The sequence below is a fragment of the Quercus robur genome, chromosome 6 (assembly GCF_932294415.1).
Source record: "Quercus robur chromosome 6, dhQueRobu3.1, whole genome shotgun sequence".
NCBI classification, from domain to species: domain Eukaryota; kingdom Viridiplantae; phylum Streptophyta; class Magnoliopsida; order Fagales; family Fagaceae; genus Quercus; species Quercus robur.
In genome coordinates, this window is record NC_065539.1 from 17,852,782 (window position 1) to 17,913,729 (window position 60,948).

The 60,948-nt window shown below is 35.3% G+C and overlaps 5 protein-coding genes and 1 non-coding gene across 6 annotated transcripts; 2 read left to right on the top strand and 4 right to left on the bottom strand.

Annotated features, from left to right (window-relative positions):
• Nucleotides 1-12,507: 12,507 nt before the first annotated feature.
• Nucleotides 12,508-18,430, bottom strand: LOC126733058 (AP2-like ethylene-responsive transcription factor AIL6). Its single transcript, XM_050436176.1, has 10 exons — nucleotides 17,950-18,430; nucleotides 17,623-17,839; nucleotides 16,466-17,006; nucleotides 16,146-16,228; nucleotides 14,406-14,414; nucleotides 14,183-14,271; nucleotides 13,991-14,064; nucleotides 13,850-13,900; nucleotides 13,599-13,675; nucleotides 12,508-13,363 (listed from the first exon to the last, which is right to left on the bottom strand). Exons 2-10 carry the CDS (start codon nucleotides 17,759-17,761, stop codon nucleotides 12,912-12,914), a joined length of 1,515 nt encoding a protein of 504 aa, XP_050292133.1. The 5' UTR covers nucleotides 17,762-17,839; nucleotides 17,950-18,430; the 3' UTR covers nucleotides 12,508-12,911.
• Nucleotides 18,431-26,075: 7,645 nt separating this feature from the next.
• Nucleotides 26,076-26,148, bottom strand: TRNAA-CGC (transfer RNA alanine (anticodon CGC)). Its single transcript has one exon. It is a non-coding gene; the product is annotated as a tRNA-Ala (tRNA).
• A 4,093-nt stretch (nucleotides 26,149-30,241) lies between these two features.
• LOC126733059 (putative U-box domain-containing protein 50) lies at nucleotides 30,242-39,269 on the top strand. The gene is made up of 8 exons (XM_050436178.1): nucleotides 30,242-30,863; nucleotides 30,941-31,053; nucleotides 31,160-31,287; nucleotides 31,380-31,809; nucleotides 32,833-32,973; nucleotides 33,049-33,588; nucleotides 37,616-38,326; nucleotides 38,890-39,269. The coding sequence occupies exons 1-8, from the start codon at nucleotides 30,698-30,700 to the stop codon at nucleotides 39,094-39,096; spliced, it is 2,436 nt and encodes an 811-aa protein (XP_050292135.1). The 5' UTR covers nucleotides 30,242-30,697; the 3' UTR covers nucleotides 39,097-39,269.
• Nucleotides 39,270-39,366: 97 nt separating this feature from the next.
• LOC126733060 (nucleobase-ascorbate transporter 11) lies at nucleotides 39,367-46,665 on the bottom strand. The gene is made up of 10 exons (XM_050436179.1): nucleotides 45,714-46,665; nucleotides 44,537-44,634; nucleotides 44,278-44,448; nucleotides 43,745-43,845; nucleotides 43,101-43,236; nucleotides 42,852-42,902; nucleotides 41,953-42,240; nucleotides 41,296-41,530; nucleotides 40,399-40,679; nucleotides 39,367-39,888 (listed from the first exon to the last, which is right to left on the bottom strand). The coding sequence occupies exons 1-10, from the start codon at nucleotides 46,369-46,371 to the stop codon at nucleotides 39,667-39,669; spliced, it is 2,241 nt and encodes a 746-aa protein (XP_050292136.1). The 5' UTR covers nucleotides 46,372-46,665; the 3' UTR covers nucleotides 39,367-39,666.
• Nucleotides 46,666-52,935: 6,270 nt separating this feature from the next.
• On the bottom strand, nucleotides 52,936-53,581 carry LOC126733061 (protein SKIP34). The gene has a single exon (XM_050436180.1). The coding sequence runs from the start codon at nucleotides 53,411-53,413 to the stop codon at nucleotides 53,111-53,113; it is 303 nt and encodes a 100-aa protein (XP_050292137.1). The 5' UTR covers nucleotides 53,414-53,581; the 3' UTR covers nucleotides 52,936-53,110.
• Nucleotides 53,582-59,437: 5,856 nt separating this feature from the next.
• LOC126689931 (uncharacterized) lies at nucleotides 59,438-60,088 on the top strand. The gene has a single exon (XM_050385086.1). The coding sequence runs from the start codon at nucleotides 59,438-59,440 to the stop codon at nucleotides 60,086-60,088; it is 651 nt and encodes a 216-aa protein (XP_050241043.1).
• Nucleotides 60,089-60,948: the final 860 nt, after the last annotated feature.

The window sequence follows — 60,948 nt, forward strand, 5'->3', positions numbered from 1 at the left end:
GAAGAGGTAGATAACATGGCTTCGAACAAGGGCAATAAAAGCTTAAGGGAGCTTATGGCTGCCCGGGGCAAAGGGTCAACCTTCAAGGCGCCCACTAAATCTCAAGCTCCCTCCAACCTTCCTCCTGCCCCTCCACAGTCCCCGCCGACCTTGGCCTGAAGGTTTACCCTGACTTGAAGAAGAAGAGGCCGGCCGAGTTGCTTGAGGAAGGCAAGGTGGGCCCTCGGCATGGCGCAAAACACCAAAAGGTGACTCGGGAACCTCGTGACAAGAGGGCCCCATCGGTAGAGAGCCGCGACGAGCTGGATAGGGCTGAAATGCGTGTGGCACAGCGTAGTTGGAGCCTTCCGCTTGAGGTGGATGGGGCACCATATCCTTGGAACGCCTCGGTCCGGAAATACCAGAGGGGCCGAGTAGGGTACATCGTTGAAGCCTTGGAGTAGCCCATGCTCCTTCCTAGGGACATGGACGCTTATAGGCGTTTCTCCCAGAACGAACTCTTCCTGTCCCTGAAGAGGGACCTTGCAATGGTAAGGCAACTTATCTCTTTAAAAGCATAAATATTGAATCATATTTTGTTCTAACTCATGTCATTTGGTGATCTTTGGATAGATTACTCGGCAAGTTTTTGTGGCCGAGGAATGGTATCGCGATGCTCACAAGCTGGCCGATGCTAAAGCCCTCTCTCGCGCCTAGATAGAGAAAACAGTAGGGGCTATCAAGCAGGAGGAGTATAAGTTGACTGAGAAGTTGAAGGAGGCACAATCAGGCCGTCTAAGTGCTGAGGCTGGCCTGAAAAATGCGGAGAAGCAAGCTGAGGACCAACCCAGAAGTTGCACGTGACTAAGATCAATCTTGCCACTGAGAAACAAGCTGTCCTAGATCTCAAAACCGCGTTGCAGAAGGTCGAGGAAACCCAGCTGGCCAAGGAAGCAGTCGAGGCCGAGAAGAGGGCTGCTTATCAACTTGGTGTGAAGGAGACGCAAGTAAGGCTTGCCAAAGAACTGTCAGAAGTATGTAGGGACTACTGCAGCGTTACATGGGACAAGGCTCTCAGCGTTACGGGTGTCCCTGCAGATTCTTTTTAGAGGCTGCTTGAAGACATCTTCTACCCCCTAGAGATTCGGAAGGTCCCTACCGACGCCCCAGAAACTTCTAAGCAACCTGCGGCTATCCCAGATGCCATCCCAATAGCCGAAACTACAAAAGGACCTAGCCAAGTCACCGACCAAGGTGAGGAAGCCAAGGGAGAGAAGGGAAAAGGCTAGGGTAAAGGGAAAAAACCCTCTTCCAAATCAAAGGATCCCTCCAAGGAGAAGGTTGCAGAGGTCGAGGGTCATGGGGTTGACCCCCAAGCCAAGGACGTTCCTCCTTCTCAGCCAGAGCAAAAAAAAGATCCTCCTGCTGAAGCTTAGCCCCTAGGGTTTTTCTTTTTATTTATTTTTTTAGTATCATTTTGAAGTAGAATTGTATCTTGTTTTTGTTTTCAAAGACGTCTCGTCCAAGCGTATTATATTATCTTTATCTCCTAATGTGAATGCTCTTTCTTTCATCCTTTGTTCTTTTGCCTGATGTTGTTTGGATTTTATTGCATTGTTCTGAGTAAATATAATTGTGCCTTCAGTTAGAGTTTACAATAATATTTTGCTAATATGACTAAGTGTTAGGAGTAAAACTGTGTAATGAATCTTAAGTAATGAAGGTTGACATGCAAATAGTCTCTATACTGCATGTAAGTATAGGTTTAAATTTGCTTTGGGTCTGTTTAGGCTTTAAGTCCAGTTTAAAAATCTACATATATGCAATTTAAGATTATGAAATGCACCCACTTCAAGACTCGTTTGAATTGTTTAACGCCTGAATAGATGTCATAAGTTATTAATTTTCCCCTAAGCCTGTGGTCCGAGGAGCCATGCAGGATTTAGGTTCTGTTTAACACTTGGATAGATGCCATAAGCTATTAATTTCCCCTAAGCTTGTGGTCCGAGGAGCCATGCAGGACTTAGGTTCAATTTAACACTGTGATAGATGCCATAAGTTATTAATTTCCCCTAAGCCTGTGGTCCGAGGAGCCATGCAGGACTTAGGTTTTGTTTAACACATGGATAGATGCCATAAGTTATTAAATTCCCTAAGCCAGTGGTCCAAGGAGCCATGCAGGACTTAGGTTCTGTTTAATACTTGGATAGATGCCATAAGTTATTAATTTCCCCTAAACCTGTGGTCCGAGGAGCCATGCAGGACTTAGGTTCTGTTTAACACTTGGATAGATGCCATGAGTTATTAATTTCCCTAAGCCTGTGATCCGAGGAGCCATGCAGGACTTAGGTTCTGTTTAACATTTGGATGGTAGTGAACCGTATGACGTGCAATTACAATAAAACATAGTGTAGGCAAAATTGCTATTACTAATAATAATATCTTCTTAGGTTATTTACATTCCATGGGCGGGGTACAACTTTCTCATCTAAGTCTTCCAGATGATATGCACCTATTCCTGATACTGAAGTGATGCGATACGAACCTTCCCAGTTGGGCCCCAACTTTCCCCAGGACAGGTTCTTAGCGTTACCTAAAATTTTCCTTAGTACTAGGTCTCTTGGCACTAGCGGCCATAGTTTTACATTTGCATCATACCCCTACTTGAGCTTTTGTTGGTAATAGGCCAATTGAATCATTGCCTTTTCTCTTTTCTCTTCAATTAAATCCAAATTTCTTCCTAGCAGTTCATCGTTGTTACTTGGAGTGAAGGTGCCCGTTTTCAACGTTGGGAAGCTAATCTCCAAGGCGAGGACTGCTTCGGCCCCATAATTCATAGAAAAGGGAGTCTCTCCCGTTAACCGTCGTGGTGTAGTCCAATAGGTGGATGTGCGGCAGCTCTTCCACACATCTTCCCCTAGCATCATCCAATCTTTTTTTCAATCCATTGACTATGACCTTATTAACAACCTCGGCCTGCCCATTTCCTCAAGAGTAGGCCAGAGTGGAATATCGGTTCGTAATTCCCAGGTCGCAACAATATTTCTTGAAGGTCTTATTATCAAATTGAAGGCCATTGTCCGAGATGAGGGCATGAGGGACTCCAAATCGAGTAACGATGTTCCTCCAGATGAATTTCTTTGCATCCACGTCCCTGATGTTGGCCAGGGGCTCAACTTCGACCCATTTGGTGAAATAGTCTGTGCCAACCATCAGGTATCTTTTATTTCCTGCTACTTTAGGGAAAGGGCCTACCATATCCAGGCCCCATTGAGCGAATGGCCAAGGACAGGAGAGGGGATTAAGGATCCCTCCCGGTTGGTGGATATTTGGAGCAAACTGTTGGCATTGATCACACTTCTTGGCATATTCTTAGGCTTCTTTCTGCATACCCGGCCACCAGTATCCTTGAGTGAGGGTTCTGTGTGCCAGTGATCTTCCTCCTGTGTGACTCCCACAAATTCTCTCATGCAATTCTTCGAGTTATAGCTCTGATGCTTCGGGGTGTACACATAGCAGATACGGCCCAAAATAGTAGTGCTTGTACAGCTTGTAATCCTCGAACAGCCAAAACCGAGGAACTTTTCTTCGTATCTTCTCGGCTTCTGATTTCTCCTGGTAATGCATCATCTTTAAGAAAGCTCACCATCGGATCGATCCAGCTTAGACTCGCTCTGACTTGAAGGATTCAAACCCTGTCCTTTTTTACTACGTCTGCCCTGTAAAAGTCCTCGACGAGGATGATTCGAGGTAAACCCTGCTCCGAGGACATGGCAAGAATGGCCAATGAATCCACATGCATGTTCCCACTCCTAGAGACGTGTGTCAAGTTTAAGAAATCAAAGTCCGATTGCAAGCGCCTGACTTGACTTAGGTACTCCTGCATTCTCACATCTCTGGCTTCTAGCTCACCCTTCACTTGGCCTACAGCCAATCTGGAATCCGAGAACACTTCTAATGCCTTCCTTCCCATTTTCTGCACCATGGCCATTCCTTACAATAAAGCTTCATACTCGGCTTCGTTGTTCGTGGCCAAGAACCCTAGTCTCAATGATTTTTTTATGGTAATCTTCTCAAGGGATATTAGAACTAGCTCTACCCTGGATCCCCTTTGGTTTGCCGCTCCATCGATGTACACTTTCCAGCGTGAGGTTCCTTGTGTAGAGATTGTGCCAACCGATTTTCCATCCATGTTTTCCTCCTTTGCTACTGCTTCTATTGGGGGCTTGGAAAATTCGGCTATTAAATCAGCAAGGACTTGGCCCTTGACAGAGGTCCGAAGCATGTCTTTAATATTGAAAGCCCCTAGAAGCGTGCTCCACATGGAAATTCTTCCTGTGTAATCGGCACTCTGGAGTACAGACTTGAGTGGAAGCTAAGTTAGAACAACAACCGTGTGCGCCTAGAAGTAATGAAGCAGTTTTCGCGTAGCATGCACTACTGCCAAGATCGCCTTCTCCAATGGTAAGTAACGCACTTCGACCTCATGTAACGATTTACTCACATAGTAAATTGGTCGTTATTTGCCACCATTGATCCGTATTAACACCAAGCTTACAGCATGAGGGGCCACCGCGATGTAGGCGAAAAAAACCTCGTCGGCCACAGGGCTAGACATGATGGGTGGCCGCGACAGGTATTCTTTAAGTTGCTAGAAGGCTAAGGCATAGTCTTCAGACCACTCAAATCCTTTCTAGTTCATCAGGAGGTAGAAGGGCCGGCATCGGTCTGCAAATCAAGAAATAAACCGATTCAAGGCCACGATCATTCCAGTGAGTTTCTGGATTTCTTTTGGGTTCCGAGGAGCTTGCAAATTGTGAATCGCTATGATCTGATCTGGGTTCACCTTAATTCCCCTGTGAGTTACCATATAACCCAAAAATTTGCCAAACCCGACACCAAATGAGCACTTAGAGGCATTGAGACGTAGTTTGTGTTTTCTTAAGATATCAAAAATGACTTTGAGATCTTCCACATGCTCGGACACCACTTTACTTTTTACTACCATGTCGTCTATGTAGACTTCAATACTCCTGCCCAGCTGCGGCTCAAACATTTTAGTCATCATCCTTTGGTAGGTAGACCCTGCATTCTTCAAACCAAAATGCATAACTTTGTGGTGGTAGTTTCCAATAGGAGTTACGAATGCCATTTTTTCTTAATCACCCGGGGCTAGTGGTATTTGATGATAGCCCTAAAAGGCATCCAAAAAGCTCATTCGAAGATGGCCTACAGTTGCATCCACTAACTGGTCTATCCGAGGCACTGGGAACGAGTCTTTTGGGCACGCCCTATTCAAGTCTGTGAAATCTACGCAAACTCACCACTTCCCACTCTTCTTTTTCACCACTACAGTATTGGCCAACCACTCGGGGTAGAAGACTTCTTTGATAACTCCTGCTTTTTTGAGCTTTGTTACTTCATCCCTAACGACTTTGGCATGCTCTTTTGACGGGCGTCTAGGTGGTTGCTTTTTGGGGCTGGTGGATGGATTAACGTTTAGGTGGTGGCAAATGAAGTTTAGGTCAATTCCCAGGGCCTCGTAGGTGTCCCATGCAAGCACGTCCACATTTTTTCTCAGAAACCCAATCAGTTCTTCTTTCTCTCGGAGAGGTAGTTCTGAGCCAACTTGAAAGAATTTCTCTGGATCAGCGTTAACAATCACATTTTCTAGATCTTCACATTTTACTTCCTTGGCTGGCTCATTAGTGGGTATTGTCGGGGTGGCTGATTGCTATAAGTCCCTTCTAATAAAAGCTGAAGACTCTGCATTGGGTTGGCTTGAGATGGCAGCCACCATGCATTGTCTGGCCATGGCCTGATTTCCCACAATCTCCTCTACTCGGCCTTCCGACTGGTATTTCACCTTCTGGTGGAGTGTAGAAGAAATGGCCCTTAAGGCATGGAGCCAAGGTCTAGCCACTATAACTGTGTAAAGCAAATAGGCGTCGACCACAATGAAGTCCACCTCCCACCGATCTGTATGAGCAGTCTGATCTGGCCCCCTAGTGTAACGGTTTTCCCTTCGAAGCTTACTAAAGGGGAATCATATGCCGTTAAGTCTTCAAGTTTTAAATTCAGCCCCCTGTACAAGTTGGGGTACATTACTTCCACAGCACTGCCCTGATCCACCAGTACTCTCTTCACATCAAACCCCTCAATTCTGAGTGTAACTACCAGAGCATCGTCGTGGAGTTAGATGGTTCCGATCTTATCCTCGTCCGAGAATCCCAGCACAAGCGAGGCTTCTTTCCTGGATTTTTTGAACTCTCGATTGTTGTCCTCGGTGGAAAGCCGAGCCACAGACATTACTCTGGAGGGACAAGAACCGGTCCTTCCCGGAGCAGCAAGGATGACATTTATCGTGCCCATGGGAGGTCTAAAAGATATGTCTCTTCGGGGTTCTTAGTTCATCTAGTCTGGATGACCATTGGAAGGATGCAAAATGTACCTCAATTTCCCTTCTCAAACCAACTGATCCAAATGGTTCCATAGGTTCCTACAGTCCTCGGTAGTATGTCTGTGGTCTTGGTGGTACTGACAATATAGACTCTGATTGCGCTTTGTGGAGTCTCCAGTCATCTTATTCGGCCACTTAAAGAATGGCTCATTCTTGACTATCTCTAAAACTTGGTGTACCGGTTCTCTGAATACGGCGTTAACCGTCTGCGTGTTGGCTGATCCTGATTGCCCTACCAAATCTCTTCTTGGATGGTTATTGTTGTATCGTTCCAACCTGAAATCATTCCTCTTTTGAGGGATGATCTTCTACTTTCCTTTCCCTTGTAGTTGGTCCTCTTCCACTCTTTTGTATTTGTCAATCCGGTTCATAAGTTGACGAACGCTGGTGACAAGTTTACCAGTCAAGGATTTCCTAAAACCGTGCTAGGTGGGGAGGCCGCTTTTAAAAGTGCTGATGGCGACGACGTCATAGTTGCTGTCCATTTCATTGTACATTTCCCAGTATCTGTCCGAGTATGCTTTTAAAGTTTCTCCCTCATGTATGGATAATGATAATAATGAGCTCAGAGGCAGAGTAACTCGTCTATTCGTAATGAAACGAGAGCCAAAAGCTTGGGTGAGTTGCTTGTAGGAATCTATGGAATCCGTTTTCAAGCTATTGAACCATCTCATCACCACGGGTCCTAAGCTGGATGGGAGAACCTTGCACATCAAAGCTTCATTCTGAGAGTGGATGACCATTCTTTGATTAAACTGGCTCACATGCTCCACAGGGTCCATTCGACCATTATAAACGGTGAACGTAGGTTGATGGAAACGCCGAGGTAGTCTAGCACCTTCTATCTTGCGTGTGAAGGGTGACTTAGAGACCTGATCGAGGGCTTTGTTCATGGCATCATTACCCAGGCCCTTACTAGATGGTCCCTTGTGCTTCCGTTTATGGCGGTGCTCGTCTTCATAAGAGAAGGACTCGCTTGGGGGAGTTCTTAATCTCCACCTGTAATCACTATCCTCTTCATCATTAGAGGATATGTTGGAGTTAGAAGGGGACCGCCTTCGTTGTGCATGGTGCAGTCTCTTTTTTAAGTCGTCTATCTCTTGCTGCATGGCTCGATGGTTGTTTTGTCTTTGGGATATGCGATTGCCCACTTGAGAAGGGCTTCTGTTCGTCTGGGTGACATGCACACTCCCCTCTAGCTGATTTCGTTCAAGTTTAGGGTCAGGGGAATTACCCTGTTGTTGAGACCCCATAGGTTCTGTTCGTTGGGGACTTGCCTGGCGTGGGTTTTCCTAGTGTAGACCTGATCCTTCCATGCTTAACTGTTGCACTCACTGGCATACAAGTTCTCCCCATAGACGGCGCCAATTGTAAGGGCAAGATTTGGAGCCCAAACCCAAACGTATGGAATCCTGGTCTAATAAGCCCAATACAATAAATTTTGTAGAGTATGGGTCAAAGAACTAGGTCTTGATGAGTTGGGCAACGACTAGTATGGAGTTAAAAATCAATCAAACACAAATAAAAGCCATCATTGCCAATGGACGTTCGGTTTGAGGAAACCAAAATTTAACGTATATAGATCACAATATTAAGATTGTTTAGCATGCTATAGTATTTTCTCTCACTCTTTTTCTGCCTCCTTTCTTCATGGGGGCTCTTCCACATTATATAGTTCCTTTCTGATCATCTGGACTTTACATTTGTTGATCATCTGGATCCCCACTTGAGTACTCATCCCATCAGACACCCCTTTCAGCCCTCTGTGAATTGTGGCAGCTAAGGCAGTACTGTTCAAGGGTCTTCTCCACATTAATACAGTCAGAAAAGTAGCTGTAGTGCATTTAATGTGGTGGTAGCAGCTTTTCCTTAGATATTTTGAGTTTTCTTCCCTCTCACGTGTTCAGGGAGTGCATTTTAATTACTAGAGTACACACTTGGTCTAGGTTTGTCGTGTTCGAGGAGGAGTTCCTCCTCAGACCTTCTTCCCTTTGTTCCCCACTGATGAGACTTGTAATGTGGATCATTTAAGTCGTATTCTTCTCCTTGGACTTGTTAGTATCCTTGGACAGGGCCCAAGGCCCAATACATTATTTTGGGCCCTAGCCCCTACATATATATATCACCAACTGTACCGCCAAAGAAATTTCAAAATCTCTCCACACTAAGAAATTTCAAAATATTCTCTCCTCTCTCTCTCTGCAAATGAATTTTTTCAAGCGCCTGTGGTCTGATACGTTTTTCTTCTCTGTTTTGATCTATTTGTTTCCTTCTTCTTCTTTATTTCACTAAACTTTTTTTTTTTTTTTTTGGGTATAAAATCAGAATCAAAATCGAAACAAGGAGGCTCGTAAAGCAGTTCAACGCTAGGATCATATGATGATGAGCACTTAGAGATTGTGTTCCTACTAATTATTGCTTGCTCTATCAATCTTATCCTTAACCTAAATTCTCTCTCTAACACTCTCTTTCTCAGCATGCCATTTCGCTTCCTTTTGAATGCTGGAAAATCACTACCTTGTCGGATTATTCCTCATAAATTTCTTGACCATGTTTTTAGAACTTGTAAATTTTTAGCTAATTATTAATTAGTCATTCTAATTAATCTCTTTTGTTATTAGTATTCAAGAAATTTTCGATAAGGCAACATACTAATCCACCACTTATATTAAAAAAAAAAAATTAACAATATAAAAAATATGTAATGTTATTAAGAACCTACAAACATGACTCAATGAAATGGTTTGTGTTTCAACACAAACCTCTCCTCCCAAAGTATCATTGATGTGGACCAAATGGACGTAAGTGAATTGATTAGACCAAAATGGAATGAACTAGATCGAATAGACTAAACTAGACCCAACAAACCAAATAAACCAAAATGTTACGTTAATATGGTTCAATAAGAGCATGCTAACAATAAATATCGCGTCAATTTTTAAATATTATATATAGATGCCTAAAAGCACAAGTAGGTTTACCACAACAAAAAAAGAAAAAAAAAAAAAAAAAAAGGCACAAGTAAGGCCGTTTAATATTCTATTGAATAATATTTTTATACACTTCCCAAAAATAAAAGTGAATTGTACACATGTCAAGAAAACAACATATAACAAAAGTAATTTTGGGTGCAGAATGCAAACCAATGAAATACTAACTCCTATCTTTTTATTTAAAAAAATTAATAATGAATTATTGACGAATGTATTTTTCTTTTAAATATATGTATATTACAACTTGTAAGTATTCAGAAAATAAAGGCCCAAGCCCACTAAGAACAGTGGTACCTTATCTTTCAAACCAAGCCCAAACAATATAATTTCTTTAGAGAGTGGGAAATACTTCAAGTGCAATTCTAAGCTAAATCCAACTCTAAGACCGAAGAGACTAGAATGGCTAAAAGGTACAACACAAGTAGAGAATCAAAAATAAAATAAATAAATAAAAACTCTCCTTGGGCAGGTCCAAGGATTAGTTTCTTATATATATATATATATATATATATTATGTTTAAGTTCTATACCAAATAATGCACTGTTCACTTTCTCGTTTTTCTATTTCTTAGAGAAAATGTCCATCCTTAATTTCTAGGAGACTCCCTTCGTTTTATATCCTCCTTCTTTGTATCCTACCCCTCCACCTATTTGCCTCCAAGCATTCCTAAGGATACTTGTCCCATCAAAACTCTGCTGAAGATGGTAGAAATGGCTGCTAGTTGTGAAGTTACTACTCAGTGGTCATTTCCTCATTAATACAGCTGATAAAGTTGGTGCAGGGCATTCAATGTAGAGGAGAAAAGTGTTCCTTCCAAGAAACTTCCTCCTATCGTCCTTGCTTCCGTCACTACCCCTTCTCCTTACCCTGGAACATCACAAGATGCCAATTGTCTTGATTATGTTTCCATCCTGGGGTGGATGAAATCCTCGGAGCACATTTGTCCCTTCGGGCTTGGACTAAGCAAATTATTCCTTGGTCCAATCCTCCTCGATCCTCGGACCCCCCATACAACTCATAATTATATATTTATAATTCTTAAGCCTATGCCCTTGGAGCATTGTTAATAAAATCATTACTTTAATAAACTAAATTAGCAAATATCTAAAAAATACTTTACATATAAGAAAATTCAGTGGGGATCAATCCCCAAGGGTTTAACCACCACAAGGAAGGAGGAGCCGATAGGTATTGGCGTAGTAAAATGCTTTTAATTTTTCATGTGTGCTCAAATGGATTGGGCCGAGCTACATTATGCCCAGTGGGGGGAATCGCATCTGCTGGAATTCGAAAAAATAAATATAGCTGCATCTTGCCATCTTTCTAGTACCTGACTAGTAATATACTATATTCTCATGTATTAGTATTTTTTTTTTTTTTTTTTTTTTTTTGAGAAAATTTAGTTAGATTAGAAGTTAACACATGGGAGGGGGAAGTAAGACTCAAGTATTAGTATGTTTGGTGTAACAGAGGAAGAGTGGTGTCAATGAACTTCTTTATTGGATTGGTAAAACATATACGCATTGTTATAATATTAGAGGTATTAGATAAAGCAAGAACTACGTTTGACTGATAAAATCCTTGCCCCGAAAGTTTTTTTTTTTTTTTTTTTTTTTTTTTTTTTTGAGAAAAGTAAATGAACATAATATGTGTCCTAAAGCCCCATTTGGTTTGGGTGATTTTCAGGAGATCAAAAAAGAGAGGGAAAAATAAAGTGAATTTAGAATACTGCCCTTGTTTGGTTGAGATTTGAGAAGTGCCTTTTGTTTAAGTTTTGTTTTATGTAAAGGAGCATAAGAGTAAATTTATATTAATACAATTTTCTATTGTCTTATTTTTCTTTTCAACCAAACAAAAAAGTTTTTCATCCTTCTACTCCCAACCAAACACATAAGAGAAAACTAAAAAAATTTTTATCCCCCGCTTTTCCATCCCCAACCAAACAAAAGCCTAATGGCTAGTTTGAATTGAGGAATGAGAGAGGGAGAGTAAATTAGAATTGGCCAAATATTTGGCTAATTTTTGATTAACCCTACTCTACTCCTCAATCCAAACGGACCATAAAAGTTACCATTATAGAATATTATATCCTCAATCCAGCTCAATGATATGAAAGCATGCGTTTGGCAATCAATTATAAGTTGGCTTTTTCCTTGAATTATCTACTATTTACGAGTCTCACACTATTTTTTTACTCACATTTATTTCAAATAATCTAACTTTTAGTTTTTTGGAGGAAAAAAATCATAGTTATAATAATGCATATTCACACAACGCTGATATCGTAAAACAACAATGTTTTACAAACAACAAATTTCAAAAACATTTTTTTACAGCTTATTGAGGTAAACTAAATTGCGGTTAGCACATCTTTTACAGGAGACCACCATAGACATAACTTCCTTTGTAAACCAATTTCAACTCGCCTCTCAAAGTCTCAACAGTTGCAAAAATAAAGCGATGTTGGCATTTTAACGTCGGTCAAACAAACACACATCGCTCGATCTTTATAATTTTTCTTTTTGGCTAGATAGAGTGTACTCGCATAAAAATCCCCTTTAAATTCTGGAGAATGTAGTGGAATAGAGCGACAGAAGTTAGTGGAAAGAGCTATTCATCAAACCAAGGCCAACCAGCTCAAGCTTGTCACACCGAACTTTATTAAGTCAAAGTTTTGTTTAACGTAAAGAATTATACTTATGAAAATGTTAGAGGTACTATACATTTTATTACAAAAACTTACCAATTGAAGTATAGTTTATGCTGTAAAATTTGTTGCATTCTAACATCACTAGTATATATATTATAATGGGGAAAAAATTTTAAATTCAAAATTTAAAAAAGCTATCCCTCCCTAGTGCCCTAGTAGTTACAGCCTACAGGTCCTTCCAAAATAGATGATATATTTGCTTGGAAGAAGGGATTAGGGGTTAAAAAAAGCCCAGGTCTCCAAAAAGCGGTCGGGTTAGCACATGAAATATGAAATGTTGTCGCATATGCTTAATTACTTAATAAGTCTATCCAGCATCTAAGATTCTTACTTTGACCAACAATAATTCAAGAGGACCAACTCAAAAACAAAAGGAATTTGGAGATGAATAAGGATCATAAAATGCTGACATGGACAGTAGTAACAATACTAAAAACTTTTCTTCTTTTTTGGAACTAGATGGATGGATCCCCCATTCAAAAGTATTTTTCTCCAACCACTGTAACATTCTAAGCATTGAACCAAAGTTAATTACAAAATCCAGTTTTCCTAGCTACTGTAACTAGAACTTTAGCCATCAGAACAAAAAACCTCCTGCCTTTCCTCTTTTCCCAGGTTAAGAGGTGAATTAGAGAGAGTATAACTGTGAGAGGGTCAGATGTTGGTCAGCTTCGGGAAAATGCCACAACTAGAGCTTGTTTTCTGGTATTGTTAATTTGGCTGGAAATTTGGCATTATCAGTGAAGTGATCAACATTGGGTCACGTTGTCAATAAGGCTGGTGAGGCCATAAGAAATACTCAGCTTGTGGGTGATGATATATATTCATTGGAGTTGCAATGCTTGAAGAACCTGGGGGGTTTGAAGTAGTGACGATGTTATTGGATTGAAAGTGCTGGAAGAGGTTGTGATGGTAGAATGCTGCTGTCGAAGCATCTATTGGAATTCCACAAGGTATGGCCGGAAGAGACTGAATTGCAGCAAAATTGATGCTGCTGTTGCTGCCGCTGCTAGTCTGGGGTTGCTGATTGTGGGTTATTACCGGTTTCTGCTCTGATTCTAGTGAGAGCTTCAAGCGCTTAGCCGCCCCTCCAATGGGCAGAGAACTCTTGGCAATAGCTTCCACATCATACCTGTTCATCTCAAAATTGGTTACAGCATTTGCACCCCTGAACTTTATGGCTGCAATATCATAGGCCTCGGCTGCTTCCTCTTCGGTGGCTGCCATCATTCAACAATAACAAATAGAGTCTAAGTCATTTTCCAGACATGCACCATTTTATTCTTTTCTTTTTTTCTTTTTTGTATGACCAAGGAATTTAACAAATCAGTCCACAAAGAAGTTAATTGATATAAAGGATTGACCAAATTCTATTTTAGCTAAGATTGGGTGGGGTTCATACAAGCATGATCATCACTTCTATTCTTGTAGCTGAAATTAAACTCATATATTTACCAAAGGTTCCAAGGTAAAGATCTTTGTTCCCAGCAACTCGGCCTATCCTTGCTTGCCATCTCCCCTGTTGATGATGCCTGGAATATCAAAGTAATACACAACTCATTAGTAGCTATACATTACATGGTATTGAATAAAACAGAATGACCAAAAAAGGAAAAGCAATTCATATAGCCTCAAGAAACAAAAATTAGTTGTAGTAGCAATATCATCAAAGAACAAAGATTTCAATTGCACATAAATGTCTAGACCTTGTTACACCCCTGTATATAGAGGCTCCCCTTGAAAAACCGCTACTCTTCCTGTAACATAGAGGGGAGAAAGATATATAAATAAACTTCTCAATTATTTGCAGATAAGGCTAAAAAACCTAAAGGTGGTATTAAGTTTACCTTCTCAGAGAAGCAATGAATTCTTGCTTTGTCACATGTTTCATCTCTTCCAATTCTTTGGAGTAATTTGAAACCTAAAAGGGAGTAGCCAATTTGGTGAGTGAATTAAGTTCAATGTTCTAGTTTTAAGCTAGGCTACGTAGTTTTTCATGCAGAAACAAAAGGAATCGTGATTATATATGCCTATCTTACAGGGAAGTTGGTAGTTGCAGTGGGACCCCAATATTTGAGGGCTGCCAAATCATAAGCTCTCGCTGCCTTATCTTCCTTGTCATATCCACCTGATATTATATCCAATGTACACCATTATAATCAACTATATTAATTAATATTATGGAATCCTAAACCACAATTAGATCAATACAGTTTCAAAAGCAAACTAACGAACAGAAAAATAATAAGGAAAAGTTCTTACCCAAGTATACTGTAGAACATATTCGAAGGATGAGCAATATCCACATGTACGTGCAAGATCCGAAGTTACATGCAAAACATAAAGCAAGAATTTCAAGTTAATTACTAGTGTGGTCAAAATTTTTCTGACTGGAGATATTTTAGAAAACTGTACTACAAAAAGAACAATGCGCATGCCAATGCATGTGCTCAAAGGACATGAGTTCAATTTTTGAGTAAATAATGGCTCATTTTCAATCCACAGTGAAATGTCATTTTCTCTCTGTCCTCAAGCGAGAGAACCTTTAGGTTTCTTTTTCTTTTTTTCCCGAAGTGTACATATGCTTTAATAAATGATAGCACTTTTATTCTATAACAAAACTATTTGCTATGATACAAGCCAAACTTATCTCAAACTCCCAATCACTGATCAATAAACCAACTTTTGGGAACTCAATAATAGACCTTTTCAGTAATCTTGATGAGATTTCTGACAAATTTTCACCACATTAAAACATTAATGCTTTGTGTAACCAGGCAGCTAGACTTTACTTCTTTTCTCTTTTTCACACTGCATACGGCCCACATAATATATATTGAACTCAAAGTCTCATACACAGTAAGAGAGGCGAGAGAGTAGTTTTACCATTGAACTCATCTAGTAGTTTTTTTTTTTTTTTTAAGAAAAACTTTCCGCTAAAGTTTAAATTACATGTTCTTTAGATTCTTATCATGCATTTCATTTCTACCAATATTACTTACTATTCGAACTATAAATTTATTTTTTATGCATAATGTTATATTTAAAAATAAATAAAAAACAAAAAAAAAAACTTAAAATTTAAACATTAATTAATTTATTAATAACATAACTATTAATCTTTGATTTTCTAAAATATATTAATACAAACCATGTCCAAAACTTTTTCCGTTGGCTATATTACCATGTATGAATCAGAGACTCAGAATCATAGCCCACATTATCAGCTCTACCCAAGACCCACATTCAATCAATTTCGGCGACAATAGTGGGGTGGAGTGTGCACTTTAGTTTTAAGTTCAAATTTGAAATGGGTGCAATGGTCAAACCCAGACTAGCTGTGATGGATGCAAGAAAGCAAAAGCAAAAGCTAAAGCCAACTCATAAGATATCAGACTAGTTCAGAATCATTGAATTCTGTAAGGTCTGGTGATAGATGTGAGTCGCATCAAAATTTTTAACCTTTGCTAATAGGTACGACCCCAGGTGTGAAGAGAGAGAAAGCCAATGAGAAGCGCTAAAGTTAACATCAGAAATAAACAAAATGGCGGCACATCCGATCAAATCAATTGAAGGGAAGAAAGAAAGAAAGGGAAATTTCTGAACAGCAATCGAAAAAAAACTCAGTACCCATATTGTACATGCATATACCATCAGTCAGTCATTAAAAGACATGAGGCAGTAGCTTCATCGACCAGGTGACCACACAGAGACCCCATTAATGCTTCTTGAATTATTTTAATGCTTTCAAACTTCTTTTCAGTGCCACAGTATTTAGATTATTCTTTCTTTCTTTTATTTCTTTTCTTAACAATTACTGTATGGCAGTACTTGCTTCTCCCCCTAGACATTAAGGTTACACTTAAAGATTCTCAAAAAAAAAAGGTTACACTTAAATGTAACACTATTAAAATGTAACATAAAACTTAGTAAAGATTTTATTGAATTAATATTTATATATATATATATATATAGAGAGAGAGAGAGAGAAATGGTGTGGACCTTGACGCCCTTTTCTAGCCTGCCCCTCCCTTCTACAGCTGTTGTCCCATAGATGCGCTTCATATCTACCTGTCCACCTGTGTCTGCATCAATGTAAAAAAACAAATATGAGTCAAAAATCTAGAAACTACTCTCTGAGACTTTGTTCTCTATCATTACAATGACACTTATATTAATCAAAGCCCAATCTAAACCTTACATTTTTCACACACAACAGCTTGTGTTACAGTTAGTCAAACAATCACATTATTATCAAGCATACATGCACAAACTAAATAATAATAGCAAAAATCAATTGGCGGATTGAGTAGTGGTACTACCTTGTGACTCCTCTGTAGATCGAAGTTCGCTGACCAAAAGTATCAGCAATCTTTTTAGTGCCATCAGACTCAACCGAAACAATGGGTTTTTGCTCAGAGCTGTGAGTCTGAGTGACCCCTAGTGACAAAGCTCCTCCTGTGACATTGGCACAGTTTGAGAACCCCAGCTCGGTCCCAGCTGACTCAATCGATTGACCCCCAAACTCGGCACATGCGAGCTGAGTCCTAGCAATTGAGGCCGAGTCATCCACTTCTGAGCCTGAGTTAGTAGAAAAGGCCTGAAACCCAGTTATTGTTTTGAGATCTTGTGGCTCGTTGAAGTACGCTGAACCCTGGTCATAGATTTGGGTCAGGGACGAGTCCTGGGTCTCGGTTTGGCTATCCGAGTACCGAACCATAGACGACGAGTCACCCAGAAAATCTTCAAGCTTTGGAATAACTTGTTGGTTTTGGATTTGTGGGTCAATCAAACTTGTAAGAAAAGATGAATCGCCAAGGTTTTGTGCTTCACCTTCTTTGACTTCATTTTGGTTTGCCCAGCCTACAACAAAAATGTAAAGGAAAACTCAGTAGCATGCATAAGAAGCGAGTCAACCCAGATTTTGTCATTTACTCAGCTATGAAAAATGATTATACTTATCGATTTCTTCTATATTAGTAGATTTATCCCTACGGATTAACTGACAGAACAATATCATTGCTTTTAACTGAGCATAATCCAATCCTATTCTATATCTATAGCTCAGTTATACATGTCAGGCACAGTAATTTTTGAAAACCGGGAAAAAACACAAAACCAAGATTCAAGACTATATTTTGCACTGTTTCTCTCAAGTTTCTTAGCAACCAAACAGATGTCCAGAAAAAGTTGGGGTTTTTTTTACGTGGCTTAAGTAAGATTTGAGTCAGTGATTTGCAGATTAGAAATACGGTGAGCTCATCAGACGAAGTATTGGACACTAAAATCGTTCCTCTTGACCGTTGAGAAAATCAAAAAAAATAAAAACTTTGCGAAACCCATAACAGGAAGCATTTTTTTTTGTATATACTTTCCACCAAAGTATCAACATGTATATCCTTTTCCTGCAACTTCTCAGCAACCAAACAGGACTTAAGGTTCTTATAAATACTGAAACAAAAAAAGTTGGGATTTTTACCGTTGGTATAGAAGTTATCGATCAAGTAGTGAGGAGAGTCAGTGGAGGAGTTCTCGTAGCTCATGAACTGAGACTCAGAGGACCTCAGCATTTCCATCGGAGACAGTGAGAAAGACAACCAGTTCGTTGAAGGACCCATTATTTCTTTTCACTTTTATAATCTTCTTCTTTTTTTTTTCTTTTTTGCTTTCTGTTTGGTTTCTCTTAAAATTTAAATCTGCGGCACAAGCAAGCACGGAACATTGTATATATATATGAATAAAACAATTTTTAATAGGAAAGAAACAAACAAATGAAACTAACTTTGAACCACGAAACTGAAATTACCTCAGCCCAACCGTTACTAAATGTTCCTCATATAGGATCAAAAAAATAAATACACAGTTGAGTACGATAATCACGAAGCCAAAATCAGTGTAAACCCCTTTTGACAGAGATATTGACAAGCTTCAACAGTATTGCTAGGTAGCTAAATAGGTGAGTGAAAAAAGGTCCTTAGCAACACAATGCATGCAAACCCATTTTCAAGGATTCAAAGAAGCGTCAAAAAATGAAACTTTCACTTTAGAGAGAGAGAGAGAATCTAGGGAGAGAAAAGAGTACTGTTAAAGTGAAAGTAGGGACTATTTGATGCTTTCAGAACGAGTGTGTGAGAATGAAAAGCAGGTGTAGGTTTATAAATGGGAAAGACGAGGGGTTTCTGCTGCCAGCCGGCGTAAAACCAGAGAGGAAAGAGAGAGAGAGAACTTGAGAAAGTGAGGGAATGAATTTCTCAAAGAAAAGAGAGAGAGAGAGAGAGATTAATAGTAATACTAGTAGAGTATAATAGTAATTAAATAGGTAGATAGAAGAGTAGCAGTAATTAAAAAATGTGTATATATTAAGGGAAGTGACTTTTGGCACTGCGCAGAAGAAATTTTGTCTGAAACAAGGTCGCGAAAGATCCGGGCTGGCGGAAATTGGAGACTTTGCCTAGTTCTCTCTTTTCTTCTTCCTTATTTTACATTTATGTCCCTTCCTCCTATTTTATCACACATTTCGGATTTCTTCACACTTGTCTTACATGCAGCTTTCCTACTTGGACTGCCATAGTGGGTCGGATTTTTATGTGGGCCTCCTCACATTCATTTCCAATTCAAAATTTGCAGCCAACTTATTACTAGGGTTCCTTTCAAAAAAAAAAAAAAAAACCTTATTACTAGGGTTATGAGGTAAAAAAATATCTTATTACTTGAGGATATACTTTCCAAAGGGTGAAGCTTTTTTTTTTTTTTTTTGAGGAACCAAAGGGTGGAGTTTGCGCCCAATATTCCAATGCACAAAGATAAGACACACCAAAAAAGGTAAAACGCTAAGATAACCTAAGTTTTTCTTAAAATGGTGATACACGTCAACTTTTGGCCACACGTCATCATTTTGATAAATTCAGTGCGCTGGAGCACTAATTTCAAGCAAAGTCACACTTTCCATATACGCGTCTTTTTTTTTTTTTTGGATGAACTTCTCATATATGCATCAACCTTCTCCTAATATATCCGTTTCAATATAACAATGAGATTTATACATTACAAAAGAATATCGACATAAAAGCAAAAGACAACTGTAACCGAATTTTCTCCAAAAATGGTGATGCGCATCAACTCATAGCCATGTGTCATCATTTTGATAGGACTAGTGTGTTAGAGCTCTAGTTCCAAGCCAAGTCTATTTCCCATATATGCGTCTTTTCTTTTTAATGAATTTTCCATATATGCATCAAACGTCCCATAATATACCAGTACTCATATAAATATGGGGTCTACGCATTACAAGAGATTATACATATAAAATATCGTACACAGTGCACAAAACTCCCACATTTTTGTGAGGTTTGGAAGATGTTATGGTAAATAGTCTTTTCCCCAATTTTTTTTTCTTTGAATGTTGGTTTCCAAACTCAAACCCACTACTTGTTGCTATTGGTAGAAGGCAATTGCTATAATACAAAGGTTCAACTCCAATTTAAATTAATTAGAATAATGGAAAAAATAAAAAGTTGAATTATATAAATTTTTAAAAACAATGTAGCGAAGCAGTTTTTAAATTTTCAAGTACATTGTTTTAACACTTTTACATTGATTTATTTTCTTTATTTTGAAATTTTGAAATACATATTTAAACTTTAGATTAATCATTTGAATTGATTATTGGTTACGAAGAATTGTACGAGGGAAACTAAGTAAATTAACCTAGCTAGGTATGAATAATATATTATAGTTTATTTTTATATTACATTTTGTATGACTATTACATCATCATAAGTTTTATTTTATTTTTAGTTAATGTTGATAATATTCTCCAATTAATTTTTCTTACGAACTATTCTTTTAATGTTGTCCCCTTTGCATAAAATAAAATACATATGAACCCCTTGTTGTGTATGCTACCCCTAGTTGGAAATACTTGACATAGTCAAGCAATGTTCTTGCATGGTTTAAAGAATCGGTATGGCCAAAGAACCAGTTTTGATCATGGTTCCGAGTTTTACCTAGTTTATACCAATTTTAGGTGTTTTTATCATATCACACTAGTGCTCGGTTTCTAATTGAACCGGTTGAACCATTCAGTCCAATCTAGTTTTAAAACTATGGATTCTTACACCTAGATTATAGATCTCCCTATTTTAGCGTGATTTGAGGAGTTTCTTAGATTCTGATGGTAGGCTAATCTCTCCTAGTGAAAGCTTTTAACTTGAATATATACTACAGTCAATGCAGTATATATAGAATGACTATGACAAAACTTTCGGTAAGTGTTTGGTGAAAGAGTAATACTATCAATCACACAATATTTTTCACAACTAATGACATAGTTTGTTATGATTGCATCAATCACTTTCAACTATTGTTGCAATAGATTGCACAATAATTTACAAAAACAAATAATCGGTATCCAATTCTTGCAACAATTAATTTATTGGAAAAAAAAAAAATTCCAATGCAATTTTAGGGTGTCCATAGCATGTATATATTATCGCAACAAATTAATGTTGAGGCAATAACGTACAAATTTTTAGTTATTATTGCAACAACTTTTAACTTATAAATTCAATAACGTGTATAATTTTACTATATTGATTTTTGTTGCATTATCACTTAATGTAATGGACATATTTTGGCATAGAGTTTCTTCCGTAAATGCACATGGTCAGGTTAAATGACGTTTGATTTTTATTGGCCTCATAATATTTTTCCACTTAAGTTTTTGAGACTTGATAATTTTACATGTTATTATTCTAATATATAACTGCGAATTGATTTTAAATTATACTTTACATTTAAATCCTCAAGTTGATTTTTTCCATGTCATATATTTTATTTGAAATGATTAAATAATTAGTTCCATATACAAACAAAATAATAATAAATGCATATTAATAATTACTATAATTATCAAATTATGATATCATAGATTCATAATATTTTTCCACATAAGCTTCTAAGGCATCATAATTTTAATGTTATTATTATAAAATATATTTTTAAATTAAGATTAGTTTAAGTTACACCTTTTTTTTTAGAAAGAGTTTCAACATATAACGTCCGCTCCTGATGATAGCTTTTTATTATCAGATTAAAACACCAATCAGTTTTTAGTATTGGCGGGGATTGAACCCCAGACCTCTTATACAACTATCAGAGATTTTACCAATTGAGTTACACGTTAATGTTTAAGTTACACTTGGTGTAACTTCACAAGAGTAACACCATTTTTAAACTGCAGATTTATATAAGATCTAATGGTTAAAAAAAGCCAACAATCTATGTCATCAGTAAAAATTTATTGCTTGCCGCACCATCTAAATTAATTCAAAAGTTTGAGAGAGAGAGAGAGAGAGACTTAAACACTAACGTGTTTTTTTTTTTTAATTATGAAAATATTAGAATTAATATGTAGAGAAGATGAGTTTGAATTAAAAACAATTTCTAATCACTAAAACTAAGGTTAAGATTTTGATAGTTTCTTTTTCTTAAAAAAAAAAAAAAAAAAACGTTTAAGATGCTATTGTTTCATTCCCTCTCTTTCTCTAAACACATTAAAGATTTTAAAAAATTCTAATTTTTTCATAATAAAAAAATCACGTTAAAGATGTGCCCCTTAATGACGAGGAATTTGGAAAGCAATAAATAATTGGAGAAAAAATTTGTATTTAATTAGGTAAGGATGTCATAAGTAATAAAATTTAATGATGCATTTTTAACCATTAGATCTCTTTGAAATCTAAGTCCTAAGTAAGGTGTAACTCTAGGAAAGTTACACCAAATTTAACTTGAACCCATCTCTTTTAGATTTTTTTAAATTATGTTATACATTTATCCCTCAATTAGATTTTTGTCATGTCATGTTTTCTTTAAAATAGCAGAATAGTTAATTCCATATACAAATATAATCATCATAAATGTTTATTAATAATTATCATAATTATTGAATTTCAGATCAATAAAATTTTGTCACAAATTTTTGAGACCTTATAATTTTAGGTCAAAATGGGCATTTGCCCATTTCACCCAAAAAATGTAGCAAAATGCCTATGTTTTGAAACTTGATTTTTAGAAAATCTAAAAATCGAGTTTCAATGTAAAACTCGATTTGATGAAAATTTAGTTATTTGGAAAAATTCACATGGAACTCAAGTTTCATAATTTTTTTTTTTTTTTTTTAAATTTGATTGTCTATAACTCGATTTTCTAAAAATCAAGTTTCAAAATAGGAATATTTTACTAGATAATTTCAAAACAGAGACATTTTGCTACATCTTTTAGGCGAAATGGGCAAAAGCCCATTTTTGCCTATAATTTTACATTTTACTACTCTAATATATATGTGTATATATATATATATATATAATTTTCTATTCTATATTTAAACCATAAATTATAAAAAAAAATTTATATCTAATTCTATTACACTTGCCTTCTTCTTCTTCTTTTTTTAATCTTTTCTTCTACTTCTTTTTTCGATCAAAAGCAATCCTTGCAAGTTGCTAGACCAAGTCTTACACCTTTGCTTACTTGCTTGTACATCCTTTTGAAACGGCATGTGACATCACACGTGCAAGAGCCAGACAAAGGGAATGTGTACTGAGTAACGTATAAATAAATAAGATTTTAGCTCTAAGTACACGTCTCTTTAGATTATATATGCTCAAATTCATCAACATTTACTATATCAACAAAACACGTACGATCTTATTCCTCAACTATGAACAGCGTGCGATCTACGCTGAATAACTCTTGGCAATGTTCATTATCTTTTAGAGACAGAACTCACCATTATTGATGAAACTAATCCCCATATATTTTGCATTTAACATTCAAATTTTATATGATTTTATATGCAAATAAGATGCTAGTTACGTAATTATAGGTTTTTGTAAGGAAAAAACTGATTCAATACTCCAGTGCGTTAGATCTGTTGAGACGATAATACTCATCGTCATCGTAAAAACTTCAGTATAATAGAAACATTGGACCCAAGTCAAATCTTAAAAATGTATGTATATAAAAAATAAAAAAAAAAATAAAAAAAATTAGTCTAATATTCCAATGCACTAGATCTATTAAGACATGATATACATTATTATCACAACAAGTTTTAGTACAATCAAAACACTAGATCGGAGCCAAATCTTAAGTATATATAATTGTAGGTTAAGTAAAAAGTTAAAAAATGTTGATGGTACGGGGGAGCAGATTCCCACAATTAGAGCCTATTCATCGTTCTTATCTTTGGCTTCTTCCTCCTTTGTTAAAGAATAAAGATATTTTTAGGAGTATAGACTCGTGTAATTAATCACTACTAGCTTTTGACCTTTGACTGGAAAGGCACGTGCACTCCATCTTTTAATTCGAATGCATCTCGATTATTTCGGTGACGCACGTGCATTCTCCTGTCCCGACATATATTAACATGATGGTGTGTTAAATGTTCGACTTTCTTTTCATTATTTTTTTCCACTTTTTTCTTCTTTCCCTTGTCATTGCTATGATCAATAGAATAATTTCACTTTTGATGGTATGAACTGCGCATTTTGGGATTTTGTTTGACTGAGGTTCAAGCTGGCGTCCATTATAAAAGTTACAAGTTATACAGTACATAGTAAAAGATCCATGACTCGACATTTCTCAATTTCACTTGATATGTAAACTTTAGTGAAATAGTAAAATTACTTATTGTTGAACAAAGGTTTTAAGTTCAAATTCCACTTACACAAAAATTTAATTGATATTTTAGCTTGATAATAAATAGCAATCACTAAATATACATTTGGATACCGCTTATTTTATTGAAAACTGAAAATAATAAAATAAAAAATTTTGGTTACTGTTCATTAGCCTGATTGCACTGTTCATGTCCCATGAACAGTGCAACAGGCGCTGGACTTAAAAAAAAAAAAAAAAGCCAAAAACGCAACTACTCTAAATGCAGTCGCAAACGCTCACTACCCAAACGGAGCTTAAAAAGAAAAAATTACAAGTTTAAATCTTTCATAATTATCAAAAAGGAGTCAAAATAAAATTTATGAAGAATCATATAAGAAAAAACACTTCATATCAGGAAATTAGACTCCTGCACACATGCATGTGCGCATACATACACACATAAATCAAACTCCCCAACTCTTCTTACATTAAAGTATGACTTAGGTGCCAAAGTTCGGGCCCATCCTTACCTACTCGTGGGGAATGAAGACTAGGGGGTCCTCTCTCTCTCTCTCTCTCTCTCTCTCTCTCTCTCTCCTTTTATAGGTTTTAACATTTTTTAGCGTGTAAGAGTGTGTAATCCGATTAGATAAAACTAATTGTACTTGCGGGAGTGTGACCATGTGCATAGTCAATAGTGTATGGAGCCATAACCAATAATATGAATTTCTTTAAAGTGTGATTGATCACCTAAATTTTAAATTGGTTTTACTTTTTTCCCCTTAAATATAGTTCTAAAGATCTTAGAATAGGTCAAATCAAGTCTCGAACAAGAAACGCTTACTTGAATGTTCAACAAAAATATAATATCCTTGAAACTCGTCAAATGCTAAATATCAATATTGAAAGAATTTGAGCAAACAGTAGACTAATCCTAACTATGACCACGATTATCATCCATAAATTCTTCGTTGATGTCCAAATTCATAACATCTTCCACAAGCTCATCCAATTTTATTTGTGCAAGTTTTATGCCAAAAAAAAAAAAGTATTAGTAGTTCTAGGGTCTAAAAGTTTCAATTTCCAATTATATCACTTGTAAATTTTTGTAATTACTCACTTTTCTTTTTAAATTTAAAATATATGTTGGATATAAAAGGCATTTGACAAATCTAAAATAAAATAAATATTTATTTGTTATATGAGTTAAACAGGTTGTGTTAAGTGGGTCATTTCGGGTTGACACAAATAAATTGGCGTGTCAAACGTGTCTATTACGAGTTACGCGGGTTGACCCACTTATGACACGTTTATTATCGTGTTGCTTCTGGATTGACCCATTTATGACCGAAACCCATTAAGGCCCAGCCCTAACCCGAAAAAACTCGTGTTGGGTTCGTGTCGTGTTCACGGGTTGGGTCGAACATTGACACCCCTAACTATAATAGGCACTGTAATGTAATAATTATTTCTATGGTTTAACTATTTAGTAGTTTTGTTATGTTTTTATGAATAGCTATTTTTTAAAATGAGAAATAACTATTCATCTCTATAAGGGATGTAATAATTATTCCTTAGTAGGTATAATAATTTATACAATTAATATATTTCTAAATAAATAAACTTTTTCTATCTTTATCTCAAACAAAAAATAAATAAAATTCCATATGCACATAACAATTATGAAAATAAAAAATCATAAAAAATAAATAATCTCTCTTTCAAATTTAAAAAATATTATTTTTTAGAAAATATAATTATATGAATAAGATATTTCCTAAAATATATCTTAAATTTGATTTAAAATGCTTTCATTCAATTGTCTTCAGGGTTCTATTATTGTGTTGTCACAAAACAAATGAATAGTAATAAGGATTGCATTACAGTATTTTGTATTTCGTATAATATCTATTCCTATTCCTATATAATTACTATTACAGTCTACCAAACGTGCCTTTAATGAAGAAATAAGTTTGCAAAAGGAGTAATTTGATTCACATCAAAATGGATGATAGTTCTTGATATTCATGGTGAAAAATGAAGTAGTTGGTTCAAGTTTTTCCTAGTTTATCTTTGGGGAGAATAATCCAATCAGGTATCGGCCCAGGCCTACAAGACCAGACAACTTTCCAACCTCTGTATTCCAAAGTCCTAATTCATGTATATTGGGCCAAAGCTTGCTTCAAATTTGGACCCCGAATTCAAGCTCTACCATATTTTGTCCTTTTTGGGCCGAAAAATGAAAAACGAAAAGGAAAATATAAAAAAATATGGAGGTGCGGGGAATCGAACCCCGTGCCTCTCGCATGCGAAGCGAGCGCTCTACCATATGAGCTACACCCCCTTTTGTTATAATCTACCATAAAGGTTTTACAAGAATATAAATTACGAACGATCAAAACGTGATAAACAGAAAAGCATTCAAAGTAGTACAAGCTAAAAAGAAGAAAAAAAGTCATGGTTGGAGTCAACAGTAACGAATCTTGCATGAACCTCTACGATGGCTCACCGATCAATCACCACACGACATCATGTAATGATTAATAAGCAAAATAGCGATGCCGTGGCTGAATTGTTAAGAACTTTTGTGATCACTTGGGATCTTCACACATCTTGGGCTCTAGATAGATTGGGATCGTGATGGGGACCAATTTCATCTATAATTTCAATAATATTAGCAGCTTTCTCAAAAGATAGACAAGATGCATAACAAATTTCTTTCATGTTGTAAAATAAAAGATTTGAATCAATCAATTTTCACATTTCTCCAGCCTTGCTGTATTTGGCACACTAAAAAGAGGCAACAAGAATAATTTACATGATGAGTCCATTTTTCTAACAAGTAGCAGAATTTGTAGACTTGCTCTGCCAACAAAAACAGACAATCCTTTTGTGGCTCCACCTACACTAAAAATTAATTAATGTTTTAGTCTAATGATAAAATCAATTATAAAAAGCTGATGTTATAAGTATAAACTCTAAAATTTGAACTTAAAAAAAAAAAAAAAAAAAAAAAAAAAAAAAAAAAAAAAAAAGACTATCCAAAATTTCCTTTGCCAACATTCTTTTATACCCCCAGTGAGTTTTAGATGGGTTCAACGTGCATCGGGAGAAATAGAACTAGAAATTTGTTTTGGGGGGGGGGGGGGGGGTGTCAAAATAGGTACAAAATATTTTGTTCATTCAAGAATAAGAAATATAAATGGAACCAGAGGATTTAATAATTAGCTTTTTTAGAATCTTTTATTTTTAGGATTTTTTTGTCAATAAAAATTTATTTTATTTTTGTTTTGGAAGGGGAGCAACGGTCATGTATATGAAATTATGAATTAAGGGCCACTATATAGAAAGTTTTCAAATTAAAGAAATAGAGTTCAAGATAGCACACTTTATAATTATATTCAACTAACCCACCGTACATCCTTAGTGCAATGGCCACTCCACAAGTATAAGTGTTTGTGGGTACGAGGAGCAAGTACTGGAATTTAAGTCTTCAGAAGAGAGTTTTACACACATATACACTTAAATTATATTATAGTAAAATTTTTATATTGTATATATAAAAAAAAATTATTAGATAGTCTGGGAGTATACTCTCTCATTCTTACATGAGGGTGGCCCCCATGGTGGATAGAGCCCACCCCTATATAAGAGGGAGGAAGTATACTCCTAGATTACCCAATAATAACCCAATCACCAACAATACATAAACCAACTAGACATCTATCTCCCTTTTACGCTTTTAAAATGTACTTGCTGAAGATTGTTTTTGTCTTTTTTTTGCTGAAGAAGATTGTCTTTGTCTTGGTATCAATATTTGAGATGTCTACATAGTAGTTTCTTATTCAAGGAGAAATTTGGATAATAAGATATAATTCCTCCGGATGGGTTGTCACATAGTAGTTTATTATTCAAGGAGAAATTTGGATAATAACTTCGCAAATATATAAATTAATGATAGGAGGGTTGTCTACATAGTAATTAACTGATTCTGGTTATATACTTCTAGGAATATGAGTATATATAACCCAATTTTATTTCTACATTTTTGTCTAGTAGTTCATTTCTAGGTTGATTTGGGTTTCTAGTTTCACTGCTTTTGTCTCAACTTATCAATTAAGAAATAATATGTCTACTTTTAATTTATTTAAGAACAGTAAAAGTATATATAGAATCTTGTTAGGTGATTGATTAAAAAAAAAAAATTGTTAGGTGTATAACCCCTTATACACCTAAATAATTAGATGAGTTTTTTTTTTTTTTTTTTTTTTAATTAATAAAGATAAATATGATTTCTAGTAATATGCATTTGTATAAGTGGTTGGAAAACTGTGTTTTGAGTTTAAAATGAGCATTTAAAAAAGTTATGCGGAGTTATAGTTGCAAAACAAAGTTGTGAGTTTTAAAAACAGTAATTTAATCTCCCAAAATGCCTAACCAAACAGATCCTAAAGCTCTAAGCTACCATCCTAAAAGGAATTAATGCACAGACTCCTATCATTAATTTATATATTTGCGAAGTTATTATCCAAATTTCTCCTTGAATGATAAATTACTTGAGACAATGTCCATCAAGGAAGAAGTGAGAGTTATTATTATTATTTTAAGAATCAAAATTGCGAACTTTTACTCAAACTATGAAGTAAATTTTTTTACAAAGCTATTGCGAATGTTTAGTGGTATAGTTTCCATCTAGGCTAGAAAAGGAAGTGTCGTTTTCGCTCTTCAAGCCAAAGCATGAACCACCCCATTACCTTGACGTCTTACATAATCAAAACATACTTTTGCATATTATAAACACTTGATTTAATATGAATAATCAAGTGTCTCACATTATAGTGAGTAAAGATTTAAGTTATTTAAGTCTTTAAAGATTAAAATATTTCCCAATAAAAGTGTGAGAATTTCTCTTCAAGTGAATATATACAGTTAAAATAGTAAAGGAACTAAGTTGTTTATAAATAGATTAGGCTCAACAAAAAAATAACTTCTTTATGCTTGTTTATTTACCAAATGAGACAAACTTAATCTTATGTTTCGATTATTAAAAAAATTCTAATAATCAAAAATCACATCCAATAAAAGTATTAAGTGAGACACTATCCTACGTTTGACAAATTCACCAGATGTTATTTACTATTCAATCCATAAATTTATTTTTTATGCATAATTTTATATTATAAAAACTTGAAATTTAAATACGTGATTAATGACATACCTATTAATCGTTGATTTTTTTTTTAAAATTTTGCAATCATGGAGAATATAATAAGAAAATGTAGTTCAATGGTGAATTTGTCAAAATTCACATCCAATAAAAAGATATTAAGTGAAGTTGTAGCCTTAAGCTACAATTAAGTTTGTTACCAAACTTCGTCCTTGTATATATCATGACTATATTTAAGTATACATAATATTATAAGTTTATAATTATACAATTATAAAAATATAATTATGTAAATTTAAAATTGGATTGTTTAAGCTTATAAACAATTTCATATGATATTAAATTATTATTTTGTTATTTATTGATAAAATAAATAGTCTATTTTTGTAGTAAAAATTCTATGTAACTTTTAATAATTCAATGTTGGGTAAATTGCAAATTACATTCCTAAAGTTTAGAAGTGTTTGAATTTTACTTCTTGAAATTTCAAAATTTGAGTTTTACCCCCTATAGTTTGGGAGTGTTTGGATTTTGCACTCTGACACTTCAGAATTTAGATTTTACCCTCAAAATTTTAGGGGTGTTTGGATTTTATTTCATAAATTTTGGAGGTGTTTGGATTTTACACCATAGATTTTCAAAATTTGGGGGTGTAAAATCCAAACACCCCCAAATTTTATAAGATAAAATCCAAATTCTAAAATATCAGAATGTAAAATCCAAACACCTTCAAACTTTAAGGGGTAAAATCCAAATTTTGAAACTTGAGGAGGTAAAATCCAAACACTCCTAAATTTTAGGGGTGTAATTTACAATTTACCCTTCAATGTTAGTGAAGATATATATATATATATATATATTTAAAGTTTATAAATGAAAATCATTAGATTCAATTAACCCAAACAATTTAATTTCACCTCTAATTTAGTTATTAATTATTAGCATAGATTTTTTTTTTGGTAGAATATTAGCATAGATTTATAGTTAGGTAAACAATTTTAGTCGTAACTTAATGTACAAGGAAAAGTAATAAATTAATCAAATATTTCATAAACAAAATTTTGAGCTTGTTCAACAAAAAGAAAAGAAAAAAGAACCAAATTAACTTCTATATATAATTTAATTTGGTACTAAGTTTGAACTTGACTTTGTATAAATGAACAATCCTAAACATGTACTTCTAGTCCTGTCTTAGCTTGTTTTACTTTAACAAGCCTGAAAATAGCTACTTATGCTAATCATCTCAATTTAGTTATTCAGCAATCAAAGGACATAAAATAAAGAAACTTGGACCAAAGAGGGTTCATGAAAATACCAAGAAGATTCAAGGCTGAGACTGGCAAAGACATTCCATTTAGTAAGCGAGGATGAGGACCCAAAACCAACCTTGCTTTTCTTGCTAGACCATACAAAAAAGTCCAACCGAGGCCGTCCTACTCCTACCTTCTTAAACAAACATAAAAATTTCCCATGTCCCATTGAAATCTTCACAAGTACCTCTCTTTTTAGGAATTCAATCCACCGCTGCCTATTCTTCATCACTTTCCACAAAATTTACACATTTATTCCTTCCTTCAACACGTTTTACACTGATTTGCTTACCTCAACAACTTTTCAAGTCCTTTTCCGGTGATGGGTCTTTCTGGAATTGTCTAAACTCAATGGATAATTAAGTCAGATTCTTCTTGTTTTTCCAGCAAATTTGAAGGGTCATAGTAAGTAACCAATGGATAATACTCCAGCAGAGAAGGTCTATGTCGCTGTTGGAAATGATCTACAAGATGGATTCAAGACCTTAGAGTGGACGCTTAGAAAATGGAGTTCTCATCCAATCTCCATCGTTATTCTCCATGTTACTAACAACATTTCCAAGGAATATGTTTACACCCCATGTAAGTTATTCAATTTGACTTTTAAGTTATGCTTTGCGTTTCAATTGGGTTTTACTAATTTCATGTTTATGTTTCAGTTGGCAAGCTTCCTGCTAGTGCTGTAAGTGAAGAAAAACTGGAAGTTTTAAAGAAGTTTGAGCAGAAAAAGATTGACAAGTTTCTTTCCCAGTACATAGCTTTCTGTGGCAAGGTTCGGGTTTTTATGCTTCTGTAATGGTTGCTGAGATTTTTGGATCTTGTTGCTATATATTTTACCTCCAGTTAATACTTCTCAGAAATCTTCCTTTTCTTTTTAGGTAAAGGCTGAGATATTGAAAGTCAAGAAAAATGATGAACCTATTCAAAAACTCATTCTTGATTTGATTTCTGAACTCGAAATAACCAAATTAGTCATGGGGTTTACATTCATGAAGTCCTCATCCTGGTATGTACTACTTTTATGTACTAATTAGATGAATTTGGTTGATTTTAATGACTTCAGTGGTTTAATTCAATCATACATCTTTGTATCTATAGGAAATCAAAGAGCACGATTAGTGGGTCATTCTACGTTTTTCAAAACAAGCCTGATTTTTGCGAGTTTTACATAATCTGTGGAGGAAAGCAAGTGTTCCTCAAAGGACAAAATGATGAAGGAATCATGGAAGATGATCAGGGAGTTGTGGTAGGAAAAGTGAAAGACAAAACTTCTATCAAAGATTGGATAGAAAAGATTTTCACTGATCCTTCAGGTCATTCGTCAAAAAAGAATTCTCGTTTCTCACCCACTTCCTCAATGGATTTGGACACACGCAATTCACAAAATCAGTGGGAAACCCATGTCGGAGAAATTGAAAATTATTTCCAGCTTTTGGTGTCTTCAGATTTGGATGAAGATAATAATCATGATCTAGACAACAATAGTCCAACGGAGTCAGATATGCCGGAATACACTGATTCTAATCTGGTAATTCTAAAATATCATTTTTTTTTTTTTTTTAATTTTGCAATATGTGGCTATAATTGCAACTATTTTTATTTATATAAAAAAATAAAATAAAATTGTTCTTGTCCTAGATTGGACTTGGAGTGGTTGTAAAGAATATGATGTCTTAGTTCGACAAGTCCACTTCGCTTTTTTGCAGCGATGAAAATTTTACTCGGCTTATCCTTCTTTTGACTATACCAGCCATGTGATATTGATAGAATTTGGATGCTAGGGTACCACTGTCATTTTCACATGTGTTACCTGTCCCTAAAAACTGGGGTCCCTGTTATGGTCTATTCTTTGATTTATTTATTTTTCTAGTTCCATGTTTTTTTTTTTTTTTGCCTTTTTGCGAAAAGTCAAGAAATTAAACTCTTACTGCTTAATTAGGTGCTTTATCTTTATCATATCAAATCATGTGCTGCTGCTATATTATCTTCTATGTATATATATGCAAAATATTAAATTTTTACTTAGAATTAGTAATTTTTTAATTACCTTTCCAATAAAAAAAAGCAAATAATTTGCCTACATTATTTTCATGAATTATTCTTTTTCAATCTTGGATGATATTTGCCTACATTATTGTCATGAATGATTCTTTTACATCTTAGATTTTTTTTTTTAAATTTTTTTGTTGGTTGATAATTCGATAGTTACAACAACGGGACGGAGGGATTTGAACCTTGAACTTTTTTTATGAAAAACACTAGAGAATGTTAGTTGAACTGCTTTTAGCATTTTGGATGATATTTAAAAATTCATGCTTTGTTCTTTGATGCCCGCCCCTTTGTTATGATACTAAGAAACTTCTAAACCAAAATAAATATTTGAAGTCTCTTTCTCTCTCCTTTTATCCTCTCCCTTTTGGTCTTTATAGGAAATGTATTCTTTGTTTTCTTCATAATCATATAAATTATTTTTATTATTAGTTTCAACTTTCAATAGCATTTCATGGTTATACAGATTTTCTAATACTAAAAAAAAATGGTAAACTATCAGAGTCTCGCAGAAAAAATTGAATCTCTAAGAAGAAAAATTAGTGAAGCTCAGCAAACAGTCCAAATGAAGAGAGAAGAAGCTAAGGAAAACGTTGAAAGGCATTCAAAAGCTCAATGGATCCTTTCTTTATGCAGTCAGCGGGTAATACATAATCTCTTAGTTTCCTATTTGACAAAGCATTTCTCTTTTCTTATTAACATCCTTCATGTTATGTAGACTGAAGAACTTGAAGGTTGGATAAAGGAAGAAGTTAAAATGCGAATGGAGATGGAGAAGGAATTAGAGGCCGAAAAAGAACACATGAGTGAAGTAGTAAACGACATTGAAGAAAGCAAGAGTAGGCTAGGTTCACTTGTAGAACTCCAAAACGAGCTCTCTAACAAGCTCCAAATTTCCACATTGGCAAAAACTCATGCCGAGGCTCAGCTAGAAAAGGCGGTAAGGACAAGGGGCGAGATGGTTAGGGACATCGAGGAATTGAGGAGACAGAGAGATGTGCTTAACAGGAGGATTGAGTTTTGCAGAGAAAAAGATGCAATTAGCATGGTTGCAAAAGTGAACGAATTGAGTTGTGGTTATAGGGAGTACACAATTGAAGAGATCAGATTAGCCACTCGTGAGTTTTCAGAGAGTTTGAGATTGAAATCTGGAGGAGATTGGAGCGGTGTGTATAAAGGGCGCATGAAACATGGCACAGTTGCAATCAAAACACTCAACTCATCAACTGAACTATCAGACGAAGCTTTCCATGCTAAGGTAACATTCACTTCTTTTTAATACAATGTCTTATTCATGATTCATCTCTATGCCTAGAAATTGTCTTTTGTAGCTGTCATAACTTTCATTGGACTATGTCATAAAAAATAGTATTTTCTTCTCTATCCAGGTGTTTTGCATTCTTAAAATATAATGAAGAGTGCTTTCTCAAATATAAAATAAACAGTGAACACCTCTTGAAATCGCTTACTTTTAGGCCAAAAATCTTTGGTTTTTGAAAGTATGAAGGACAAAATAGGAACATTTTCGACTAACCAAGCACACCCTTTTTTTTAGAGCTTATTTTAGGAACAACAAGCAGGATAACCGTGAACGTGTGACAGGCAAATTCATTATTCATGGTATAAAAGAATACATTGTGTAGATAGATGCAAGAAATTTATAAATTGCATTAAAGAAAAATAAGAAAATATATAATAATATCTTCATTCTATATAATCCTTAAGTTAATTGGTTTCAACTCTCAAGCAATATAAAAAATATTGATCAAATACGATTAGTGCAAAAAAATTTGATTTGAATCGATTGCTAAAATTTAATAAACTCTGGATAAGTTTTACATATTATTTGATATCTTTAAATATGGATTTACTTGTGGTGTTTGACTTAAATTGATTATAACTAAATATGATTTTAAAAAAACAGGCTAAAATGTTTTAGTATATTATTCATGACATTAAATGAAATATATATTGACTTGTTGCATTATTTTTGGGTAAGCAGACTTGTTCCCTTTCTTTCTTAAATTAATTGGGAAAATTATTTTACTCAAAAAAAAAATTTGGGAAAATTATAGTTGTTTACAGTTTTAATTATTTTTTATGTATTGACTTTTCTCAAAAAAAAAAAATATATTTAGAATTAGTTGACCCACACACACATATATATAAAAGCATTTAAAAATAAAAAATCTTTCAAGCAATATTAAAATGGTTGATCAAATTCCAACTCACGCAAAAAGTTGATTACCTCAAATTTAATAAACACTTTATAATTTCTTCAAATATGTTAAATTAATATTAGTTTAGTACTTGCCTTAGATTTCTCTTCTTAGATATAATGGGATTTTAAATCTATTGCATCTATTATATGATGGTTACTTCTAAAAAATTTAATATGTAGGTTTTTTTCTCTCACTCTTTTCCTTCTTTCTTAAATTAACGGGCTCTATTTTGGTTATTCACTAATAATGTATCTGTGTGATTCAAGGATCAAATGGAAATTTTATGTAAATTAACAAATTAATATTATCATTGAAATTGAATGATGAAATCAAATAGCAGACAATGAAAATGAAAGAAATAAATCATTTTAAGTTGACAAAAACACATTGTGTAATATAAGCTTTTATTAAAAAAAAAATTATGACTGAAATAATTATAAATAAATAATGAACATTTTTTTTTTCAACTTCTTCAAACTTTTGATAATAAAATTTTAATTGAAATGGTCTTTTAGGGTGAATTTGAATATTGTTTATTTGCTGAAAACTGAAAATTTATTGCTGAAAATATTATAGCAAAATAATTTTTAAATGTGTGAATAGTGTTATGGGACCCAAATTTACTTAGAAATCTATGTTTTGCTGAGTTTGGTGGTACGTGAACAGTACCCATGGGATCCACTAAAAAAAACGTAGAACACATGGATTGGGCAAAACGCCCAATCCAAACACACACTTAAACATCTAAATAATTTTATAGCTAGCTTTACCTGGAACAAACTATTTTCATAATAAAAGATCGTCTACGCATGGGAAAATAACGATCACTTAGCGCAACCACAATGTATAACATATAATTTTTATCATATAACATTGTTGCATTAGGAATATACTTGTATGATGCACAGATTAATTAAAAACCAAATGAAAGAAAATATTTCTATAATTTAATTTTAAATTAAACAATAAAATAAATTGTACAAATTAAAGAACAAAAAATAGTTTAAAGTGTTATGTGCCAAAAGCACATCATCTAGCTCTGAGAATTATTTTGTTGAATTATTTTGTTTTGTTTTGCTAACGAGGGTGTCCAAAGTCCTTGGAGGGTTTGATTATTCCTTTAAGTGTGTATAGTCTCTCATTTCACAAATGCACACCAAATAATTACATAGAGGAATTTCTTTGGAGACAACCTCAAGGTATTAGGTAAAGGTTCACTTAGAGATATTATGAGACTTTAGGAACCATTAGACCAACCCTTTAGGTTTGTGTAGGTTTAATACTTTATTAAAACCAAAAGTTATAATTTAAATTATACAGCAATTTCAATAAATGATAAAACTTCTTTTAGACTTATTAAACTTTTGGTAATTGAATTTTTATCAAGACCATAATTTCAATTTCTTTAAAAAAGTATATTGAAAGTTTATATGTTCTTTTAGTGTATCACATAGCAAAAGCATGTCCTATTCCTACAACATATAATGCTTACCTTAAACTATACCATGCAAGCATGATATGTAATACCCAATTTCTATAATTTAAATAAAAAAATATTTTATATTATTAAAATTATGTATATTAAAAATGAAACTTTTTAAAAATAAAATTCTAGAAATTTTCTGTAATAGAATTTTAATCGGAGTAGCATTTTACTATTTTAAACTTATTAAAAATTTGGTAATAGAATTTCAGTTAAAGTAAATTATATTCACGTAAGAAATCAATATAATTTTTATTACAATAGAGTATTAGTAATTTTGAACTTAAAACGTAACAATACTAAATTATTTATAGAGATGACCTTTTGAGAACTGACAGAGGCGGCTATTATTTATGCTTAAGATCAGATGACTTAGATATGGCCTTTTACATAAAACTGAGAAATGAGAATAAAAGGAAAAATAGTGTCTTACAAGCTGTTGTATTGTTATGACTAAAAATTTGTTACTCGAAGCCAAGCAATAAACTATGCAGTAGAAATTTGTGTCATTTCCAATCGATTGCTGTTTGGTAGCATTTTATGACTCACCATGAATCTGCTTATTTTAACTATATTATAATATTTAATATTTTTATAAATATCTACCATCCCGAGGTCCTTAATGGCAGTATGATTTTATTGACCAAGGATTAGCTATAGTTGATTTCTTGTGTTTTGTTGTAGATATGATATATGGGTCCTCATTCTTCCTTTTCTTTTTTCTTAATTTGTCTCTGTGTTGACCGATGCTATATATTTAGACTTCTCCAGTAATTAAGAAAGCATCAAAGATGGCAGTCTGTCAACAAATACATTCCAAATTACTGTTGTTGATTGAATTAACTCTGTTTAGGAATAGGTTATTACACCAATTAGATCATTTGTACTGTAGTGTTTGAAAATTTCGAATTGAATCAAATTAAAATTGGTGGATGATTACATTAATTGACTATAGATTAGTAACAACGATATTCAAGCATGTCACAATCTTGGGTAGCAGCACTGTAGAGTAAGAATTTTGCACCCATCACTTTGGTAGAAAAATTCAAACCAATAATCAATAAAAAGGAATTTGCAAAGTCAAGCCGCAACTTTTGTTGTTTTTCTAAAAGATGTAACATAGTGGTCAGAGCTTACCGAAAGAATAATTCTTTCAGAGTTCTCCAAGATGAAACTGTGAAAGAAAAAAAAGAGATCTTATTCAATGAATCAACAGGGCTGCAATGTTGAGGTCAATGATTAGAGATATACTGTATAAACATGTTTGATAACAACTAATAGTTTGCAGAATGGTTCTCAGTAATAAGGATCAGACAGTATTATAAGACATTTCTCTCGCATGCGTGGATATCTCATATTGTGAGAAAGTTGTTTCATGACATATCTTCTCCGTCTAGAGGACATCCATTTCATGCAACTACTATTTATGGGACATAAATTTTATCTTATTATAGTAAATATATGATATTGATGTATGTTATCCATTTTTTATTTTTAGAAAGTTTCTAGAAAATCTATACATATTTTTTTTCTTCTTCTATGATTTGTTAATTTGACTGAGATCGACTCCTTATGTGTAGGTGAATCTGCTTGGCCATATTCGACACCCAAATTTGGTAGCCATGGTTGGTTTTTGTTTGGAGCTAAAATGCATGGTGTTTGAATACATGCACAATGGTAGCCTACGAGACATGTTATTTTCCTCCCATGGAAGTAGCTTTAGGACAAGAAGTCGGGCCCTTCGATGGCATGACCGGGTCCGTGTTGCGGTCCAAGTTTGCTTGGGCTTGGTCTTCCTTCACTTGATTCAGCCCAGGCCAATGGTTCATGGCCACCTTTCAACATCCAGTATCCTCCTTGATCGAAATCATGTTGCAAAGATCAGTGGTTATGAGTTCTCACAAGAAGACCGTGATGAATATGCATCCGATGTGGGATTGGACATTCGGGCTTTTGGGGTTGTAATGTGTGAGCTACTGACTGGGAAAAATTGGGCTGGGCTTGTTAAGGAGGCAATGACATTGGATAAGGCAGCCCTGGTCCAGAATGTGGACGAAACTGCTGGAGATTGGCCTTTGGATTTGGCAGAGGAATTTGCGGGCTTAGCTTTGAGGTGTTTGTCCATTGATTGTGAGCCCAATACTGATTTGAACATTTCTAGGGTAATGGAAAATCTCAATAAAATTAAGTATAGGGCTGATGCTCTAATGGCAAGAGGTGGGCCTCAGGTAGTGAGTAATGACGATGATACAGACGATGTACCCAGAGTTTTCATTTGCCCCATATTTCAGGTTCGCCTCTTAACCCTTTTTCCAAACCAATTTCAACATGTAGTACATATAGACTTAAGAACTTGGGACAATGTTTGGGCCTAACTCGGGCCCACTTTTCCTCTACAAGCACTGAAAATTTCACCAAAGATTTCACACACTCATAGTGTTGCCACTCACTTCAAAAGGACATAGCATAACTCATGACTCTAACAATTCAATGCACTAAATCCGATACGATACACTTTAGTGCATTGAATCTGATACGATACGGATACATGTTATCACATGTTCGCATATATTATCATGTATTCATATTGTGTCAAGTTTTAGTGCATAGGAGTATTGGATCCAAGTCTTATCCTTAAAAAAAATAAAATAAAATAATGAACTTAGTTGGTAAAGAGTAAAGACCCAAAGTTGGAATTTTATTATTATTATTATTATTATTATTATTATTATTATTATGTCAAATTAGGAGGTTTGGTATAATGGATATTGGGAAAAATAAGAAAGTAATAATGTTTCAATCAACCCATATATCCATTGTATTTGATAAATGAGATCTATATATTTGGGTGCAGGATATAATGAAGGACCCACATGTGGCAGCTGATGGATTTTCATATGAGCTAGAAGCCATAAGTGAATGGCTATCAACAGGGCATGATACTTCACCCATGACAAACTTGCGCCTCATTCACACCGACCTTACTCCTAATCGCACCCTTCGTTCCCTCATTCAGGATTGGCAAAATAAAACATCAAGAAGAGGTTCATCAATACAATGATTTGTTTTGTATTTAATTTGTACAAACAAAGAGCAAATTGAGCTTTGTTCATTCTTTTCCACTTCTAATTTGGTCAATGACCTGAGGTTGTTCAAGAGAAAGAGTACGCGTGTTTAAGGCTTCAGTGTAAGTAATTAACTTCTCAGATACAAAGTGTTACTTTGATTTACCAACTTTTTAAAGTCACTATTTTGATTGGTTTAAGTGTTAAGATGGACCATTAAGACCAATTTTCTTAGATTCAATGTAGAAACAAGAGGGAAACAAAACTTAAAAAGGGTCCAAAAATAGCTATTAGAAAGAATATTTTACAATTGCTATAATTTGGAATCATCCTTGTTTGTCTCAATTATAACAAGCAATTTCACATTTTTATTGATTTGATAAAATATGAAATTTCAAATTCCGTGTAGAAAAAAACTATTGCTATGTATGCTGAACTATCCAATTTCTTCATTTCAGCTATACTATATCTCCACTGTTTTCCCACCCCAAAGAAAAAAAATCTAGGAAGTGATATTTAAGCAGAGAAATCTCCTAATAGTGGCTGCTAATCCTATTGTCTGCTAATCACACCCCCAAACATTTTGCCCAACGAAACCATTTGGCAACTCTTTTTGGAAGAGCATAGTCTGAGAGGAAATATGGGTCACTTGCAACTTCTTCAGGACGTGACCATATATACACCCCCCTCTCTTGCCGGCTGCCTGGGACAGTGTTGTCTAGTACAAATGCCACCAAGAACGTCACCACCATGTTCAAAGACATAAGTGCATTTATTGCAAAATCAAGCTGAAACATACCCAATGAAGATAATGACAGATTAGCTCTTCTTTATCATAGGAACAAGGGAAACAAGAAATGACATTCAAAAATTCAATAAGTGAATAATAGTCAAGAAAAGCTCCTATTTTCTTCCTTCAATCTAAGGTTACAGTGATTAGAGTTATGTCAATATCTCTTTTACATACCTATTAGAAGGATTTTATCAGAAAATATTAGTTCACCATCTTTAACATCAAATTTATTTTAGCCAAAAATGCAGATTATTAGAATTGCTTTTTGTATTTCCTAATGTCTGAGTATTCCAATAATCAAGTCAGCATGAAATTGCTCATATCATGTTATATAAGCTCAGTTATTTAGATAACTTTACGACCTCAAAGTTTAAATAATCACTTTTGATTGAAGTTCCTCCCTTTTTTTCCTTTTGATTGGGAAGGGAAGCTGATTCAAATGACTACGCTTTAAATGAAGTTGTGCGCTTAAAACTATGTTAAGCAAAAGGTAAGAGCAACTTACTGTTTGACTCCCAGTGTGGGCAGGTCCATTTGATGCTGCTGCATAAGGAACGAAATAACTTGGCAGTATCAAGCTGGATTCAGGTTGATACTGTTGGAAATAGGCAGGGATAGATAACCCAAGGAACAATGAAATACCAACTATTGCAATGTTTCTAAAACTTGTTGTTTGACCGTACTGCAAAGTTGACAGACCCAATGCCACAATAAGGGCCCACATGAAGCACAGTATGGAAGCAGCCATTGCCAGTGGTATAGAAGCAAGAAGTGCACCCACTTTTCCTATCAAATAGAAGTAAAGAAATGAATGCAATTAATCCTAATTAAAGCTACAAAAGATTAGGATAAATGAAACCAACCTCCCTTGAGGTTTGGAGAAATGCCAAAACACCCTCCTTTTTTCTTAAATTACACTAGCCCCCGAGGTTATTACTTTATTTTGTTTTTCTTTATCATATAATCAGCTTGGTTAGTACACACTATTTGAAGTAATTTTGAATGAGATTTCAATTTCAAAAATGTGTATTTTGACTCAATTTATAATGACACAAATGGTTGTAGGGGATATATTAATACAATATCAAAAACTCAGTGGGTTGTCTTAATGAAAATAAGAGGTTTTTGATATTTCCCTTAACTTTGAGAGAGTTGAGTGTAATTTAACCAAAAGAAACAACTCATGGATGATAATAACCAAGTTACATTAGTCAACAAAGAGAATTAAAATATAGAATCCAACTAAGAATAAAGAAAACTCCTATACTTTCAGGTATCAAACCTGACAGATTGGCTTGGACTTAATCTGGACATATCATGACCATCTGTAGGCCTCATGAACATGCATATATAGAAGGATTTCAGTCTCAATATTGGGTTTTCTTAGATTTAGGATGCTTACCTACGAAGGAGAAGAGGATCAAGAAACCCGCACCAACTTCCACTGCCCTTCTATTAGCCACTTTTGTCATGTCAATGGTATGCACATTTTCTGTCAAGGTTGTTGATCCAGTTCCCGAACCCCAAAGTCCTGCCAATATACTGCATAAGCCCTCCAACGCAATTCCTCTGCTCACAATTCCTGGAGTTGGGGCCTTTGAATTAATCTGCAAAGATGCGGAGTGATAGGTTCCAACCTGGTTTGGTTGTTGCACCACATCAGTATCAAAATAATAATTCCATCTCCATGTTTATTTAGTGCTCTTGCATGAAGAAATAAAAAAAATTACTTAAATAATAGTGCTTTTGCAAGCTCTAATATTCTACTTTCTTCAACAAATGAAGTCACAAGAGTTTCATGACTACAGGAAGTCATGCCACATTTGGCACTTCCATAATTTCCATAAAAGAGATGGCTTAGCAATTCAAAACATAGCACTGTTCTCCTACAGTGAGAAAGCCCTCTGTAAAATGTGGCACTTCGTGCCTCATGGGCATGAATTGTGAGGACTGCCCCAGGGGGGGGGGGGGGGGGGGGGGGGGGGGGGGGGGCGGGTTGGGGAATACAACAACAACAAATATTTACTTATTTTGTGTGCACTGAATATAAGCAACCTACCGAATCCACTGATGCAACCAGCGACACTATGATCATTATCATGGAAGTCCTTAAATGGAAGATAGGGATACCCCATTGTAAAGGGTAGGGAACTCTGACCCACTCAGCAGTTCTCCATGCATTTGAAACATCAGTTCTGCAATGCTTCATAGTATATGCATGCTTTTTGCATGCATCTATTAAGACATTTGAACTGGGAATGTCAGGGCTGCAGCCTTTGTAATTGTAGGCTCCGCCAGCTGTCAAAAAGAAGGCATATATCCATATAATCATAACACTCAGGGGAACCTGCAATGATTGAGATATTTCAGTAAGATTAATTAAATAATACCCACGTTCAACAAACAAAAAACATTTAAAGTACCTCATCAACTAAAGCTCAATCCAACTAAGCCCTAATGCCCCCTTAAATTGGGGTCGGCTATGGACCCTCATCAACTAAGGAAATATATAAGGTTTACAGCAAGGCTTCTTGGAAGCATGGATGGGTTAATTACGTTTTTATTACAGTATCAAAATTTATTGTTATGACATGGACCAACCTATCTTATAAAAGATAGAGAGTACGCAATGATTGATATTTAAAGCACATATACAAACTTGCTATAGATTTAAACCACCAACTAAGGAAATATATAAGGTTTTACAACAAGGCTTCTTGGAAGCGTGGATGGGTTAATTACGTTTTTATTACAGTATCAAAATTTATTGTTATGACACGGACCAACCTATCTTATAAAAGATAGAGAGTACACAATGATTGATATTTAAAGCACATATACAAACTTGCTATAGATTTAAACCACCAATATATTCTGTATATAAAAACTAGGTATATATTTAAATCACTAATATATTCTCCCAACATGAGATATAATAGTGAAAGGTAAGAAGCATACCGCATAAATTCGAAATACACGATGCCCAAAGATGGATATTCCTCGAAGGTACTAAACAAACAACAAAAGTGCAACAGTAAATGATTTGAACACTTTACAAAAGCATTTAAATGAATTAAGAAGAAGTGAGCCCTTAACTTCTTCTATATGGTCGATATTTGAAACAATTTTGGCAAGTACTAAGGATAGAACTATAAAATATATAGACATACTTAACAGAATGATCTAAATCAGTTGAAAATCACTTACCAGGGCAAATATAAGAAGCAATACTATATGTGGAATACTGATTTCCACACAACTACCAGCCTGTGGAAACCCATAGCTAAAAAATGCTAAACCTACAGCAGCAACAGTTGGTGCAACCACAACTGGGTTAATCAACCTGCAAGTTATTGTTAGATACATGAGCACACAAGGCAAGGTCCAAATTGCATGGATACTCGATCTGGCAGACCTTGAGTGTTGAAGTAAAATTTTAATTCTTAAATGGAAATTTGAAAAATTATTAATGCACCCTACAAAGAGAATGTAGTAGAAAGCTAATGATGCATTATTGATATTTTTTTCATCAAAATTTCTATTTACTACAACCACATGGCATCATATTAACTATGAAGAACCAAGATATCTTTCCATGTGAAAAGGAAGCTAAACGTGCAAGAATTTACATTCTAACAAGTGTTTTATTACATTGTCATAATCAGATAAGAAGAAAAGAAACCCAACCTAAGAAGCATGAAAACAGAACTTAGCAGTGGCAAAACTAAAACATTCAAAAAAGTCGATCAAAGTTTGCACAAGAATTTTTACGTGTGTGAACTTCATTTTACATAAGCATTAAATATTGAGACGAGGACAAAAAAGATATCACAATTGGCCTTTTGATTTACCTCAAAAACAGGGACATCAAACCACTAAATCCCAAAATGCTCTGAAATATTGAACCAACAATTATTGCCCCTTGCAATTCCCTCATTATGTGCCTGAATTTCTGCAGTTATAAATAATGTATTGAAACTAAAGGATGAGTTCATATCAAAATAAAGTGGCATCCTTTCAAGGATTAAAAAATCTCTGATTCGTTTGACATGCAAGAAAAATCATCAATGGATATGCAAAAATGATTTAACAGAAAAATCATCACAGTGATGCTAGCCATTCCCATCCAACCAAAATGTTTATCACTATCATGTAAATCTCCTATAACTGCAAAAGATTTATCAGGAATATAGAATGTTCAAGGTATTCCTGGAAAAGCTATATAAGCTTACATCAGATAGAATGAAATGTTGATTATTGTTATGAACTTACATGTTCAGTAAGAATTCAATACTCCTTAGTATTTATGATCACTAATGCTGGTGCCAGAGATACCATATCTGGCTGATTAGAATGAAAAGTTTATTAATTTTTATGAACTTACATGTTCTGTAAGATTTCGATACTCCTTCGCATTTATGATTACTAATGCCGGCGCCAGAAATACAAATGAGCTCCCTTGAACTAAAGGAAGTCTTGTGCCAAAGTAGGAGTGCAGTATTGTCGTAATACCAGAAACCAGCAGCACTGTTGAAATCACATTAGCAGTATCCTTCTGTCATAGTTCATGAAGAAAAAAAATTAGTAACTTCAACTTATTTAATTCCACTAGATGTTAGAGGGATAATAGTAGAGATTCTTACATCTGTTCCACCCATTGCTGGTACAATTATCAACGGGATGAATATTAGTGAACCAGCCAAAGATAGATAGTGCTGGAGGCCATAATACATTAATGGTACTGCAGTTAAGCAACCAGATAAGAGTCAGGAAAAGGTACTCAACTCTAGCAAGTCACTCCAACAGGATTTGAAGAATGGCAATTCAAACCTTCCTATGATGTTAAAAGGGAAATAACAGTTTTTTTATTTTTTTTATTTTTTTATTTTTGAGGGGGGGGGGGGGGGGGGCAACATGAGAGAGAGAGAGAGAGGGATCCACAGGCTACATAGGAATTGCCAGAAATTGTTTTTTAACTTCTTAATTATGTCTTTCTCTAAACTACATGATAAAGGCTTGAGCTACAATTCCCGTACAATTACAAATTTAGCTTGATCTAACAATTTTCAGCCTTGGCTCTAACAATTTAAAAATAAGATTTCATCTCCAAGCCAAATACAACAACAAGACTTAGTACCAAATTTTGTGGTCGGATATGAATCCTCAACAGACTAATCAGGGTCCGCCACATTTATTCTTTTCACTTGGCATATAATTGGAGTGTATTTAATATATAGAAACTATTTCCATCAAATAATAGGAAAATTAAAATGACATTTGCCACAAAATTGGAGTGCAATTAGACTCTAATTTGGATTCTTACTCTCAGCTTCCGCTGTTATATACTTATATAAGATAGGAATGGACACTTTAGCTGCCTCACTGCATTATCGTATCAAGTATTAAACATCAACCTTATTACCAAGTAAGCAGTAACTATGTTAAATTACCGATTGTCTTAATAGCTTAAGTTATTAAGATATGGTAAATTTAATCATTTAATCAATACTTTTAACACTCCCCCTCACGTGTGGGCCAAAACTCACTTTTAATAGTTAAGGCCCAACGCGTGGGAATTTAAATGGTAGGTAAAGTGAAGGAGACAAGGATCGATTTCAGAACTCATGCTCTAATACTATGTTAAATTACCAATTGTCCTAATAACTTAAGCTATTAGAATATGGTTAATTTAATCATTTAACCAATACTTATTTAACCAATACTTATAAGAAACTGCAACTCCATATATACCACCCAAGCACAGCACCAACATAATTCAAAAAAAAAAAAAAAAAGTGAAAACAATACTAAATTACTAACCAAAACCAGGATTATCTCTGAGCCCACATTTCATTTCCGACGGCAAGCGCCACCCTCCTCCATGAGCTTCTTCTTCAAGTGCTGGATACACTTCGATTTTCGCCTCTCTTTCGGCTACTTCTTCCTCTTTCTTTGCCTCAGCAGCCGAAGGAGTAACTACTGGGACTTCATTTCCATTCCCATTCCCATTAACTCCATTCACATTCCCATTAACTCCATTCAAACCAACTTTCCTCTCATCTTCTCCATCCCCCAACACAGGCTTATCCCGCTTCCTCCTCCTCTGATTCTCATTCTTCACAAGCGGTTCAATCTCAATCCCCTGGTTCGGCTTAGTCCGGCCCAGAACCGGGTCGATCTCGATTTTGGGAGACGACCCACCGTTTCTATGATCAAAACCTCTCTCCAAATCAAACCCAGCACTATCATTCTTGTCACTAGCACTGGCCCTGGTCTCTCCAGAGTAATCAGAGACAAAGCCAGTTCTTTTGGCCCAAGATCTCAGGTCATTCGGGTCGTGATCGGTTCTTGGCACAAAAGGCTCGATCTTTGGAAACATGGACCCAAGCCTGGAGGAAATGGAAGCACCCTTCACTCTCTCCGGCTTGTCTGGGAATTGTGAACTCGACCCAGCTTCCATTTTAGCGTTCTTTTTCATTTTTTCTCAAATGGGTATTACCAGCTTTCCAAGAATTAAACCCAGTCCGTTACTTTTCAACACACAGCAAAGCTATAAAGCATAAAAAAAAAAAAAAAAAAAAAAATTGTGTGTGTGTGTGTGTGAGGGAGAGAGTAGAAGCAAAGCAAAGAGTGAGGATTGTATAGGAAATGTGTTAAGTGAGATTAGATGAGTTTTATTAGCGCTATTATTATTATTAGTATTTGATAACCGAAACAGGAAAAGAGTTAGGAAGAGATATTATTATGGTAATGGGAGTGAAAGAAAGAGTGAGAGTGAGACTTTTGAATTTTGAGTGTTACTTCTTCTTGTTGAAATCAGGTCGTGAACCTTTTTGATTCTTTTGTCTCTTTCCTTGCCGCTCGCAAGTTGCTTTCAGTTTGGAGGTATATTGAAATTACTGTAATGTCCCCTTTTCTTGCCCGTTGAGAGGATAAAATTAACAGCTGAAAGATGCCACTAACTTTTTCCTTCTTTTTTTTTTTTTTTTTTTTTTTTTTTTGGGTTTAGCCACCCACCGTTTTTTTTTTTTTTTTTTTCTTTTTAAAAATTTTGGCTTTTCTTAAAGAAGAAAAAAAAGAAAAAGTTTACTTTTTAACAAGTTTGGAAGAAAAATTTTCAAGTATATGTTTAGTCTTATTACCTATTTAATAGGTCACTTGGTTTGTTTAAATAATACAGGTAGATGATTTTATGAATGAGAAATATTACCACAATATTTTAACAACAAATCTTAAGTGGTAGATTATTATTTATTGTTATAAGTGGGTAAAAAAGTAATTTAAGTGCTGCATTCAAATTAGAATTAGTAGCAACTTACCACCTATAATTTGTTGTGAAAATATTATAAATGTAGTACTTTTCTTTATAAATTGCTACAAAATGAGTTGAATAAATACTTTTACAAACTAGTTTAGACAAAAAAATAAATATCAAATAGAATAAATAAATTTAAGTTATATGAATTTCCCTCACAAAAAGTTCATTTTCCCAGTAAATTAACAAAATTATCCTTTTTTATAAATAAAATAAAATGAGCTAACTCTTTTTTTCTCACATTTAACAAATAATTAAGTTACTAAATGGAAACTTACAAACATTTACTTTTTTAAGAGTTTTTTTTAATTACTAATTGAATTGGGATAAAATACACTTTTGTTCTATTTGATTGGAAGCTTATAGCTTCTTATTTTTTGCATTTTGTCTCACATTTTTCTCAACAACATAAGAAGACTTGTTTTTTATTTGAATTTTTATCAATTTATGTCACTTTTAACAAATAAGATACAAGAAACTATGAAATAATTAAAACAAGAAATAGAAATCATTTCATTCCCTTCCCTTGAAAGCTATTAAAAATCGTGATTCATGTCATAAAATTGTAACAAAAAATGTAAACTATTTTAAATGTAGTCAATTTGAAATGTTTTGTTTTTCAATTTAAATGAAATGATGATTCTTCTATTTTTCAAGTTCCTACTTTTTATGTAAAGAAGAATGATCCTCGATTCGATTCGATCCGATCCATAAAGTTACTCTCCACCTATCCTATTATCAACCTTTTTACTCACTTCTCTTCATTTTTATATTCTAACCCCTCCTCTTAAACAAGCTGAATGGCCTAAAGCCATATGGAAAGGTTTTCTTACATTTTAAGTTACTTTTTGTTAGAATTACTATGAAACTCATAGAGTAAATTCAGTGCACAATATGACTCTGAATACCGACTGCAAAAATAGTACAACTGAAGGGGAGGCACATTATTGGCACAATGAATGGGTCCCAAGAGAATTGATTGGAAAAAGAAATTTCAAAGCCAGATTCATTCTGTCATATTCACTTTGGACCTTTTAATACAATTGGCATAAGGATTCATGCAATGCAAATTATTCAGTCTTGGACTAATGAGAAAGAGATGAGATGCTTGGTTGTCTTTGCCGACTAGTATAGCAATATATTATTAAGATGCTGATGATGAGGATTGAGGGACAAGTCTATGAGGTTGGTCATTGCTATCCATATAAATTACAAAGACAATAAAGTGGTTGAAAAATCACATTACATCTCCATTGCTTGGGTCTCTTCAAGTAATTAAAGTCTTTCCTCCTTTTTAACATTGACTCAACCTTGGAACGTTAGAAAGTTTGAACTTTGGTGAGGAATTCATATAAAATAAATTAACTTATTTTTTTCCTTGCCGCCAACTCTTTTATTTTTGGCCAATAATAAATATCGTCGGCTCATGTCTTTACTTTGGAAGCAAGGGTTGGGTCCAATGCACCAGGTTAAGATGTAAATATGTAACAATTATTTATCACCTGTCCATATTTTAACAAGTCTAATGTGCTAATGTATTGGATAGAAGCCGTGTCCTTACATTGGATAGGGTTTAAAAAAAAAAAAAAGTTTTCTCCATATTGATATATTTGTTATATAACAATCTAATTATTTTATATATGTATCATAAGGCCCTAACTCAGCTTAGGCAATTCTTTGAGTTTCCTCTACATCTGTGACTTGCAACCTAGAATCGGACTTCCAGGGCATGAATGTCTCTTTGACAAATTGGTTCTTTGCCTTAATCATTACTACCCCATTACGCTAGTTGGTTGTCTTAAATTTGAAGCATCGCAATAATCTTACAAAAATACAAAGTTTTCTTTTCTAGTTTTCTTCCATCATTTCGCTTTTGATTTTTTTTCTCCCTTGGAATAAAAAAGAAAAGTAAATACCCAAAATGAGATCAAGGTTATATGAGCATAGCATAACTACGTTTCAAGCCCTTTAAATATAGAGCACTTTAATTTAATTAATATTTTGTAGTGTTTTCAACAGAGACGATCAAGTTTCAAATCTTTATTCCCTATTGTTATTATTATTAAATTTTAAAATATAGAAAAATATTTTTTTTAGTGCTCTTATAAAAAGTCCTAAACATCCACATTAATCAAAATCACTTGAGTGTTGGCTGAGAATATATATATATATATATATATATATTACAATTTACCTTTATAGTTTGGCCTTATCACAATTTAATCCATATACTTTTAATTATTATTTTAATCTCCTAAAATTTGGATCATAATTAAATCAATAAGCTTATTTCAAGAAATTTATCATTTTAGTAAACAACATACTTGATGATCCTTTAGACAAAATTTCAAATGTCTCTTAAAAGTCATTTCAATTATGAATCAACTTTACTTGAGATTTTAAGAAATGACACTCCACTAAAATATTATTCTTGAAGTTTGTGATAAACATAACAGACAAGTCCTTACTTTTTTTTTTCTTCTGTTTTTTTACCTAGCTATCACAAAATATTCTATATTTTTTGTTATTCTTGCTTAAACAACTTTTGTCATAACTATGGTTAAATGTAGCCATTGTGTTGTTGGTGGTAGTCAAACGAGTAGATGATGATTCTTCTAGACTGCAAACTGTTTCTTTCTCACCTCCAAAGCTTGAACAGAAGACACCTTTGAAAGCCCATCAGCCACTCAACTTAGGAGCTGGTTACAAATTCACAACCTGTGTCTCCCTATGTAATGGCAAAAGGCAAAGATTGTGTGTTGTTGCCTGTTGGTCATTACATTGGTGTGCTTTGGGGCTATTATTGCTGGGTTTCTAGTTTGATAGCTTCTTCTTCATATAGTAGAAGTCCCATGCCCCCCCTATTTCTCAGGTCAGGTGACTCAGGTGGGCAATAGAAATTGGAGTTCAATATAATACGAAATATTACAAGAACTAAAAATAAAAAATAAATAAACGGAACAAATTTAATAACTGTATGTATAAATGGTTAATTTCAGTAATTAACACTGAATAATAAAAGCATTTAGAGGATTTGTTAAATAGTTGTCTAGCACTAAACAGTGTCATGTGCCTTGACTACTAGTCCACTTAAAAGTTTCTGATGAACGAACAGAGAAAACAGGGGAGCAGTTGATGGATTCAAATACCCACCAAAATTATTCAGTTATGAAATCTAACCTCTCGAATCGAACTTCCTAATAAATTCTTTATTTTCCCAAAACTTCAAAAAAAAAAAATTTAAAACATTCTTTAAAAAACAAAAATGCATTATCTTGACCTACACATTGGAGTGCCCTTTTCTGGACCATTTGCATGTCGTTGATTTTCCAAATTTAAGAACTAACGACTTTCACTGCTCCAAGCAAAGTCCAATTTAACAATGAATACAGAAGAAGAATGTTTGCATCATTTTTTTTCCTTAAATGTGAATAATTCTTTCTCCACAATCAGGAGTAATATCCCCTTAATCTTAAACTAATCACTGATCCATAAGTATTACCTGAGTATGCTAAGTTACTATAAGTGTATAACCCTGTTTCCATTTCTAATACATAAAAATCAAGGCTTAAGACTAATTTCAGAATCAGTGAGAACTGCCAGCAGAATTTTCAATACATTGAGATTCTTTTTTAGTAAGGAAATTTTATTGAAAAAGATGAACACTACCCAGTTCACAAGATGTGTAGCTAGATGGCATCAAAAAACAAGAGAAGTTACAAAAATCAATACATTATAACAAAGTTGAGTAAGAACGTAAAACAGCCATCCAGTCAAACAAAGTTCGCAAAAGGATCATCCTAAGATCCATCATAGTCCATTCAAGACCTTTGAAAGCTCTATTGTCTACACTCTCTCCAAATAGTCCACATACCATTCAGAGTTTAAACATTTCAAATTTCACCCTTTCTATGTTTAGCAAATCAATAACTCTGTTGGGCATAACCCACTACACCCCAAACAAATATAGCACTAGAGACCACAACTCTCTAGCATACCCACAAGTGATCGACATCCTCCCATTCTTCTTACACATAAATTGGAGAATTCTAGCAACACCAGAATCATTGATCACCTACTCTTTCACAAGAGGCTTGTTCTTTGAAATCAGCGATCCAACAAATGTATAAAGATTGACACAGTAAAACACAATGGAAGCTTAACTTTTTATATAGTATTGTTTCAAATGACTCCCAGGATCAAATATAATCCAATCATTCACTATCATCCGATCTTCCATAACAAAAGCTCAAGAAATTTTAGATAAAAATTGAAATTGCAATATAACATTCAAGGTGAGAGCAAAGAACAAATTTTAAAAAACTCATACTTGTGCATGTCTGGTGTTACTAACCTAAAAAATCAAATCAAACCATTGAATTTATGTTCAGATTCAACAATGGCCACCAATAGAATGCCTAATAAATTAGAAAATTTCAATTGCACCAGCATCATTGAGCACCTACTCTGTGAAAAGGCTACAAAGTAAAATATCATGGAATATTTACTTCAAACTTAGTCCCATGGTCCAATATAATCCAGTATGTTACTTCCAATCAAATCCCAAAATGATGAGGTCTCCCAACTACATACATTACATGGCATGACCCTTGTTTCCTTGAGCTTGATTTACAAGTTTTCCGGTGCAACACCAGTTTATATAGCATAACCCAAATTTCTTTCCAATAGCATACTACGGAAAGGCCTTCCAACATCCTTATATCCAGCCAATTCCTATATTTTACAACACTCTAATGAGAAAGTATCTCACAACTTCAAAAACTTTGGAGCCTCTGCAAATAAAGTACAAATATTTAAAGCACTAATATCCATCTTCTAGATTAGGGAATTTCCCTGGCACAATTCCCTTCCACTGGTGCTGGTCTTGTTCCACAGAGAGATGCTTTGTGGCCCTATGCTTGATAATGGTGAAACTACAGTCACTGTTAAAGGTATGATGCTGGTAAGTTGGGAATTAGCTGTCAACTTTATTGCCTCAATTGATGAAGACTTCCAACTTAATCATAGAAACCAGTGGTACAAGTTTGCATCTTCCCATTATCTTTGAATTTTGTTCCACACACATTGTAATCAACTACAATAAAACCCCAATTGACGAAGATTAATGCATTCATTTACTTTAACACTCCACCTAAAACCCAATGAACACAACCAAATTTCTCTTCAACCAACATAACTGAATGGTGGCTATGCTGATATGCTCCCCAATTTTGTTTTGTTCTCTCAACTAATATTCTAAATTAATTCCTTTACTCCTTACCTAACCATAACCTTCCCATCTTAACATATTGGTAGGTGAAACATCAATTTACAGAAAATTTTCGAAAACTAGTAATTTCACATAAGCAACATGATTAATACACAGAATAGTATCTACCATCCAGGGCAGTCCATATAGTATATCAAGTGATAAATTACCGATTGTCCCAAAAGTTTAAGCTTCTAGAAAATAGTGAATTTAATCATTTTATCTAACACTCTATAGCATATGCGGCTATCTGATACCACGATAGATTACCAATTGTCCCAAAAAATATAAGCTTTTAGAAAATGATGAATTTGATCTAACATTAAGCATATAGAACCTGAAAGAATATCAAATTTGCTCACTTTCCAATACTTTTCAGCTAAATTCGAACTCCTGGATTAACCAGAATCAGCAACTAAACAACAGAAACCGAAATTTCTCTAAAATTCTGCACAGCATTGATAGTGAGAAACTATTTATAGAATTATGAAACCATTTCTTAGATAACATCACAAACAACATAGTCAAAGAAACATGTATAGACAAGCGAATCTGATAAATGGGTTTAAAAGAAAAAAGATAGTATCACCGAGGAGAGGATGTTTTGGGTTAGTAAATATATAAATATATTTTTTATGCGGGTAGAGATTTGAAGAGACGATCAACGTGTTCTTGATGCTCACGGAATCGTCGTTTGAGGTAAGTCTCGAGGATCTCCATTACAGAGACGAAACGCTTCATTTCTTCGAGCCGTTGGCTCAGCTCGGCTTCACGAGCCCTGGCCCGAGCCAGCCGAGCCTCAGTGTCGGCGAGCCGGTCCCTCAGATTGTCCACAACATCCTCCGCATTGTTGTTGTTTTCAGTCGCAGGTGGTTGTTGCCTAGTGGAGGAGCTTAGGCTGTCCCGAGAAAAAGCTTGGTGCTGACCGTAACACATCGTGAAAATCAAAATCAAAATCAAAATCAAAGCAAAATATACTAGGTGGGTTTTGATCAAACAATTCTGGTTTTGTGTTTGTGTGTCTCTCTCGGAAAAAAAAAAGGAACAGAATTATTGTTGTCGATGTTTGCACTTTGCAGAGATGGGATTTGCTTTTAGCTTTACAGAAATAAATGGTGATAAGGATTAATCTGGACCGTTGAAATATGGAGTTTTATTTCGCTGCAACCAGGTTCTCGCTACCTGGTGGACCGGTGGTATGCTCATAGTCTATAACCTTTTTTTTTTTTTTTTTGGCAAATATTTATTGTCCTCTTTCTTTTTCTTTTTCTTTTCCTTTTTTTTAGATTATAAAGACTTTCAATACTTAAACCTTCAAAATGGTCTAACTCTTGAAGGCTTAAACAAGACTTTTTAAACCCACACACATAATTGAAACTAAACGATGTGGGACAAGAGCCCAATAGGGGACCCCTGGATTAACTCACCACTAGCTGAATCACAGTCATTTGTTTTTTTTTTTATTATTATTATAAAGACTTACAATACTTAAACCTTCAAAAGGGCCTAACTCTTGAAGGCTTAAGCAAGACTTTTTAAACTCACACACAAAATTGAAACTAAACGATGTGGGACAAGAGCCCCATAGGGGACCCCTGGATTAACTCACCATTAGCTGAATCACATCCATTTTTTTTTTTTATTATTATAAAGACTTACAATACTTAAACCTTCAAAATGGCCTAACTCTTGAAGGCTTAAGCAAGCCAAATATTTATTGTCCAAACTTTAGTTATATAGCACATTTTTTTAACTCGAGTTTAGAAGTGAAACTTGAGTTTCAAGCTTTAATTTGACATAATGTTTAGAATTTTTTAAAAATAAGTTTGGGTGAAGGTTTCTCAGTAATTTTTTTTGGGGTGCAAAAACATAATGTTTGGCCAAAAAAAAAAAAAATTCAGCATTTTTCTTACTTTTTAGCTGACAAAAAGCATCCCAGTTTCTCAACTTCTTAAACGACACAAATGAACCCATTGAGCTTTGAATAAGGGTCCAATCTTAAACATTATTTCATTTTTTTTTTAGAGAGAGTTTTAACTTATGGCGTCCGCTCCTGATGATAGCTCTTTATCATCAGACCAAGATATCAATCAGTTTTTGGTGTAGGCGAGAATTGAACCCCAGATCTCTTATTTAACCATTAGAGATTTTACTAGTTGAGCTAGCTAGAACCCACAACATATTTAAATAATATATTTAGACATATTCTTTAAAATAAATTAGTCATTTTAACTACACTTTTTTACTCTAAACTATATCTCATTTTATGCTTTGTCCCTAAACTATCAAAAAGTACAATCAACCATCCAAATGAAAACTTTGTAACATTTAACTTCCTGCCATTTGTTTTGTTGTTAAATCTATCCTCCTTGGAGAGCATAGATTGCTGTTCATTTTTGATAATAAAGCAGATGTTGATCGGGTTCTACAAAGTGAACCGTGGAGCTTTGATAAGCATGCAGTGATACTCCAGTTCTATAATCAAACCCTTCCTTTACGAGATTTGGTCTTTCGAGAATCCCTTTTTTGGGTCCAAGTGCATGACATCCCGATTGCTTATACGAACCAAGCTACGGCAGAAGAGCTCTGTTCAGTGATCGGTGAAGTGCATCATATGGCAGGGGGTCCTTCGCTAGGCGGACAGGGATTTTTGAGAGTTAGAGTACGTGTGGATGTGACTCAACCCCTTTGTCGTGGAAGAGTTGTAACGCTTGAGAATGGAGAACAATCATGGGTGACATTCCGGTATGAGCGGCTGCCCAATGTATGTTACTGGTGTGGGTGTTTGGATCATGCTGATAAAGACTGCGAAGTCTGGATTCACAGCAATGGTTCTCTCAAAACCAAGGACAGGAGGTATGATTCTAGTATTAGAGCCCTTCCTTTTTATTCATCCAGCAAAAATGTTGTTTGTGTGCCTGGATATTTTGAATCACAAAAACAGAGACTGAAGGATAAGGCTTCTCACGTGAAGAAAGCTAGTCGGAACGGAAAGGACGATCATCCGTTCCGGCCAGCGATGCAGACAAAAACGGAAGGTGCTGATGTCCCGGCTGACATTAATGGCGATTTGAATTTGAATAAGGAGGTTTTTTCGCCTTGTTTTCAGAGTCATAATGAGGCACGTAAAGTTGACATGCATAATCCCATAAATTCGGAGAGGATTTTCGGGGATTTGAAAACGCAGGAAGATTCTCAACAGCTTGGGCCGGGCTGTGTTGGCAATGAGACAAACGGGGGCCCAGCTAGCTCATTCTATGGACCTAAATTAAAAAGCCCATCCTGTAATACTCCTTTAGTGAAACCAGGCCTGGTGAGGGAGACTTCAAACAAATGGGTTAGAGCCACTCGGTCCAATGCTAAAGCTGATGAGCTTGTTCATCCAGCAAATCTGGGAAAACGCCATGCAGAGACTTTCATACATAAGTTGCTGGGAGCAAAGCGCCGTTTCAAAAATATTGAGCATGATGATTCACGCACAAGTCCAACGGTGGAGGCTGTTCAACAGCCCCGCCGAGAGCCATGAGTTGGTTGTGCTGGAGTGTGCGGGGGCTTGGGAACCAATGCACCGTTCATGAGCTTGCACTGTTAGTGCGGGCACAAGATCCTGCTGTCCTTTTCTTGGCCGAGACTTGGGCAGACGAAGATAGGCTGGCAAAGTTATGTGATGATTTGCATTTTGACGAGAAGTGGGTTGTTCCAAGAGTTACGAGGGCTGGCGGACTAGCCATGCTTTGGAAGAACACGGTGCAACTTACTGTCGACTCATCTTCCCTTAACTATATTGACATCATTGTCAACAAAGGGAGGGATGACTCTTGGAGATTTATTGGTATGTATGGGATGCCAGAAACTGGGAGGAAGCATGAGACTTGGGATTTATTGCGGAATCTTGATCGGAAATTCAGATTGCCATGGTTGGTGGCTGGTGACTTCAACGAAATATTATTATCACATGAGAAGCTTGGCGGGGCATTGAGAAGTGAAGCAGCTATGAGAGATTTCAGAGAAGCTGTGGATGACTGTGGACTAATTGATTTGGGGTATGTGGGTAAAAATTATACTTGGCGGGGCAAACGTGGTGGTGGTATGGTTTTGGAACGGCTTGACAGAGCTCTAGCTACACAAGATTGGCTTGCGTTGAATCCAGCCACACAGGTGCAATGCATTAGATCAAATGTCTCTGACCACTATCCCATAATTGTCAAGCCTGAAGGTATTGTGGGAAGGCAATGCAAATTATTTAGATTTGAACACATGTGGCTAATAGAGGGTAGTTGTGGTGATACTGTTAGGGAGGCTTGGATGACTCACATGCCGTACTCATCCTCTCAGATTGTGCTGGAGAAAATCAAGCTTTGTGAGGAAAAGCTAATGGAGTGGAGTAAACGTACCTTTGGTAGTGTGAAGAAGCAGATTGAGGAGAAGTCTAAACTCCTAGAAAGGGCTGAGTTTGTAGCGACACAGGGGGCTGATTTTGAAGCAGTAAGAATTCTTAGAGTTGAGATGAATGAGTTGCTTGAAAAAGAAAGCTTGATGCGGCAGCAACGAGCAAGAGCTTTGCATCTAAAATCGGGTGATAGCAATACCCGATTCTTCCACAACAAGGCTTCTCAGAGATTTCGACGTAATAGAATCGTGGGTTTGCTTGATGAATCCAATTCTTGGTGTACGGACAGATCACAGGTTGAGGACATTGTTCATGGCTTTTATTCTAGCTTATTCACATCCTCTAGACCAGCTGGTACTCATGCGGTGCTGGATGTCATCCAACCTTTAATCACTGAGGATATGAATAATGGTTTGACTAAGGAGTTCATAAGACATGAGGTAGAAATTGCTCTTAAAGAGATGGCCCCACTCAAGGCCCCGGGTCCTGATGGTATGCCCCCTCTTTTCTTTCAATCTTTTTGGCATTTGATTGGAGATGATGTCTCCAAAGCGGTTTTAGATTGTTTGAATTCATGCCATATTCCTGAAAAGTTTAATTTCACTTATGTTACTCTTATCCTAAAAGTGAAGAATCTTGAAAAAATATCTGAATTTCAACCTATAAGCCTCTGTAATGTTATTTACAAGTTAATTTCAAAGGTGTTGGCAAATCGTTTAAAACCTTTATTACCACTTGTTATTTCCGAGAATCAGAGTGCTTTCCAGGCTAGCAAGGTAATTACTGATAATATTCTTATGGCTTTCGAAACCTTACACTACATGAAAAATCATCAAAGTGGTAATACAGGTTTTATGGCTCTTAAACTTAACATGAGCAAGGTTTATGATCGAGTTGAATGGTCCTTTATGAAGGGTCTGTTGGAAAAGATGGGTTTTCACAGAAAATGGGTTGATCTTATGATGGAATGTATCACTACTGTCACTTATTCCATTTTGATTAATGGGGAGCTGTCTCAGGTCATCCATCCTAGCAGAGGACTCAAACAAGGAGATCCTCTATCTCCATATCTCTTCCTTCTTTGCACTGAGGGATTGCATGGCTTACTAGCTATGACAGCTGCATCTGGCGAGATTAGGGGTATATCTATTTGCAGAGGTGGACCCCGATTAACCCATTTATTTTTTGCAGATGATAGCTTGCTTTTCTGTAGAGCTTCGGTCCAGGAATGTATGCACATCCAGGACCTTCTGTCTACCTATGAAGATGCATCCGGACAAAAGCTGAATAGAGATAAAACTACTCTTTTCTTCAGTAAAAACACGGATAGAGGGATTCATGATTCTATCATAAACCTGCTTGGTGTTCCCGAAGTAAAGCAATATGAAAAATACTTAGGCTTGCCATCCTTTGTGGTAAGAAACAAAAAAACAAGCTTCGCTTTCATCAAAGATCGTATCTGGAAGAAGCTTCAAGGGTGGAAGGAGAAACTTCTATCCCAAGCCGGGAGGGAAGTTCTTTTGAAGGCGGTTGTGCAAGCCATTCCCACATATTCTATGAACTGTTTTAAGCTCCCTATCACACTTTGCCATGAGATTGAAGCAATGATCCGGATGTTTTGGTGGGGTCAACGAGGCACGAGAAGGCGTATTCATTGGGTTAAATGGAGTAAAATGTGTAGGCCTAAATCGCTTGGAGGTATGGGTTTCCGAGAGCTACAAAAGTTCAATGATGCAATGCTAGGAAAACAAATTTGGCGGTTATTACAAAACCAAGATTCTCTATTCTACAAGTTTTTCAAAACTAAATTTTTCCCGCATGGGACCATTTTTGATGCTAAGGAAACTAGAGGATCCTTTGCTTGGAGAAGCATCTTGAAGGGAAGAGAAATCATCAGGCGAGGTTTGAAATGGAGAATCGGGAATGGTTCAAAAGTAAGCATTTACGGTGATTCTTGGCTACCTGGGTCTCGGCAAGGCAAGATTTTATCCCCTGTCATAGATGGTCAAGCTGATGCAAGGGTGTATAGCCTAATAAATCATGATAGTTTGTGCTGGAAGGAAGATGAGATTGATAGGTGTTTTGTGCCAGAGGAAGCTGCACTCATTAAGGCCATTCCGCTCAGTCTTTTCAATAGAGAAGACGTCCCATATTGGCCCCATACCCGGGACGGTGTCTATTCGGTCAGGTCTGGGTATCGGCTCTGTTTAGACCTTGCTGAAACAGAGGTCGTCAATAGCACAGGTGCAACTGATGTTTCGGAGGTGTGGAAGGCTATTTGGCGGCTTCAGGTGCCAAACTGAGTAAAGAACTTTCTGTGGCGAGCTGGGAATAACTCCTTGCCAACTCGGGCCAACCTTGTGAGAAGAAAAGTTCTCGACGATGCATTATGTCCGGACTGCAAACTGTACGCAGAGGATCCTCTGCATGCCATCTGGTCTTGCTCGAAATTGGTTGATATTTGGAAAGTCCACTTTGTTCAACTTCAGGCGACCACTACTCACTGCACATCCTTCCTCGACGAGATTGATAAAGTTTCAATGGAGAAAAATTCTTTCGAGCTTTTCGCAATGACAGCCTCTGCAATTTGGATGAGGCGCAACAAGATCCGGTTGGGTGAAAACTCAACTCCATTGGGTCAGATTTCGGCTTCAGCTTTCGATGCTCTCAAGGAGTTTCAGCAGCTGCGTCCTACACATGCGCAGATACCACGGACAGCTCGGGCAGTACGATGGAGACCACCACCTGCAAATTGTGTCAAGGCGAATTTTGACGGCGTAGTCTTCTCACAGGCTGGACTAGCTGGCATCGGCATTATAATCCGGAATGAACAAGGATTAGTTATGGCTGCTCTCTCACAACAAATTCCGCTGCCTGCTTCGGTGGAGATGGTGGAAGTGCTAGCGGCTCGCCGGGCTTTGGTTTTTGCTAAGGAACTCGGATTTGATAGAGTGGTTGTGGAAGGTGATTCTGCAAACATTATTACTTCTATTAATGGAAGACTCATGGACCTCTCGGCTATGGGACATGTTCTGTTAGATATCAAGAGTTTAAGTTCTTGTTTTTCTTTTATTTCATTTCAGCATATTAATAGAGAAGGAAATTGTGTGGCTCACAAGCTTGCAAGACAAGCTGCCAATTCTCCTTTTTTGGTTTGGATGGAGTCTGTTCCACCAGCCGTGTTTGAGGTGTATCAACTCGATTTATTAAGGTTGCAATAATATGATCTCTACCCAGAGGGGATTTTTCTCAAAAAAAAAAAGTTAAATCTAACCTAATTTTGCATTAAAATTTTAATTTACCCTTATATCGCTGTTTTTAGAAAATGGTAAATTGGTGTTTCAATAATTAATTTTGTCATACTTAACACCAAAACAGGCCTTAAGGGACGTTGAAACAAAGTTATAACTTTTGGAGTTCAATTATATGTTTCAATAGTTTAGGTATTAAAGTGAAAAATAGGTATAGTTTGGGCGAAAAAAATAGTATTTTTTCAAAAATAAATTTTGAATCATAAAGTTCTAAATAGCTAATTCTTTTGGATTTTTTTTTTTAAAGCCAAATTTGAAACTCCATTTCACAAAATTGAGTTTCAAATAAACCTCAATTTTACAAATTCGAGTTATAAAAAATACAAACCGGCGTATGATTTGACAATTTTTAATAAGTGAAATTAAGAGGGTGTTTGGTAATGTTGTTTAAACATCACAACACATATTTTTACAACATTATTTAACTCACGTGTATTTCTACAACACTTAAACAATATTACTAAAAATCTCTTACGAGGAAGTTTTGTAAACTCGAGCTTGTCCTTTGTACCATAAGCCAATAAAAACTTAAAGTCCTGTGAAAAAAGTAAAACTGTGAGATTGGTAAAAGTCAATTTTTACTCTGAAGTTTGAACTCGATTTCCACAAACGGACAAGGATTTGATTTGCAACATTGCATACAAGTTTGCTAGAGCTGCTGCATACAAGTTAGGTGGCAAAATATTAAAATGACACATGTCTAGTGGTCACATGCAACGCACATGACCTTTTAATTCATTTGAGATGACAAACGGCGTTAACATTTGCTC

Coding starts and splice junctions, on each gene's coding strand:
- LOC126733058 (XM_050436176.1), bottom strand. CDS start 17,761: ATGGGTCCTTCAACGAACTGGTTGTCTTTCTCACTGTCTCCGATGGAA. Junction 17,007..17,622: donor CGATAACTTCTATACCAACG/GTAAAAATCCCA, acceptor TTTTTGTTGTAG/GCTGGGCAAACCAAAATGAA. Junction 14,065..14,182: donor CTGCAACTACCAACTTCCCT/GTAAGATAGGCA, acceptor ACTCCCTTTTAG/GTTTCAAATTACTCCAAAGA.
- LOC126733059 (XM_050436178.1), top strand. CDS start 30,698: ATGGATAATACTCCAGCAGAGAAGGTCTATGTCGCTGTTGGAAATGAT. Junction 31,288..31,379: donor TTCATGAAGTCCTCATCCTG/GTATGTACTACT, acceptor TTGTATCTATAG/GAAATCAAAGAGCACGATTA. Junction 38,327..38,889: donor TCATTTGCCCCATATTTCAG/GTTCGCCTCTTA, acceptor ATTTGGGTGCAG/GATATAATGAAGGACCCACA.
- LOC126733060 (XM_050436179.1), bottom strand. CDS start 46,371: ATGAAAAAGAACGCTAAAATGGAAGCTGGGTCGAGTTCACAATTCCCA. Junction 44,449..44,536: donor CAGCAATGGGTGGAACAGAT/GTAAGAATCTCT, acceptor GAACTATGACAG/AAGGATACTGCTAATGTGAT. Junction 40,680..41,295: donor GATCCTCTTCTCCTTCGTAG/GTAAGCATCCTA, acceptor TCTATTTGATAG/GAAAAGTGGGTGCACTTCTT.
- LOC126733061 (XM_050436180.1), bottom strand. CDS start 53,413: ATGTGTTACGGTCAGCACCAAGCTTTTTCTCGGGACAGCCTAAGCTCC.
- LOC126689931 (XM_050385086.1), top strand. CDS start 59,438: ATGACAGCCTCTGCAATTTGGATGAGGCGCAACAAGATCCGGTTGGGT.